Source organism: Haliotis rufescens, unplaced genomic scaffold (genome assembly GCF_023055435.1).
Source record: "Haliotis rufescens isolate VD_foot unplaced genomic scaffold, xgHalRufe1.0.p SCAF_1, whole genome shotgun sequence".
NCBI classification, from domain to species: Eukaryota; Metazoa; Mollusca; class Gastropoda; order Lepetellida; family Haliotidae; genus Haliotis; species Haliotis rufescens.
Genome location: NW_025963779.1, coordinates 76332220 through 76382871, shown reverse-complemented (window position 1 = coordinate 76382871; position 50652 = coordinate 76332220). Strand labels below are relative to the sequence as shown.

The 50652-nt window shown below is 41.5% G+C and overlaps 2 protein-coding genes across 3 annotated transcripts in view; one reads left to right on the top strand and one right to left on the bottom strand.

The window, feature by feature from the left end:
* LOC124118448 (type I iodothyronine deiodinase-like) overlaps positions 1 to 985 on the bottom strand; it is a 2109-nt gene extending 1124 nt beyond the window's left edge. The window contains exons 1-2 of the mRNA XM_048381137.1: positions 809 to 985; positions 1 to 324 (exon numbers count right to left, since the gene is read on the bottom strand). The exon at positions 1 to 324 is cut by the window's left edge and continues 64 nt beyond it. Coding sequence (XP_048237094.1) covers positions 1 to 324; positions 809 to 839 — 355 coding nt within the window. The 5' untranslated portion in view covers positions 840 to 985. The remainder of the gene's footprint in view (positions 325 to 808) is intronic.
* A 9447-nt stretch (positions 986 to 10432) lies between these two features.
* Positions 10433 to 47804, top strand: LOC124118461. 2 transcript variants are annotated; one of them, XM_046480574.2, is made up of 15 exons: positions 10433 to 10586; positions 12703 to 12810; positions 14795 to 14889; positions 24831 to 24901; positions 25603 to 26410; positions 27171 to 27256; positions 27944 to 28017; positions 29930 to 30018; positions 31415 to 31481; positions 32251 to 32386; positions 32488 to 32659; positions 34771 to 34834; positions 35700 to 35825; positions 37268 to 37363; positions 39789 to 47804. In XM_046480574.2, the coding sequence occupies exons 2-15, from the start codon at positions 12712 to 12714 to the stop codon at positions 39993 to 39995; spliced, it is 2190 nt and encodes a 729-aa protein (XP_046336530.2). In that variant the 5' UTR covers positions 10433 to 10586; positions 12703 to 12711; the 3' UTR covers positions 39996 to 47804. The 2 variants fall into 2 exon arrangements, with proteins under 2 accessions (XP_046336530.2, XP_046336529.2); XM_046480573.2 differs by having other exon boundaries at positions 10433 to 10631.
* Positions 47805 to 50652: the final 2848 nt, after the last annotated feature.

Sequence of the window (50652 nt, the reverse complement as noted above, 5' to 3'; positions counted from 1 at the left end):
CAACTACCTGAACATCCTTGGCTGGTTTTCCAATCACAACGTTATCATAGATACGGCCATTCAGAGCCTTCCACATGGTCTGAGCTACCTTCATTCCACACCAGGCTCGAATCAGCGTCTCAGGGTCAGTTTCATCTTGGCTGTTGTTTTTTTGCCTGGCCTTCATTTTAGACACTGCGAACTGACGAAGTGGTGGTACCATAATGACCAGGAACACAATCATCTGGAAGACAGCAATCCCAATAAGGGCCGCCACAGACAACACTGGACGGGGCACATACCCCTTAAGGTAGAGTATTGAGGCAGGTGTGATCATCACCAACGCTGAAAACAAATACTTAACACTTAACTTAAGTCGAATATTATGGGTTAAACAATACAAGTTGAAATATAGGACAAACGTATGCAATAACGAAAAAATGACACAACAACGAGGGGGGTCATTAAACTTTATCACAACAATAAGGGGGGTGCCATGAAACATAACAGTTCTATAAGGTTCAAATAAAAGAATTATATATTTGTACATTATTTAGGGACTGCTCATTCATTATGGGGGTGGGGGGTGAAGAATTGAATTGTCATGGGAAAATGTTTCTTACATGAAAAAATGTTACAATCTCACCCTCAGTCCCTCAAAACTCTCAAAAATTACAAATAGTTTACAACACATCCCTCATTTAAAAACTGTTGTCAAAGTCTTTCGCAATGGATGGGTAAATACAGATAAAAAAGGATGAAAGATGGTAATCCATGACTGAACGTTTGGATCAGTGATAGATGGTAAAATTCCAAATGATTCACACACCTCCCAGGACACACAAGGCAGACATTGCCATAGGCAATATTGATCTACATGATCAGAACATGACCCAGTAGACATAATGGCATCAGTCTCTGACTTCAAGGTACTTCGAGTGTATGTTATTTTTACCAGAATATACTACTGAACAGTTCAACTACTGAGTTCTGACCTAGACCTTAGTAGTTATCACACCTTTTCACTTTGCTAATCTCAGATGACACCCAGTAGAAGAGTTGGTCAAAGTTCTGTCAAAATGAGGTCGGGGTTATAATGCAGCACAGCTTCAATGTTCAAGCTGACAATGGGAGTTCGAGCCTCCACGCCGCCCTAATTGAAATCCGAAAAAGTGCGCCCGGTAAAGCGCCCTACACCTGGTCCCCTACTCCTGGGGCTTTTTCCGGTTGGTTGGGGGCTTTTTCCGGTTGGATGGATGATTGGTATTTCCGGTTTAGGGGAGGGGGGGTTGGGTGCATACATAGCGACCAGAACTCAACGGGATAAACACCATAGAATCGACTTAATCGACAAACACAGAATAAAGCAAAAACATATGCACTTGTGTTGTATATAACCAAGTCGAGCGAAAGCTGTCGACAGGGGCTATAAATAGCAGCGTGTAAAATGTTGTAACGCGGGGCTAAACCGGAATACAATTTCTTTTGGCAGCTCGCTAAGGAATGACTGCAAATTCGTATCAAAACTCCCGTGTTGCTTATTCTCTGTAATTACTACAGTGGAGTAGAGAAATGCATTGTTGAACGAACCGTTCTTCACACAAAACATTTAGTAGTACATAGATCTATATATGTTACAGTCAGTGTCTATAATCAGTCAATATGTACATATAGACTGATTTACTCATGCAATGTACATATTGACTGAAATGTTCTGTAAATGTACATATCGCCTGTAAAATGAGACTGGATTTTAGACAGTAGACAGATTGACTGAACTAGACTCCTTAATTCACTCGCCTAGCTCATTTTAATTTTGATCTACTTTGACCTTACGAAGATTAAATGGGACAGTGATATTTATTATCATTTATCATCCCAAACTGGCTCCCACAGGAGATATCGCGTGGGTGAGATCAAGCGATATATACATTGTAGATATAGCTGCAATGAAATTGCATCGCAGTGCTTTGCACATGGTAACCATGACGTCACAATCAAATGACATTACCAATGGCTTTGCTACTGAATCTGTTAGCAGTACTTTTTACACATTTACACTGCTTATTACTGTCTACAAACTGAAAAAGTTGGAAGAATGATGTTGGATGATAAATAAAATCTCACCCTCGTGTCTTTTGACATCAAATATATCAACACACATTGATAAAAGTGGGGAAAAAAACTCCTTTGCAAGTCTCGGAGGTTTTCAACGGTTATCAACACGTGTTGATATATTTGATATCAAAAGACACTCGGGTGAGATTCTCTATATGATGACGCTTGTGGTCTTGTTTTTGAAATCTCAAAATGACACCATAAATATGTTCCTTCCACAGGGACTTCATGCAGATATTTCATCCTTCCTGTGTATGGAAAAGGAAAGTGCATATGGCCGAGGAAAGGGTAGAAGAACCGCTTCTCTAAGTATGCATGCAGTTTACACAATATATTGGAATCAATCAATCAACAAATCACTATTTATCTTTGTTTTCTTAATAAATAAAAAGTAAAACAGATCAGAAACCAAATAGTTCAAAGATAAATAATAGGTAGCAGTGACCCGAAACAGTCTCCTCATCAAAGTAAATAACCTGATTAGCAGGGGGCAATGATTCAGCAGACTGGCCTATGGGACTTCGTTTCGTACAATTAAAAAAACCTGCAGCTACCATTCTGGTATCAAACGATCACCATACAAAGCTTTGTTTGGTACTAAAGCCAAAGGTGGACTTCGTTCCCGTTCTCTAGCAGCAGAACTTCTCGAGGGAATGGTGCCTGAAGACGACCTTTTTACAGCATTCTCTCCCACAAACCAGACAAAGGAATTAGCCACATTGTTGAAACAGACATGTGCAAACGCCACCCCAGAAAGATGTTCCCGAGGCTCAGTTAAGAACCATCTAACTGAACGTCCATGTCCAGCGAAAAAGGGCAGCAGATGGCCAACCTGCACAGGCTGAACGCGTGGACAAGCGTAGTCGTCTTGAGCATGGTCCTGGCAACCCCGGTGATACTGTAACAGTTCCCATCCCGCTTGTCGATGGTGGTAATTAATCAAGGCAACCCTCAAAATATCATGGGCGTCATTGTGGACAGAGACGACAATGACTTGTATCGTGTAGCTGTTCGTGCAGGGCTCCTAAAGGGACACTCTAGCAGAAGCCATCTTCCCGAGGCAAGAGTGAGTGAGTGAGTTGGGTTTTTAACGCCGCTTTTAACAGTATTCCAGTTATATCACGGCGTGTCAGCTTAATGTGGGAGGAAAGCCCGAAGTGATGCAGGTCTCAGACGTTTACCACTTCGGTGAAACCCACGAGCACGGGTATGGTGCTGACAAACCTAGAAACATAATTGGGGCGAACCGGGATTCGAACCCACAATCATAGGTTTCTGGCGTGCCCAAGGGACGCAACTCTGCACAGCGAATCGCGGCGCCTTAGACGACTGGGCCACCCGTGCCCCCTCCCGAGGCAAGAGATCTAGAGTTAACAGACTTTAAAAGTCCAGTTTCCACCCTTGCCGAACTAGGCTGGAATTCCTGGGCTCGATCGTAGCGCCACCAGTGGCTGTTACGAGTTATGACCCTTCTGAGCCTCTCCTATGAACCAATCAGATTCCACCTCTCGTATCACTTGCATTTGCTTCAAACAAAACAGTTGTTCCAAGTCAAGGCGATCTGATCGATAATAAAGATCTATATTGTGATAAAAACGGGTCTTACATCGCGAAATGCATCAAATCACGTGAGCACTTTGATGAAAAACGTGAAAAGATTTGGAAAATATCTGTTGACAACGAGTTGGCGGTGCACATGCTTTGCAAATCCTGCAATCGACCGAAATCTGCACGACAGTTTACGAACCGGATTTCGATTTCGTTGCGCGATTTTGATTGGACTATGCATAGACTCGTTAGTCCAGCCAAAATGTCTCTCCATAATACCAGCCTAGTTCGGCAAGGGTGGAAACTGGACTTTTAAAGTCAGTTAACTCTCTTGCCTCGGGAAGATGGCAGAAACCAGCTCGACCTCTGCAGCAAATTAACAGCTGTACAGCACTGGGGACATATGTAAGGGGGTGGGCCTCCGCCAGGAAATGCAACATGAGTCCCAGTGCGGTGGTCAGGGATTGCCAAATGTGGTTGTGTAATTAGTGACAAACAGCGTCAGACAAATAGAAGAAAAAGTTGCAAGGCACGTTTAAGATGCAACAAAAGGTGCCACTCAAGTCTTACATGTGACAAATCATGCCAGGAAGTCCTGAAGTGGTGCCCTTGTTTTGATTTTTTAGGAATATATCCTCCCTGTTTCCATGGAGACAAATGGCTTTAATGGCTTATATTGAAAAGAATGGGAACCGGGGGTACATGTCATTTTCTGAAGACTCTTGTTCCAAGTGCGCGCACGTTGGTCACGTGGGGTGGTGCTTTTGTAAAGAATGTTTATAACTAGAAATCGTAGAATTTCGACAAAATAATGGAATAGAGTTCTACAATGGGATAGTCGATGGATAAAGGATCCACATGAATGTCTTAAGTCTTGTGAGAGGATTACTTTAGGTTTCAGAGTTTCTGAGATTGAGTTTTTTGCAGCAAAGGATTTCGGTAGAATATATCAGTTAGATAGCACGGAGCCATGTTATGATTAATTTTGAAGAAAAGACAAAGTTTACATGTCTTTCTATGCTCAACTAAGGGTTCCCAACCGGTTTCATAATATAGTAAATGCCTTGGGGCATATTTGGGTAGACCATTTTCAATGCGTGCAGCTTCTGATTGTAATTGATCTAATTTCTCACTGACCTTCGGTGCAGCCATGCCATAACTCACATGCGTATTCAAAGTTTAGTCTTATGACAATCTCATTAAAATCAGACCTCTGTTCTCTCTACCGCTAAACAAGCTTTGTTTAGCTGTAGCGAGAACTAAGATCTGATTTTAATGAGATTGGTCTTATGAACATTTTATATAAATAGAGAGAGAGAGAGAGAGAGAGAGGAGAGGGAGAGAGAGAGTCATGTTCAGGATTATGTTTAACAGCTAAACGTGTTTAGGGTCTAACAAATGTGTACATAGCCCCTTTTGATATTGTATCTTTTTATGGTCGTATGCTAGTTTTAAATATCAATCTGTGATATTCTATTCATTTTACTGTCCATCGATGACAGGTTTTTATTTAGTCTAAATATATGTATTAATAATGTATAATTTCGTCACGATATGGCTGAAAAATTGCCGATGTGACGTAATGCATTAATTCACTCACTCTAAAACAATTGAGTGAACACAGACCATTATTGCTATTACTAAAAAAGGGTATGGCACAACGACTAAGTTGGTGTATAATCAATATCGTATTGCATGTGAACAGCTGAAATGTCATGACAAAATGACTGTCCTCTGAGGTCTCACACGTTATCCAAGTCACAAGGGGTAGAAATGATTCTGCTTTTCCTGATAGCAGTCAGTAGCCAGTGTGACCTCCTCCAGAAGTTGTACATGTCTCATCGTGATTTAGCATAGAGGTCGCTAAGCTCTGTTGTCACTGCTGTACAGTGTTTTGCCGTTTAAGGGTCTACCAATCGGCAATTTAGAGAATGTGCGCGAGTATGCTGCCATACCATTCGTATGACGTTGGTCTGTCCCAAGAAATCCGTGACGAAGAGAGTTTGACGGCAATTTTGTTTAGCCATAGAGCTCTTCTTCCTGTCATCGGGAGACAGGGACCACCAATGTTCTGAGAATTTCAATTATGTAATGAACAGCATTGCGATGACCATTGATCACATCAGTCAATCAATCTTTATTGTATGAAAGGCCATTGGCCCATATACACATACAGATAAACAATATCATTTACAGCTGTACAGCGCATTATATAATTATTGGATAACTAATATGATGCTTGACATGTAATAGAGGTATTGTAATAACAGTGGTAATAACCACAGTGGCAGTAGTAGTATAAAATACAAAAGGAATGGAATAGCATAGCACGACGTTCAATACAAAAGAATCTATCAGCAATATACTCATCATGTCATGACAATTTGACAATTTAAATGTATATGCATTTCTAGTAGAAACAAACAGACAAAAATGAAATGTAGATACTCCTGATCTAGATGCGAAAGTTTCAAAACAACTATTTTTTTCTGGACATATCGGATTCACTAAGTAATTTACTACGCACTCGTAGACTTTGATAGATGTATTGTAATATCTTAGTTAATTTTTTACTAGGGATACCAGTATTTTGTTCATGGAATAGTGGTTCTTAGTGATATCAGGCATATATTTCAATCTGAGGTTGTCGTAAATTGGACATATAAACAAAAAGTTTAGGGGAGTCCTGTGCCAGAATAAAAATCCACCCCGCACCATCACACTACCACCACCAAACTGATTGTGTTCCCGTACGTTGACAGCAGACCTACCCGTGAAGATACTGAGTAGAATAGGTTTTCAGCAACCCATGCTTGCCGTAAAAGGCGACTATGCTTGTCGTAAGAGGCGACTAACGGGATAGAGTAGTCAAGCTCGCTAACTCGGTTGATGCATGTCATCGTATCCCAATTGCGTGGATCGATGCTCATGACATCAATCACTATATTGTCTGCATGGTCCAGACTCGATTATTTACAGACCGCCGTCATGTAGCTGGAATATTGCTGAGTTCGGCGTTTAACAACAAAACGTCCACCGCTATGTCTGTACATCGGGATCTGACCTTCGTTATACTGCAGTGGAAACCGTGACTCGTCTGAGAACAGAGCTGCTGATAGCTGGCCATGTGTCCATTGACGATGAAGCCGTGCCTTAGCCTCTCTTGCAGCTCATAGGATTGGAAGCAAACTAGTATCACTGCTTGATGTCTAGGATGGAGACTCTGAGGGGGTTCTAATGGTCTCATCACTCGCGTCAATTTCGTTTGCAGTTCTCAGTGTTCTTCGCATCTGATTTGCAGTCACTGTTTTCACTCACAGGGCGGTGACGCCAAGGCAACGGTCCTCCCTTCTTGGGCCGGTCCCGTGCTCTCTGGAAACCTGTGGTTGTCTGTGGAAGACAGGTTTACATTATGTCTGTGTGCAGCTTCCCTCATTGAAACACCCTCGTTCAGTCATCTAACAGTTCTTGCTGTTTCTTCGCCAGTCCGATGTCTTCGTTGGGGCACGTGTAAACTGGCCATGGTTCCAGCGTGTGTGCTCTATTATAGCCATTTCTGTCACGACTATCACAAGAGGCTTAATGTGCACGTGTAACAACAAAATCATGCCTGAAGACCATTTCTATGAAAGATGTGAAACTTTTCCAAGAACGCCACTAAAAGTCAACCAGATTTGTGTAAAAACGCACAATTCACGCCTTATGGGAATTTAAACTAGAAAACAGCCTTATCACTATCCCCCGTCATGAGGCACATTAGAATTGTGTTTGTTCATATAGTAGTAAATATAAACTATAAAAAAAGAGTCCTATAATATAAGCCTCAGAAGTGATAGGTACTTGGGCCGCTTTATATCATCAGAAGTGTGAAATTAAATGTGAAAAAATACACACAAAAGGCCCCTTCTCTGGAAACAAATAACTAGATATTGATCAGTATAATAAATTATCTTATAATATAGATAAGCTACTTGCAGACACTATACCCCAAGTAAAATAACATGGATCAAGTGCCGTAACTCTGTAAAAAGGGACCAATTTTCGGACTTCTTCTTGAAAAATATCTCTCAGATAAACATGCAAACTTTTATTTATGCAACTTCAGTAGTTGCTGTGAAAACTTGTCATTGCACACACTACACACTAAGTAAAATAACATGCATGATTTTTTTACCCCTCAGTACTGAAATGAAGAATTATAAGGTTTAAGTTGTTACTACTTTCGAGTTTCGAGTACGTGAAATCAAAATATATTATCGATATCTTCAGATACAAAATAAGCAGTAATTAGGCGGACATAGTTACACACGTGCGTTTCGCCAAGGGGGAAAATGTCAGGGATCACTAGAGCTTTCCTCCAACCAAAACGCCGTCATGTAACTCCATATTATAACAATGTGCAATGGGAGTAATCGAAGTCTTCGAAAAATCATGGTATAGCGATTGCATCCTGATTGGTCGAATACCTAGAATGAAGATGATCTGATTGGTCGAAAAGTCGCCTGAGTGCATTCCTTCCCAATTGGTCGAATCGGTGCAGCTAGCCAAATATGGTAGACTCTTGCATGGGATCTACTTAATATAAAAAAATATTATTTTGTGAGGGCTGTTAGACAATAGTGAATAGGTGGTGACAGGCGACCGAATGGTACATACATCTTTGTATATGTTGTAATATTTATTTTATTTACTAACTTAAAATTACAATATACAACTTATTACACCTAATTTATTATTCAAATATTTGAACACATATCGCTACTTTTTGCTCTTTTTTGTTTGTTAATAAATAATAATGTTTTAATGACGAGAATTGGATTTAGACAAGTAGTTTCATGCCGCCCTATTGTATTTATTGGGTACATGTACCTCGCGAAACAGGAAACGCAAGAGTAGTAAAATCGTAAATATCTGACATAGTGTTGTTAACATACAAATTAATACCGAATATGAATTGGCCATTTCTGCTTGGATCGGGATTGATGTGTGTGGAAAGAATCAGGTACTGTGAAATTTGTAAAAAAGATAGATAAATCACAAAAATACAACCACGTAAGAGCCTTGCTCCGAAACACGCCAACATGACATGGCGGTGCAACATCACTTGTTGGACTATAAAAACGTTGGGTTTGCATGTCATCCCAATCTTACAGCAAGTGGCCAGCGAAAACATGCCACGACTGATGGATTTGTTTGTTTGTTTGTTCGTTCGTTTGTTTGTTTGTTGTTTAACGCCGAACTCCGCAGTATTCCAGCTATGTGACGGCGATCTGTATATAATAGAGTTTGGGCCAGATAATGCAGCGATTGACATCATGAGCATCGATCATGACATGCATCAACCAAGTCGGCGAGCCTGACCACCCGTGATCCCGTTTGTCGCCTCTTCCGACAAGCATAGTCGCCTTTTACGGCAATTTTGGGTTGCTGAAGAGCCATTCTAACCCTGATCTTCACGTGTCCAAGACTGACGGAAGCCAAACGCAACAACGCCATCGGCTGACTGCAAACAGGAGAATAATCTTCAGCTGTGGCCAGGTTTATCCACGTATCACAAAGCAACGTTACAAGAGTGTGGAACCGTTATTTGACACATCCGGTCGACCACTTATCACATAGCACAGGACAGATTCATACGTATTACGGCTTCGTCACTTCCGTTGCACGATATTGATAATGATATGTTAGTATGTTAAAGAGTTAATATGTTCATATGTTCCTTCATTGAATGTGACCAGTGAAGATTCGGGGTAGAATAGGTCTTCAGCAACCCATGCTTGTCGTTAGAGGCGACTAACGGGATCGGGTTGTCAGGCTCGCTGACTTGGTTGATGCATATGTCATCGATCCCAATTGCATGGATCGATGCTCACGATGTCAATCACTGGATTGTCTGGTCCAGACGCGATTATTTACAGACCGCCGTCATATAGCTGGAATATGGCAGAGTGCGGCGTTAAACAACAAGCGAAGAGACGCTTCAATGAATGTCACTGTAGTGTATGGAGGACTACTTCAGTTTTGACATTTCGTATTAAGCAACCAGAGAGGTATGGAGTTCTTGGAGATTATTTCTTACATTGGATTTGTTTAATAATATAATTCTTAATTCTGTAGGATATTACAACATGCACAAATTTAAAATGAGTTTGTAAGTGTATTATTAAATCTGTATTTTGATAAAGTGATAATAAAATGTAAAAATCCCTATACTTTTAAGTAAGCTTTCATGATTTTTTTTCAATACATCATAGAATAGTGTTTCGTCTGCTAGCCCATCTGGAGCCATCTGTTAAAAAATCACTAGCGGTCAATCATCCACTGGGCTGATCCGGAGAGTGGACTACCCTACTGCTAAAAGGAGTTAAAAAGAATACCAGCCTGCTCACTTTTGAGGATAATTTTACCCTGTTCCCCATAATATTGGAGGAAAAGGCCTTATATTGAAACCTAGAGTTAACAGCTAGGTATAAGTGCTTAGATTCTAACAGATTCTGACTCGCATACAGGAAATACGGTAAAACGGAATAACGCGAAAGTGGTGCCGTTTTCGCCAGATGAAATCGGTGCCGTTTTGCACCCGATCATTTAACAGATTTAACCGTTTCAATTTCATAAACGGTACATGCCACGCGATGAGCTCAGTACAAAACCCAAACCCGTGAAACGTAAAACGATAAGACTATTGAGACAAACACTGACAACACAGGAACGATGTACTCGGCACAAAAAACATACGTACAAACGCAGCAGGAAGACTCTTTGGTTCATGAGGCAAAGATGGTAGCGTTACTTCCCTGCAGCGTCTAAAGGGACTCGCAAATACAGACGTTATAAAGAAAACATTCAAGCTATGTTGCGAGTTTGTCATAAACATTTCAAAGTTCTCCAGGAATATATATGTGGGAAACGAATGAGTAGTCTGTCCGAATACGTCAAATGTAAGTCCTACATAACGTTTGAACATGTGCACTTATAATTTCCAGGTGAGATAACATAGATTTGGTTGCATGTTGCTTTTGTATGTCTTCAGTGAACTTGCCGAAGACAAGTTTGCATGGTTAGTGCTAGTGCTAGGCCAAGTGATTGAATCTCGATTGATATTGTGTTCGAACGTTCAGTTTGGTATTTGGATTATATTCTATTTAATTTGTGTCATAGCCGCAACCATATTGTATATGTTTCCTGTTTGTTGTTTACCTGTTTTGCAAAGTCGAAATAGAATGCTTCTCTGAAGTTCAGGATCTTATGATATGAAATTGAAAGAGTGTCAAGGCTTTCACTTCAGAATAACGAAGAAGAGTATGTCATCTTCACGATTGCTCTCTTGCAAATTACAATTAAGTGCTTATTTATCCCTGTTTCACCTGTTTTCGTCTACATAAAACAAATGTGGGGTAAAATTATGCACATTCCAATAAACTATTTTTATTATTCCTTCATCATGTTCATGTAAACTGTCACTCACATTTCACCGACTGCACCCTTCAAACCAAATTGTCATTTGCTGCCATTGCTGCATTTGAAGATGTGTCTTAAAGGGGCACTGATCTAAAGCAATTCCCTGGGACTGGTTGTTGCCTTTCTTATTGTTTTTTCCCCTGAGTACCCGGATGATAAAGCAGAAAGCTAGACTAGTTCGCAACCTGTGCTGCGCAATTCGTAAGCGCATTTGTCCCTCTTGTTGATAGTATAAGGGCGTATGGTCACATCTATCAACAAAATGAAATACAGTTTTAGAAATAATAAGGAAATGAAGGTATCTTTGTGCATAGCATCAGTAATGGTGACGAACTTTTGCTTGGTAATTGTGAGATTTTCGTTTACACTATTTTGACTTGCAACACAAAGTAAAAATTTCTCCTGAGCATTGCTTATTTTATCGTGTTTATATTTTTTACAGTCAAAATGGGCAAAATTTTCATTTAGGAAATTTATTAAAAGCCTGAATATTCAGTTATTTTACAAATTGACTGAAAAATATGTCCATCTGTATTATTATGATAACGAATTCCAAACATTTTTATGTTTAATATCATCACCAAGAGACTGAAAATGTTACGATGAAAAGTACATTTCTACATTGTTTGGCTTCTAATCCTTCATAATAATCTATTGTGATGTTTATAGGCCCTTTTGATCATCTTAATCAGTTTTAGTCAATCTGTTAAAGAAATAGACAGATTTTTCAGTCAAAATGACTGAAATATTTACACATTTTATAAATTGCCTGAGAGAATCACATTTTACAAATTGACTGTAATATATACACGCTTACAAAGGAAAAGACTTGTGAAAACAACAACTATCGCGCATCGAAGAATTTCCCAACCAAGACGTAGAGGAACAGGAATGAATCTGTCCAATGCTACAGCAAATGAAGGAAAACAAAATGCAAAAGTTCATGTGTGGCCCAAGATGGTTCACTGAGTGTAAAACGTCCGGTACTATAGCAGCGTCGGGGAGCATCTGGTGGGAGCGTCCGGGAGGTTTCATCAGACGAGTTTAAAAATACAGTGCAGTCAATAAAACATGTCTTTCTCAGTTTGGTAAGATCAGGAGAATATCAACTGGCGTGGGTCCTAATATTTAACGTCCGAGATCAGGAGAATATCAACTGGCGTACGTGTTTGCCATGTGCAGCAGCCAGACAATGGAAGTACCAATAACCGGAAGTTTCTTGCCGCTGTACGTGGCAGACACGTACGACAGTTGATATTCTCACGATCTTACCAAACTGAGAAAGACGTGTTTTATTGACAAGCACATAGGATGACGTCACTTATGACAGTGGTGTCATGCATTAATGTGCAATTAATGCAATCATGAGAATAGACAAATTCATCGGTTCGATGCTGAAAAGGTGAGATTTTGGGGTGTGTAAGGAACAGATTACTGCACTCGTGCCTTTCAGATACCATTGATTTTACAACTCGTTGTCCTCTGAACAAGTCGCAAGAATAAATTAAACTTCTAAGGCTGCAGTCTTGATTTATATGTACTGCCATTTGTCTGGTGGACCCTTTGTATAACACATGGAAACATTGTTGTGTGAAGGTAGCTGGGATGGAGACCGAAACTGACATTGTGCCTGATGTCGAGTCTTACAGTCCAGGGGACACTGTGTGGGCCAAGATTCCCAACTGTCCTTGGTGGCCAGCGGAGGTAAGTTCCTTCTGTGAGGATGACATTCACTATCTTTGTTCAAACAAGAAAATCCCCATTCATAATAATTGTAGTTAGATTGCACTTAAGTTCAGAGATATGTTTAATTTCTATTGGTTGGTGGTGCAGCGATAGCGCTGGTATTGGATGCCTGGGGCCCCAAATTATCAGTGCTGGGAATCAACAGGACTCAAAAATAGAGACATTTCAGTAAATTCGTGAAACATTTTATTAACCCCCACTACAAAGTGTTTGTGGGAAGGGAAGATAGGAATGGGTGGTGTCCGTTTTCTGTCTGTGGATCTGTTCATCTGTACTTCCGTCTGGGACGATTCCGCTTCTGAAACAGTTTAATATTTTATTACGAAACTTGTCATATGTTTCAAACACATGCTGAACTAGTGCCTTTGGTATTGTTCTGGTGTTTCTAAAAATATAATTTTGGTGTTTCCATGGCAACAAACAGGACTTAGACACAAATACATGTAGCGTTCGTTTCTGGAGCATAACACAGACACCGTTTGATATTGTATTGTATAACTTTTGCATATGTATAAATCACTTGCTGAACCGGTGCCTTTTGATCTTTTGGTATTTCTGAAAAAATATTGTGTTATGATGTTCATTTCTGGATCATATTTCCATAATTTGTTTCATATATTATCCGTGAAACTTTTTACCCATATTAACAGTACTGAAATTGTCATGCTATTTGGTATTTTCTACTAAAAGATCTACACAGGGTTGTCTGAGAACCATTACACTAATTACCTAAATGAGATGTATAACACTTGACAAAGGAACTGTACAAAGTATATGGTGTATGGTGAAAAAACAACCCACAAACCGCAATTTACAAGTGGCACCCGAACCAGCCTACTTCCTTACATATTGATTTCGGGGGCACGGGTGGCCCCGTCGTCCAAGGCACCACGATTAGCTGTGCAGAGTTGCGTCCCTTGGGCACACCAGAAACCTATGACTGTGGGTTCAATTCCCAGTTTGCCTCGATTATGTTTCTAGGTTTGTCAGCACCATACCCGTGCTCGTGGGTTTCACCGAAGTGGTAAACGTCTGAGACCTGCATCACTTCGGGCTTTCCACCCACAAAGCTGACACACCTTGATATAACTGTAATACTGTTAAAAGCGGCCTAACTCACTCACTCACACTCACAGTGGGTTTAATAGTTTTTGTTGTGCTTGCAATAAGGCCATTCACAAAAAGTTCCACTGATGGTATAATGTTTTTGTTCTAGAGTTACTCTCCCTTTCTTCATTTATATTACTAATACTATATTAATGACAAAATCTAATGAGCTCCATGGCTGAGGATAATGATAGCACTGTTTTCTTGTTTAAAGTTAAAAGAAATAATAGTCTTGGTTCCCACCCACATCATCATAAAGTCCACTGCACGTTTTGTTTTTATTTCCATTTTTCCCCAAAAAATAAAAAATTCCTATTACAAAAACAATGCGATCCAATATGGCACTCAGTTGCTTGTTACTTCCCTTTACATGCGCACTGCTTTACTGGGCATCTCGTGTTATGGTCATGGCAGCAATAGGACTTTGTGTGCTTGTTTATGTAGGGAGTCCCTATCCTAGGTTGATGGTACACAACTGTTTTGGCTACATACTATTTTGAACAAGCAAAAAGAAAAGAAAAAACACTGCCGCCCGCACTATATTTTCAAAAGTCATTGCCTGAGAACCAATACTTGTATATTTTAAAGCCTAAGTTAATGTTACATTATAGACATTGTTAGGGAATCTGCAGATCACTTGACCACTGGACTGGTGTGAGTGACGGATGAAGTGCCCAACTTATGACAGTGACTGTAAGATGAATTGGCTGTTCCTATCTGCAATATGGTTTCAATTCCTGATGAATTATGTTTGAATAATTTGATGGCATTTACATGATTCATTCATATTGTAATGTTCCAATGATGACTATTCCTAAATGTGTATCTCTTTCAGGTGATTGAAGAAGATAACTGCCCTTTCCCTCTTCCAGAATTTCGGAAAAAGAAAACTGTGATAGCGGTCATCAAGTTCCTCGATGAGGATTGCTTGTATGTAGACATGGTTGATTATTTTACCTATTGCTCATGTTATCATGTATTCTTAGAGTTCACTTTCCCCTCATATTAACATCATTAAGCAAACCATTGTGATATATCTGCTGGAACAGAATTATTACTTATTATTCATGTGTTGGGAAGAAAAACAATTTTTTTTACCTTGTCCTGACTCATACAATTTTGCTTATGTCTACTTATTCCTGATACGTAGTGGAAACGTCTTGTGCAGTGTTACCAGCGAACATAAAACATCTCACCCAAATGCAGCCTTCTCATGCACAAACGCACCGGAAACCACTATGATCAAGCAAACTGACTCTTCATCATCCCAGCTATTTGGTTGGGAATTTTCTTGTGCCTTTATAATCCAAACCATCCTTGTTCAACTTGGCTTTTTTGCCTAACTGTTTTGTTCAGATATTCTTTGTGAAACATTCCTTCATCATATTCAATGATTATTTTTGAATTTTGGTTTTGCTCTTTTGGTTCTTTGAATTTTCCCCTTGTTTTTATAACGAAAACGTGTACCGAGTGTCATCTGTGTTTCTACAGTTGTGATCCCCACCCCATTTGCTCTACCTGCATGATACACCACTGTACGTCAGACGATAAATGACACTTCTGCTCCACTTTGGCTTGGGAAGAATTCGCTGAATATCTGAATATATCTATGTCATCGAGAGAAAGAAGATCAACAGAGAGACTCTTCATAATATGATTTATAGACAGAGACCTTCTCTAAGAAGAAAATGAAAAAATGGGATTTGACATTGAAGATGAAATTGAGATTGATCTTCCCTCGTCGCAGACAGCCCCCGTTGTCTCAGCTGAGACTTCTTATGTTGGCACTAGGAGTGTCAACTTTCTACACCTGCGTGCAGTCTACTACAACCACAGCTTTCTCTGAAGTCACGTTGGTCTTCCACAGCCTCTATCCCCAATGCTTCCGACCTCCGCCAAAGACGAGGACACCTTGAACCTGACCATAATGAGAAATCACCTCAGTCTGAAGATTTTTCCATCATTCTATGAGGATCATGAGATGTTGGCATGGGTTGCTGATGGCCTCCCCATTTCATCACTCTCCAGAGATACTCCTACTAGTGAGTCCTACTTCATCAACGGAGATGATATCAACACCTTGACCATTTTTCTGATCTAGCAAATCTCACTGATCTCTGCTTTTGCGAAGGCCACCTGTCCCCATGGTTTGTAAAACAAATGATAAAACAGGAAGATTATCTGGCAAAAATTGATCTTCAAGATGCAAGCCTTCATATTCCAGTTTATTCAGCCACCTGGAAATATCAGCACTCCCTCAACAAGGGCCAACATTACCAATAGGGAGTCCTGCCCTTTGGAATTTAGACGTCCCCATGGTTAATTACATGGGTGACCAAATCATACGTAGCCTTTCTTCATAAGAGGATCTGTTGCGCTTTTTCCCTGGATGATGGGATTGAAGCTCATCAACAAGCAGAGCTACTGGCTTCAACTGAATTTCAGTCTGAAACTACTAACACAGTTAGGATGGTTAGTCAATTACAAGAAGTCTGATCTCCAACCACCCTATGATCTCAAGTTTCTGACAGGGCAGAACCTTATTCAAGTTCCAGAAGGTCATTGGATAAAAATCCAAAGTCATCTTCCAGCAGCAATTCCCAAACGAATATCAGTCAACCAGTGGCAGGTGACCCTAGGTCTACTCACTTCTGCCCCAGCCTTGACAGTATGGGGCAGACTTCACCTGTGTCCCTTACAAAGATTCCTCAAACCATTCCTAGATCAACAAGAACTAAAACTTTGACTTCCACAACACCTGAAGAAACAAGTTGACAGTTTGCGGAGGAACCTACTTGAATGAGCCTGAATACAATAAACATCTATTTGTAGACGCCTCACTCCAAGGATGGGGTGACTCCTCACCTCGGAAGTCACGTCGGGGCTGTGGTCTGCAAAAGAAAAGCTCTTCCACGTCAACCATCTGGAGTTCGAAGCAGTAATCTTGGCAATATGTCATTGGGCTCCACAGTTGAGAGGCAGGAATCTGATGATAAGAACAGACAACTCAGCTGTCAACATGGTCGGCAACCCTTCTGAGGTTAACATTTCAGCTGTACAAGTTAACAGACAGCCTCAATCTAAAAGTCAAAGCAAGGCACATCTCTGTAGTATCCAATGTCTTTGCTGACACCCTGTCCAAACCATCACTACCGTCGCCAACAGAATGATGCTCCATCCAGAAGCAATTCAACTGGCAACAAGGGAAGGAAGTTTTCCATTGCCGGACCTATTTGCAACCAGGTTCAACAAACAGATAGCAACCTTCAAATCCTCAGTACCAGACCCTCTAGCTCTGCCCAACGATGGGCTGGCAATATCATGGGAGGGGCTTCATGCTTAGGGGCCGTCCATTTCATATGCTAGTGGAGGGTACTTGTATTTTATTGAAGAGATAAAATTTGTTCCCAAAAATTCTTGAAAATAATTATTATGCTCATAATGTTGGGAAAAATAAATTGTCTGCCACAAAAATTACATTGTTGCAATGTGTTTATATGAAAAAATGTTTTGGCTCATAGTTTTAATTTGAAAATATCTGGTTTTGCAGCTGTAAAATTATCTGGTCGCCATACAAAATCCCGGGATATCAAATGGTATGCATTCCCACCACCAGCTCTGTTACAACAGGTTTTACAGAAGATCATTCAAACGAAGAACTTTCTATTGCTTTTTGTTGCACCTTATTGGCCAGTGAGAACAGAGTTCCCAGACCTTGTAATAGCATGAAAACCAACACTGAAGGTCCTGAACTGGCCAAATCTGCTTCTTCATTCACACTCAAAACAAGTTCATCCATGACCGGAACTCAACGAGTTTCATGTATGGAGCATATTACATATCACAGGATGAGGTTTCTCTCCAGGGCAGCTTAGGCAGTCTCCTTGGCCCTTCGCAGATCCACAAGGAACTTGTACAACGATAAGTGGAAGAAATTTGACCAATTCGCAAGAACAAAAGAGTTCACAGGAGCAAAGCTACCTGACCCCAGGTGACAGATTTCTTGTGTCATCATACGGGTTCAACCTAAGGGACTTATTTGGCAACAATCAGCTCTGTGTTAACTATGGCTAACGGAGAACAACTCAGTAAGGCTCCTGAACTGATAGCCCTACTGAGATCCTACTAAGTTGATAACTTCGAACATTTGACACAAAAGCAGCACTTAGCAGCCAGAATGTCAGAACTCCATGCAATCGCCTTCCTGGTACCAGGTTTGACAGCGGTGAACACGCATCTGCTTGTAGTTGGGGTAATGAAGTCTGCACTGAACCAACCCCTTTGTGTGTATCACATGTTTAGGCGCAGTGGGGTAGCCGAGTGGTTAAAGCATACGTCTTCACACCGAAGACCCAGGTTTGATTTCCCACATGGGTACATTGTATGAACCATTTCTGGTGTCCTTGCAGCGATATTGCTGGAATATTGCTAAGCGCTGCATAAAGCCATACTCACTCACTCACTTACCCATTCACTCACTCACTCACTCACTCACTCACTCACTCACTCACTCACTGTATCACATGTTTGTAGAAGTTGAAATCATGTCATGTGAATGGCTGGAATTGAGAGTGCATATAACTTCTTATTAAGGTAGTTTCATGGGACTTTCTGTATTTTGCTTACGGCATATTTTTTTCAAAACCGAAATTGATGTCATTAAACTGTAAGTACTTATCTTGGGGTAGATAGAGGCACAGGACTAATTCTCTTTCTGATTAAATCCTCCTTGGGGCACTTATTGCATTTTCCTTGCTCAAGAAAATCTATATGACATAGTTGTAACCATTTTCCTTAATAAAAAATGTTACCACACAAAAAACTTCGTTTTTGTATGATATACGACCACCCTTACGGGGCCTCACCCCCAACAGCGCCTCACGCCAGGGGGAGCAACTCTCACCCAAATCACTTTCCTTATGTCATCTGTAAGAGACAGACGTGTTGATTTTTCACACAAGACAAAAATAAGAGAAATCTATCGTTCGACAAGAACCATGGCTGACCAAACTGTATGTATGGTACATTTCTTTCTTTGCCAAGGCGTAATACCTCGCATTGTGAAGTTATAGAGTTGTAATAATACGCCACGTGCACGGTACCTTTGAATTCAAATGGCCGTAATGGCGTCCATATTGTAGTTCCACGGGCTGATACATGTAACACCAAGGCCATTAAGAACGCTGCCGAATATGTCTGGCGGAGGACATTGCCTTTACCCCCCGGGGCCCCCAAAAGAGACAAGTTGACTTGTTCCACTTTAAAGAGGTCTATTAAAGGCGGGGGTAGATATCAGATCTACTAAGACATCCCCCCCCCTCCCCATCTAAAAAGGGTAAAAAAGCTGCCGAGATTGTCTCCCCTGCTCCCTCTCCGGGGGCCGGGGGAGAAGGCTCGAGGGTCCCCGTAGTAAGCACTGCACCCTCTCCTGCACTGTCTTTGGCAGACTTTTCTGCGTTACTTAAGTCGCAGATGGCGTCGATGATGGAGGAGGTAAAGTCTCAGCTCCGAGAGGAGATGCGGACCGAGCCTTCCCCGTTGTCGGCGCCGGACGCGGCTTCGAGACCTTGTGATATGCCCGGCGTCAGCCGAGGCAGTCAACTTGGTCTCGGGGACGATCTCAGACCGGGCTTCGGCGCCGGCTCGAGGTCGCTCCCCAGCGGAGGGGTGGCGGGCGCCGGCCCGTGCACTACCGACGCACAATTTTTCCCTAGCGGAGCCAGACGCCTCTTCCGAGGCCGAGGCTTTCACTAGTGGATTCGTAGCCCGGAGCCAGGGGGGTTCCCTTGGTCTCGGGGACGATCCGAGACCGAGCTCCGGCTCGAGGTCGCTCCCCAGCGTAGTGGTGGCGGGCACCGGCCCGTGCACTACCGACGCACAATTTTCCCTAGCGGAGCCAGACGCCTCTTCCGAGGCCGAGGCGTCCACTAGTGGATACCTAGCCCGGAGCCAGGTTGGTTCCCTTTGTCTCGGGGACGATCCGAGACCGAGCTTCGGCTCCGGCTCGAGGTCGCTCCCCAGCGTAGTGGTGGCGGGCACCGGCCCGTGCACTACCGACGCACAATTTACCCTAGCGGAGCCAGACGCCTCTTCCGAGGCCAAGGCTTTCACTAGTGGATACCTAGCCCAGTGCCAGGTGGGTTCCCTTGAACCTCCGGCACCTCGGCACCGGGACTCGGCCTCGGGCCGGGTGCAGAGACACGTGCGGGACAGGATTGTCCATGTACTGCCTCAGGTTGCTGCGCCCATGCCAGAGTCGGAGACACCCAACTTGACTAAGGTCAAGCAGGGCCGGCGGTTGCCCCCCCTTTCCCGTGTGCGGTGCGGAGTTGAAGGCTGCTTACATATGCTTCGAGGAGCAATATCATAATGCATGCCAACAGCTCCGTGTGTCCGTACACTCCGCGTATCTGTCGGCTGTACAGAGGGAGTTAGCGGGAGAGGGGCCGGCCGACTCTTCGGAGTTGGCCGCGCAACTAACATTATCTTGCGCGGGACGCTATTCGTAGCTGTGCATCGCAGATGATGTGCGCTGTTATGTGCATGCGCAGGCGGTGGATGTCGGTATCTAAATACTCGACTTACACACGCCAAGACCTACTTGCTTTGCCGTATAAGAGGGTGCCACCCTCTTCCCTGGGGCTCAGCAGGCGGTCCGAGAGGCTGCTCAATTGTATACTTCCATCAAAGACTCATAAGGCCTTGTTGGAGGTACCAAGCGTTAAAACCGCGTAAGCGGGCCTCTCCAATTGTCCCCTCCTACGCTAACGCACGGGTCAGACGTCCACACCTGCTTGGAAGCCGCCGCTTCCTTCAGGTATAAGGGCGCCGTGAGGAGCAAGAGAGGCACGGGCCGGGGCAAGGCAGCTGGTCGAGGCCAACAGCTTTTTCGCGGGGCTGGGAACGATGGGTTCCCATTAGCGCCCGAAGAGCCCCGGGTGAACCCATAGTGGCAAGTTATCGGGAAAACTCATCCGCTCCTCCACTTTTCCGGGATAAAGCACACACCGGTGCCTGCTACCCGAGAGAAGGCGGAATTCCTCCGTGCCGAGGTCGACGCACTTCTTATGAAAGCTGCGATCGAACCGGGTCCCGAGGGACAGGAAAGCGAGGGCTTCTACTCGACTTGTTTCCTAGTCACCAAACAGTGATCTCAACTGTCGAGACAGGAGAATGGCTAACGTCAATAGACTTAAAATACGCCTATCTCCACATACCAATACATCCAGAGTTCAAGAAATACCTGAGGTTTTCTTTCGACGGGAGGTGTTATCAGTTCAGGGTTCTACCATTCGGGATCTCCACGGCCCCGAGGGTGTTCACCAAGCTGATGTTGATTCCCGCCCAAGTGGCCAGGTCAAAAGGTCGGTTCTGCCATCCGTACCTCGACGACTAGGTTACTAAGAGCTCTATTGCAATCCCTGAGTCAGATAGCTACACAACAAGTGATAGATATTCTGATCACTCTAGGGTGGATGGTCAATCTCAAGAAGTCAGATCTGAGCCCCACTCAGAATCTAGTCTTCCTAGTGGCTAATTTCAACACGGTGAGAGGACGTGTATCTCTGTCACAAGATATCAAGTCCCTTAAGCGCAAGTCACACTGCTCGTACATGGCTCCAGTTACTGGACAACATGGCGGCGACAGTGGATTTGGTCTGGCGGGCGCGCTTGAGAATGAGTCCCATTCAACAAGCACTCCGTCGACTTTGGGCGAACTCGGAAGATCTCGAGACTGTGCTCGAGACTCCGTAGTGGCTCATTACACACCTCCAGTGGTGGACCGAGGTCGGGAATCACTCCCGTTCCGTCTCTCACAGTTCAAACAGCGCGTCACTCTCCGGCTGGGGAGGCGTTCTGAATGATCACACTGCCTCGGGACTATGGTCCCAGCAGGAGATCAAACTGCATATCAATGTGCTAGAACTGAGAGCGGTCAGGTTGGTGTTCCAACGCTTCCCGGATCTGCTTCGTGGCCAAGTGGTTCGTCTAGAGATGGACAACCAAACGGCAATGACTTACATCCGGAAGCAGGGGGGAACGGCGTCTCCGTCGCTTCGACGAAAGACGTGGCAGTTCCTACTATAGTGCGACTCTCACGATATCAGGGTGCTACCTGTTTATCTCCCGGGGGTGGACAACGTCCGTGCGGACGCTCTGTCTTGCCGGATCCTCGCTCCTCACGAGTGGAGGCTCGACCCGGGGATATTCGGGATTTTCTCCCTGTTATACAGGTCGTTACAGGTGGATCTGTTTGCGTCTGGGTTAAATAACCAGACACCAACGTTCTGCTCCCGAGTCCACGACCCGAGGTCGGTGGCACCGGACGCCTTTCAGCTAGATTGGACGGACAGTTCTGTGGGCATTCTCCCCAGTACCTCTGATTTCCAAGGTCCTGTCTCAGCTAGGCACTCAGCCTGCGCGACTAATTGTGCTCCTGGCACCTCTTTAGTCGGCGCAGAGTGGGTTTCCAGTAATACTCAGGTTTCTGGCTCAGCCTCCTGTTATATTACCTTTACGACCGGACCTCCTATCCCAGAACGGGGCCCTCCACCCGAATCTCAGGATTCAATGGGTGGCTTGGCCACTGTCAGGAATCGCCTCCAGAAGAGCGGTATTCCTGCACGAGTTGCAGACACAATACTGGCTTCGCGGAGGGATTCGACAAACGTTCAGTACGATAGATAGGCCTGCTATGCGCCCAGGTGTGTCGATAGAGGGATTGCAGATCTTTTTTCTGCAGATCTCGTATCCGTGCTTGAGTTTCTCCAGTCGCGACTAGATGACGGCCTGGCCGCATCAACAGTCCGAGGGTACTCTACAGCTATCGCAGCTTTTCACGTCCCTGTCGACGGGGCACTTCTGGGTGCACACCCATTAGTGCAGCGCTTTTTAGCAGGTGTGGACAGGATCCGACCGCCAGTCCGGCGGATCAGTCCCCCTTGGGACTTGTCAATCATTCTAGATTGGCTGTCCGGTCCTTCCTTTCGGGATCTGTCGTCTCTCTCTCTTCAGCTGTTGAGCTGGGAGACGGCGTTCCTTGTGGTGGTAACGTCCGGCAGACGGGTAGGCGACATTTGTGTTATGTCAGCCGATCCCAAAATAACTGTCTTCCATGGGGTCGATAAATATCACCGGGACAGTCAGTTTTCGTCTACCGGACTATTACCGTCCTAGGGTCGCACACGATTCCACGTGAACGGCTCATATTGAGCTACCCGCTCTGTCACAGCCTTCCTCGTCGGGGACCACTGCAAGACATGCTCATGTCTTGGATGTCCGCACGACTCTCAAGGCCTATATCAGCAGAAATATGGGTGTCCGTAAGGATAACCAACTATTTTGCTGTTACTGCGGTAGGAAGGTTGGCTCACCTGCGAGTCAACAATCTATCTCGAGGTGGATAGTTTCAAACATTTGTACAGCGTATACGCTTACAGGCAGGGACCCCCCTACCAGGTTGAAGGCTCATTAGGTTAGAGCAGTGGCTGCGTCAAAAGCGTACGCCGCGGCTCTGCCCATTGAGCAGATCTGCTCCGCGGCTATTTGGAGCCAGCCGAGCACGATTCATCAAACCTTACCAACTCGACAAACACTCAAGCGAGCGTACTCGGTTTGGTCAGTCAGTTCTCCGAACTGGGCAAAGTTCTAATCTCTAGCTGATTGAGCATTCGAGATTTTAGACAGTCTTCCGGTTATACTGCTCAGTAATGGTCCGGATTTTATCTTCTGCGGTCGATAAATATCAGTCCTTACTACTCGATAATACTCGTATTTTGCGCACGCACTCCTTCGATCCTCGGGGACCCTCTGGTCTAGCTCAGCGCTGGTTATGGTCTCTCGTGATCTACGCCCTTATATCACTTGTTCAAAAAAGTGGGGGGGGGTGGGAGGTGTTTCGAGTTCTCAACTTATGACAAGCCGCAAAAACAGGCTTTATCATAATATATGGTCGACCACGCCCTGTCTCTAGCCCCCGCCTTTCGACGGTGGTGCCTCACGATAAGGTTGGTTCCATTTATTGAACTCAATATTTTATTCTGTTGAATAATCAAATACGATGTATTTATTTACGCCTGTTGCTGACGGATGCCACTTCCTAGATTATCTTTGGGAGTCTGTCTTGATGCAATAAGTGCCCCAAGGAGGATTTAATCAGAAAGAGAATTTTACAAACCTGTAGAGGTTATGAATTCTCTGATGAAATCCTCCTTGGGGCACGGCCACCCACCTCCCCACATTCCGTCAGCATTTGACATATGGAAAGTGATTTGGGTGAGAGTTGCTCCCCCTGGCGTGAGGCGCCGTTGGGGGTGAGGCCCCGTAAGGGTGGTCGTATATCATACAAAAACGAAGTTTTTTGTGTGGTAACATTTTTTATTAAGGAAAATGGTTACAACTATGTCATATAGATTTTCTTGAGCAAGGAAAATGCAATAAGTGCCCCAAGGAGGATTTCATCAGAGAATTCATAACCTCTACAGGTTTGTAAAAGTTGTACTGCATTTGACAGCATTAGGGATCAAATATAAAAATAGGCAGATATTGATGAAGTCAGCTGTCACTTGATTTGGAATGTTTTAGCTAGAAAAGTTTTGGGGCTTTCAGGAAAGGCGGGTATGGGGCTGCTTCTGTTCTTGCATGTAATGCAAACCCCTTTCTAGTTCATCCAATAAGGTGAGCTTCTGTACCTCTGGGTGGAAGTCAATGCCAGAACTACTTGGCATATTTAGGTGGAGATAAATAGAATCAGGCAATTTTTAATAAGTCGTAATCAGATGAAGTTGTGTGATGAAGTCAGGAATGTGACCGATCAAATTATATTTCTATGTTTGATCATGTGGATAGTAATCAATGATTGTATGTTTCAGTTACTGCATCAATTCTGTGGACCATATCAAGCCCTTGCTATGCCCACGCTATGAGGAATATATACTTAAAGGTACATACACTCACATTGTAATTAATTAACCTGTCAATATTTAAGTTAGTGATATTGGGTAGTGGATGCAAGTGATGCAGAAATTACTTTGGTTGTAGCAACCACACCACTACTAAAGGAAGTATTTATGGCATGTATGAAAAGGTACTACTTTCTGACTGCTGACTGGTTGACTGTTACAGATACTGATATTAGGCAATTTATGCTTCAAAACTCTGAGATTTGTTCCTAGATATACAGTCTAACACTGCTGGCTCGAAGTTGTAGGGACCTACGTGAATACTTCGAGTTATGTGAGGTTTGACAGAACCGAAAATGATGAATAAAGAAGGAATACTCAGGAATCAAACTTTTACTTCGACACAACTGTACTTTCGACAGATCAAAGTTCAACACAACAGTGTTTGACTTTATAAGGTGCTGCAATTTGCTGTGCAGAGTTTAGTTCCTTTGTCATGCCAGGAACATAGACATATGTCCGAATGTTGGTACACCCTGATTATATTTCCAGGTTTGTCAGCACCATACCTGTGTTTGTTGGTTTCACCAAAGTGGTCAACATCTGAAACCTGGATCCCTTGGGGTTTCCTCCCACATGACACTGACACGCCGGATGTAACTGGAATACTGTTCAAAGCGGCGTTAAACCCAACTCACTCACTCACTTTCACTCGCTCAACTAGCTGATTTGTTTATTTTAGGAGAGAAAGAAAAGAGAGAGAGTCTAAGGGTAAAGTTTGGTCCAGCAGTGAGGTTGGGCCTTCAAAGGGTGGGGGTTGTCTCCCCTACCCAGGGGGAGACAACTAGAAGTGACCAGTGCCAGATGCTCTCACATCATACAGAAAATAGGCAGGAGACTGACAACACTGAACACAACCTGTGTACACAACAGGAGCATGTAGATGTCAAGTGCCCAGAGACAGAACACAGTGATCCTGAGAACAATAACACAGAACCGGAAGAGCACCAGACCATTGGTGCAGATGAGCAGTGCAGGGAGACAGAGCCCACAGAACTTCCGAGAGGGTCCCGAGTGAGACGGCAGGTTCAGAAGTTTGTCGCACGACATCCTGATCCTCTTCCTAGAGTCAAGAAGGGACAAAAAAGACGTACCGTGTCCACAGGCTCTGTGCCATCAAGTCGACGGAAAATTCGAAATTGTAGCATTGATGCAAACTCACCAACTATACCATATCCTTCGCAAAGAATTGTTGCTATTGAAACTGCGAAGTCAAGTCTTGTGGCTCGGCTAGATGTACAAAACTCCCTGGGTGTGGCAGTAAAAAGATCTCTTGAAAGTGAGTATTCATCTACAGCTTCAGTGAACAGCACTCCTGACCAGTCAGTCTCAGGCTGGTCAGTGGGGACTCAGTGTAACCTGTCAGAGAGGCTGCTGGTGCCAGACACAATGACCCCAGCTGGACATGGGACTGGGGATGAGATGGAGGATGAGGAAAATGGCAGTCAAGATGACAACAGGGCTTTCGTGTTCCCTCGCAACAGTTCAAGGTAAGTCACGAATTTGAGGGGTTTTGAAAAGCCCCTTGAGAATATCAGATAGAATAGGGGTCCAATAGCTGCATGCTTGTCATGAAAGCTGACGAATCAGGATTGGAAGGTTCCATTGCCCCAACATCAAGTGTTGTTGCTTATCCTGTCATCTCTGGCTTACCTGGCCATTGGTGAATTATATAGATGGAGCCTAAAACAACATTCACTCAGTTTGTATAATAATCATTCCCTGAGGGTATTTGTTTGAACATTTTGAAGTCACGTGATTCTGTGTTAAAACCTAGGATGTTGTCATTGAAGATATCTTTTTCAAACTGGGGGCACGCCAGAAACCTATGATTGTGGGTTCGAATCCCGGTTCCCCCCGATTATGTTTCTAGGTTTGTCAGCACCATACCCGTGCTCGTGGGTTTCACTGAAGTGGTAAACGTCTGAGACCTGCATCATTTCCGGCTTTTCTCCCACATTAAGCTGACACGTCGCGATATAACTGTAATGCTGTTAAAAGCGGCGTTAAACCCAACTCACTCACTCACTCTTTTAATTGATATTAAATATATTATGATTGAATGTGATAAGCCAATGTTTGATAAGAGGAAGACACCATGAGTTAAATCTGATTACTTCATACCTCATTTTGTACCAATAGATTCTGAAAAATTTTGAGAGAAAAGGGGTTTTGCTCCCATGATGATATTTATACTAGTCATAGGAGCAGTTGTCAAGCATATCCTGTTGACAATGCTTATTGTTACAGTGTGTCTACATATGACTCCAATCTTGACACCGAATCCTCAGAATCAGATGATGAGCTTCCTGAGGGATTGTCCCCATCAATTGTTGGTAGGTTTTGTTTGTTGTTTAACGCCACACTCAGCGATATTCCAGCTATATGATGGTGGTCTGTAAGTAATCAAGTCTGGCCCAGACAATCCAGTGATTGACATCATGAGCATCAATATGCATGTGAGGCAGGTCTTGAGTATTATCGTACAAGTGGTGTGTGCTCTTCAGACATACACCTTGAAAGGTTTCTTCATATTTGTATAACAGATGGTCAGGATCTGTGACTTTGCTGATTGTTTGTCATTGTGCCCTGAATGATGGTCATATTTTCAGTCACTGGTTTGTCTAGTCCAGACTTGAAAATCGACAGGCCACTGTGATATTGCAGGAATATTGCTGACTGCAATTTTTGTTATTTCAACTGAAGGTACCTAGCGCTACGTTGAAAACACAGTCTTTTTATCTTCTTCGTTATAGCCACTTCCTGGTCTGGTCTTCTTTTCATTATGTGGAATGGAACTTTGATTATTTAAGACAATGTTTCATGTCAGGATGTCAGTCGATGCCAAATATTTTGAGATTATTATTATTTTCAAACCAGTTTTCACTATTGGCATCATGACAAAAGAAAATCTGTTGGGTTTTTTTTCTACCCAGGTTTCGACTTTTAATGTCGGCTGACCCTTAATTATGTCAAACATAGTAGAAAATAAGATATTTACTGTATCTCTTCAATTGTAACAGACACATCGTCCCTACCCACAGTGAGAGACGTGGTGTGGGTCAAGTACAGGCAGTGCCCCTTCTGGCCGGCAGTGGTGAGTACATTACAGTGTCCAGGGCCGTGCTCAACTGAATCAGATCCTGGCTGACATGGCTTTACAGCAACTCTGCTATTTGTATGTACATTGTCTGAGTTTCATGAAATCGGGCAATGGCATGAAATATACATTTGTAGTGCTATTTGGTGATTACTGCCTACTGTTTTAATATGTCAGTTGTGATACAATGTGATTGTATTGCAGTTTTGATACATCTATTGCAATGATATGCATTAGTTAAATGTCTGCTTTTATCGTCCTCGCCACAATGAATATTTCCTTGCATTATCTGACATGTGCACGGGGCCTGCGCCACCTCCAAGTCCAAGTCCTAGATTCAATTGTTTGTTGGAGTTAGGGAGTTGAGGGAGGCATCTCTGATTATTGACTGACATAAATATATGAAGATGTTTGTTTTATTTTGTTCTAATGAAGGAAAACAAAGCTGAAAGTTTTCACTATTCCGATTTGTACATATTAATGTTCATATTGTTAACACTGATACATGGAGCCAAAATCTTAGATCTGTATATCTTTTCTTCCGGTTTATAGACTAAATACAATTTAGAAAATGATGCTTTTTACTGTAAGTTATACCTAGAAGAAGAAAACGAAAACAATTGACTGCATTTTATCAGCATATCATCGGACAGTTGCCAGAACAAATGGCGAGGTGAAACTGAGCATTACTTCTCTTGTTCTATTCTGTTCACTGTTCCTCATAATCTCTATAGCAAACCTTCCTTCATCTCCGCCCAATCTTATAAGGCGCTGCAATTCGCTGTGCAGAGTTGCATCCCTTGGGCACGCCAGAAACCTGTGATTCTGGGTTCGGATCTCGGTTGGCCTGATTATGTTTCTAGGTTTGTCAGCACCATACCCCTGCGTGTGGGTATTACCAAAGTGGTAAACGTCTGAGACCTGCATCACTTCAGGCTTTCCTCTCACATGAAGCTGACATGCTGTGGTATAACCCAATTCACTCACTCACTCTCTCCAAACACATCAGTGTATAATGTGAACACTTTGCTGAAAAGTCACTTGTCACTTAACGCTCAGGGCCATGCAACTCTAGTGATGGGAGTAATCAGAATATAATTGTACCTCTCTTGATCCAAATGACAACAGCCATTGGACCAGACCCTTTAACTGTTCTCTCATCACGTGAAGCTAGGCATCATTGGTCGTGTAGGGTAGGTGGATGGGTGACTGGTGTCAGCTTGACTCCTGATAGTTTCTAGGGTTGGGGTTCAGTCCTAGCCACCACTGTAACACATGTTGTTGTTGTTTGTTGTTTGTTATTTGTTGTTTAACGCCGAACTCAGCAATATTCCAGCTATATGACAGCGGTCTGTAAATTATCGAGTCTTGACCAGACAATCCAGTGATTGACATCATAAGCATCGATCCATGCAAATAGACACGATGCCATGCATCATCCAAGTCAGCGAGCCTGACCGACCGATCCCTTTAGTCGCCTTTTACAGCAAGCATGGGTTGCTGAAGACCTACTCTACCCCAGATCTTCACGGGTCCTGTAACACATGTAACATGTGGTGTCTCCTTAGGCAGGTGACTTTGTTCGAAATATGCCTCTGTTCTCCCAGCAGTGAATGGGTAAGTGGTGGGATGAGATCATAATGTTAACTTTCCAGCATCTATCAGGTAGCTTGGGTTGTATTCTCCTCAGGAAGCTGAAAATGTCATTGGCAAGAATACTGATCCATTGAACGGGATAATAATGGTGTAGCACTTTCAGCACAGCAGTGTGTGGAATCTAGCCCATTATAAATATACTTATTATGATTTATCCCTTATGAAAAATGGAAACATGATCGTTACTTTAGTAGTACTTTAGTAGCAATTAGAGAAAAGAGATGACGACATTTGTGATTTTGTTTATGTAAAGGTGAGAAGGATCCAGGACAGTAAAGGGAAGAAAGGTCCAAAGAAAATCCAGGTCCAGTTTCTCGGGAACACGGGTCACTTCCGAGAAAAGTAAGTCTCTTTGACACTTGTGTAACAAGGTATTCATTTCTGTGTTTCTAATCATGCTGGTATTAATATTCCACACAACTGGGACAGTCAAACCTGATGATTAGAACAGGCTGTTGTAATGGCGGAATCGTGAGAACCTGTTGAGTCTACTTCCTGAATCAACAGATTCGAGTGATTTTTAATTTTTAATCATGTTATGGTTGATATATAATTTCTCTATAATTTGGCGGGGCGGTCGGGTAGCCTTGTGGTTAAAGCGTTCGCTCGTCATGCCGAAGACCCGGGTTCGATTCCCGACATGGGTACAATGTGTGAAGCCCATTTAAGGTGTCCCCCGCCGTGATATTGCTGGAATATTGCTAAAAGCGGCGTTAAACCATACTCACTCACTCACTCTATAATTTGGCCTAGTTGTGTCAATTTTTAGACATTCAAAATGGCCAGTGAATTCCTTGTTCAGAATGAACTGCAAAACCAATTGCTTGACATCATCATAATGGTGTAATTAAGGGATAAATGAGTTCAGATTTTATGTATTTGCACGAGTTTTTCAACCATTAACTAGCCAAGAATTAATGCAACTGTCTTAGACACATCTTCTGATTACCAAAGCATTGTTTTGAGACTTAATACCAAACTGTCCGAATTAAAGACTTATGTACTTATACAACAGAATGTGCATGTAATATACAGTGGAATCTGCCTATACAGTGGAATCTGCCTAAACCAGACTTGCACTGGGTCAAGAGTTTAGTGAAGTTTAGGGAGCAGTCTAGATTAGACAGAAATCATATTGTAGCAAGAGTAAAGCAATATTCCAGTTGTTCGACAGCAGCCTGTAAATAATTGAGTTTGGGCCAGACAATCTAGTGGTTGATATAAATGAAACATCTTAAACAGTCATGGTACAATGACACGCCATCAACAAGGTCACTGAGTCTAACCACCCAATCCATTAAGTCACCTCCAACGAACAGAGGTTCCACAGAACCAGAATCTGCACAGTGCTATGAACACTCAAGATTGAAGACATGTGTACATGTACCATAATATATTTCATGAAATATTGGTGGACATTTGTCTGTTGAAGTCATCAACCATTGCTATGTCCGCTCCAGAAGTTTCACTGTTCCTTTCACACTGGGAAATCAACCATTCAGTAGATGCTTTGAAAAAAATGGCAATCCCGAATTCTAAAGTATATTGAAGTGCTACGTTGTTCACACATTGTTGGGGGATCAGAACAAGTTACTGGAAGTGTGATGAGATGTGTGAAAATTTGGTCCAAATTAGGGAGCATCAATTATGTCATAAATTGGTCCTTACCCAATGTCAGTCAGGATTTTTTCCTGTGATGACAGATTCCACTGTTTCTAATTTACATGTCTCTTTACAGTTTCTATGTGACATATAGGAGGGACCGTGTGTTCCCACTGGACCATGTAAAAAGGAAGGAATTTGAGGTTTGTGTTATATGTTCAAAGGTTCTCCACATCTATGATCAGTGATAAGACTGTATGGTGAGATATTTCTAGGATACATTGCTCTGCCCCCATGGCAGACTGTATGGTGATATATTTCTAGGATACATTGCTCTGCCCCCATGGCAGACTGTATGGTGAGTTCTAATATTTCTAGGATACATTGCTCTGCCCCCATGGCAGACTGTATGGTGAGATCTAATATGTCTAGGATACATTGCTCTGCCCCAATGGCAGACTGTATGGTGAGTTCTCATGTTTTTAGCATACATTGCTCTGTCCCCATGGCAGACTGTATGGTGAGTTCTCATGTTTTTAGCATACATTGCTCTGCCCCAATGGCAGACTGTATGGTGAGTTCTCATGTTTTTAGCATACATTGCTCTGTCCCCATGGCAGACTGTATGGAGAGTTCTCATGTTTCTAGCATACATTGCTCTGCCCCCATGGCAGACTGTATGGTGAGTTCTCATATTTCTAGGATACATTGATCTGTCCCCATGGCAGACTGTATGGAGAGTTCTCATGTTTCTAGCATACATTGCTCTGCCCCCATGGCAGACTGTATGGAGAGTTCTCATATTTCTAGGATACATTGCTCTGTCCCCATGTTAGACTGTATGGAGAGTTCTCATGTTTCTAGCATACATTGATCTGTCCCCATGTTAGACTGTATGGAGAGTTGTGATGTTTCTAGCATACATTGCTCTGCCCCCATGTTAGACTGTATGGAGACTTCTGATGTTCCTAGGATGCTGGACAGACCAGCGCAGACTTTGACCAGCGGAAGCGGTTCATGTCCAGCCTTCAGGAAGTGGAGACGTACCTCAACAGGAAGGCCCTGGGTCTTCTGCCGCCCAACAAAGAAGGCAGCTTTTTTGATGAAGGTGTGTGATACAAAGATGTGGTTCACTAAAGGGGAATAAGATTAATCTGGCCATTGCAATTTTGAAAATGTTGTTATCAAATGATATCTCCTATGTTTCAGACTATAATAGTGACACCAGCGATAGCATTACGGAGGGAGAATCTAGTCAGTCACAGTCCAATGTTCCAGTAAATGGTCCTGAGGAAGGCAGCAAGCTGGCCACTCCCCCAGTTCAAGTTGTGAAGAAGAGCATGGGGAGACAAGCTCATGGCTTACAAGTGCTTAGTGTCATGTACGATAACCAGTTACCTACATTCCATTATCAGAATAGCATTCTATACCCAGTCGGGTTGCCTAGGGTTAAAGCGTTCACTTGTCATGCCGAAAGATCCATGTTTGATTCCTGACATGGGTACAATGTGTGAAGCCCATTTTCTGGTGTCCCCCAGCTGTGATATTGCTGGAATATTGCTAAAAATGGCGTAAAACCATACTCACTCACTCACTCATTCTATGTCCCGGTCCAACATACACAATTTGCTTGATTTCTCAATGAGAATTAAAACAAGTATTGATAGACTTTTTTCCAAATTTGTTGTTGGTCAATCTCATTAAAAATCAGATCTTAGTTTATGCTGCTCGGAAACAATGATCTGAAGACATCCCATTATAGGTCATGTCAGAACGACCTTTTACAAACTTTGACCGACCAATGAAATGACTAACATGAAGTCGACATAAGCCATTCAGAAAGCCGTTTTATCGAGTAATATGGCACTGGTTTCAAACTGGTAGCTTCGCTTTAAAAAATATTTTGAGAATTTTTCTATTCAACATTTGTAACTGTACAAAAGAACTTTTTGGAATGTGTAATAGATGGCCTAGACTGTATGGCAGCACTTCCCCTGGGCTATGCAAAGTCTCTTCCAATGGAATGTTTATCACATTGAAGCAGGAGATAGACGATGATTTGACTGATTCAATCATAAAGCCCGTAACTGGGGTTCGGATTACCCTGTGTTAAATGTTTCGAGGTTACATGATTACAAAACTCATTCCGACTGTCACTTTCCTCATCTGGTAAGCAAAGCTCTGATTGGTCGGATGAAAGGTCGTTCTGATCTGACCCGTAATGGGATGTCCTCAGATCTCTGTTTGAGCTCTAACAAGAACTAAGGTCTGACTTTGATGAGATTGATTATAGGTAGTCCTTTGTATTCATAAAACAGCCAGCGTTATCCTTTACATTTTGTAGACAGATGTAGAGTTACTATGACTACAACTAAGGTTGACCTGGTGTCTGGGTGATGGCTTCTTGTGACCAAATATTATGATTAGATTAGACCGAATGAAATTTGAAGACATGTCATATGTAAACACAGGTCAGATGAAGTAACCAGTCAAATCAGACCATGCTAAAGAGGAGGAAAGTCACTCATACTTCGCTGTACGCTATTCTGTCTTGGAGATGAATGCTTTCAGTCTCTCAGTTCAAGTGAACTTATGGGGTGTGGTTTGTTCCCTGTTATATCGAACTAAAATCAGTGGTCCCTTTGAGTTCGTTACAACCATAGTTTACTGTATGTTGTATGCAGAGTTATGTAAACATACTTTGGTATTTTGTCATTGTTACCTCTGTTATGGCTTTTGATTTTCACATAATTTACATCTCTCAAACAGCAAGGTTCATGAAGCTGACTGTTTTTCTATGTCATCACAGCTCTGGTGATGTTATCTAAAAACAAACACAGAATACTGATTCAATTCAAGGCATGGCCACCAGCCATATTGAAATGTAATTTTGCCCAAAGCTATCTTAGTGCTAAGACAATCGTAAGTCCCATACTTTAACTGTGACATACGATAGTCATAGCACTTAGATCGCTTTGTGAAATGGAGCCATATTGAGTAGAATAGCCTTGTGTTTCTGTTTGTTCAAAATAAGACGACTGAGGACTTTACCTTGTCTCCTTCTTCAGTTAAGGATTTCTTGGTAGAATGTGAGCTAAGGGCTCATCATAGTGTATTTCATCCATTGTTATTGTACTTGAAGCTGTTTGTATTGATTAAGAACTGAATATAGTACTACTTGCCACCTTACCAACTCACACACCTTGGGGCCCCCACTTTAGAGTAGGTCAATGCACCTTACTGCTTGTCTGAAGACACTAAATTGGCTGCTTGTGTGTCATCGCAGTGCTACGTTGCTCATGTGTCACAGGTTGTTAGGCCCAGTCTCAAGGGATCGTTTTATCCCTGGACTGTTGTTGACTGCTCTATGAAACACAAAATAAAACAACCCACTCTCAATAGAACTGATGTTAATGTGTTTTGGAAAGAGGGAGGGTTTATCACTGAAGATTCTAAAAGAATTTTGTATGATATGTTTTCTTTTTTTTATAGGAAGGAAAGAAGAAAGAAAAAGAATAAAGTCCTTTTAGACTTCATAATATCTGAAGAAATGAAGGTATGGATGCATGGTCTTGAGATACGTGCCTCTTTGATGTGGATATGTTTTGGTTGGTATTGAGAGAGTTACAACACTTCATTGTTTATAACCACACATGGACATGACGTTTTCATGTTCATTTAGACCACGTCTGTGGCCTAGTGGAAAGAGTGTCTGCCTTTGAGAGCTGAAGGTAGATGGTTTGATCCAAGGCCTTAAACAGGTGATACTTGTTACCCTGCCTGGCTCAGCATTAAGGGGCTAAGACAAGAACTGGACAGGTCAGAGTCAGTTTTCTGCGTCTAAGTGGGGTACCAATGTTAATCTGCAATGAAGAAGTAGGGGTAATCTCACTGTGAGTGTAATATACTGACACTTCTCAGGGACTTCATCACTGTATGTTACATCTTATTGGGGCAAGCGTGTCCACTAGCCTATTTCAAAGCCTAGTTTCTACCCTTATCACATCAAGGCCACTTTTCTTGCCTTGACCCTGGCACCACCTTGCGTAGATCACAAGTTTGACCCTTATAATGTAATTGCAATATCTAATCAGATCGCTGTTCTTAGCTCGTTTAGCTTCACAAAGATGGCGACTACCATAGATGACAATTTAGTCGATCAGATAACGAAAACATTCATGATCCCAGACATAAAAACATAGGAAATAATTGGGTGGTTTTAAATATGAAAAAGACATATTCGTGTAAATCATTTTCGTCTGAGGGTGTTGATTTTGTGAAACATTCTCTGATTGGACTATTGATATGTGCACAGGAAAGTGGGCTTGAGTGGCAAGAGTGGAAACAAGACTTTGATAAAAAGGTTAGTGGATGCTCTTGCCTCTGGAAGATGTGTATGTTAGTATCATGCTTTGTTTCAGGAATACTTACTTGGTATCTACAGTGGGACGAAGAAGAGTGAACGTCATACAAAGTACCGTTCATCAGTTCGGGAGCGAGACAAACTCCGTCACTCTGGGTTTGGTCCAATCGCAGATGAAGAGCAGGTGGGCCAACATTCTTGTCAGTGATTTAAGTAGCTGTCTGCTACACTGATTTGATCTCATCTTAATAGAATATTGTTGAAAGTGAAAAAGGCAACTTGATCAATGTTATTTTCTTGGTCAATGTTATGTTATCTTTGTTCCAAAAGGTTGATGTGTAAGTTCTGGCTCTATTAGCATGAAAGGTTCGGTTGTGTACTCCCCAGAGAGCTGAGAATGAAAATCGAGTGGACACCGATCTTTTGACCGGGGTAATAATGTTAGCAGTTTGAGCATGCACCTTGGGTCATATTGGTTGGATGACAGATGGAGAAACAACAAACCATGAAAATGTTAAATATTCCTGACTTTGGTGTAACAACTTTGAAACCTACTTCTGCAACTCCATGATATTCTATGACAAATCACCAACTGTGTCATTAAAGCTACAAAAAATAATAGTCTTGGTTCTCAGGCACCACCGCATCATATAGTCTGCTGCATGTTTTGTTTTTATTTCCTTTTTTAAAAAAATATAAAAAATCCTTATATTGCATGCAATTACTTCCCTTTACATGCGCACTGCTTTACTGTGCATCTCGTACTATGGTCATTGCAGCAAAAGGAGTAGTTTGCTTGTTTAAGTAGGGAGGCTCTTTCCCAGATTGATGGTACACAACTGTTAATTTAGTTACATACTAGTTTGAACAACGGTGGTCGGGTAGCCTATCGGTTAAAGCATTCACTGTCACGCCGAAGACCCGGGTTCAATTCCCAACATAGGTATAATGTATGAAGCCCAATTCTGGTGTTCCCCTTGTGATATTGCTGGGATATTGCTAATAGTGGCGTAACACCATACTCAATTACTAGTTTGAACAAGCAAAAATAAAAACTACTGCATGCCCGCATTATATTTTCAAAAGTCATTGCCTGAGAACCAATTATTTTATTTTTTTAAGCCTAAGCTTCATTGATCATTGGGCTAAAACACTTTGTTGACATTGTGCAAAACCATACGAGAAACGCCAACAATAAAAATCCACAAACTGGCCTCGGCTAAGCCCCATTTTCAGTTATGCAAAACTGAAATGATTTGACAGTGATGCAGCAGTCATCCAATGAAATTATTTACACTTCTGCTCATGACAAGTGACAATTGCGAAAGAGTTGCTTCCCTTCCATTGAAAAGTGATCACTATGTTATTTTTGCAGCAAATTATTAAATAAAAAATACATATTTTTAATTTGGTCTGGTCTTGATATTGCATACCTTTTAATCTTTGTGATTGGTACACATGACAGTAAGTCTGTGCAGAAGCCTGTCAGGTGAGTTTGTCTGTGTTGCCATGGTGATTAACATAATTAGAGAAGTTGATACCATGAAATTTGACTAATTAATTCAACAACTGGGGGAAGCTGAAAAAAGCATTTACAATTTAATTTATGCCTGAATTGTGTTTCAGCAAGATGAAATTACCTACAAATTTGTGGAATGGTACAAGGACCATGCCTGTCCCTCAGCAGACATTGACTACATACTGGATGTATGGATACCCGAAGTAAGTAGAGTAGTGAGGAAATATCAGTAGAACAGACAGGGTCTCAATTGTAAATGATAGGTAGCACTTCTCCAAACAATGTGTGAGACTTGGAAATATTGCTGAAAGCATCATAAAACCTTACTCACTCTTTCTTCATATAAAGGTGTCACCTTACCACACAGCAAATAGAGAGTATGACTGGAATGTTATTGAAACACACTTTTTCTTTGATATTCTGGTCTCCTCTGCTGGGTGGGATTAATCTGAGAAGATGAAGGTCGAAGGCACCAGAATATGTCAACACCATACCTGTGTTCATACAATTCAGTGGTCAACCTCGGAGATTTCTGTCACATTCCACAACCAATACGTTATTACTCCATGACAGTCCTGGAATACTGAAATATTGTTCAAGGCATCCTCAAACCCATCTCACTCACTCACGAGTCAGCTTCTTGTGCTGGTGATGTCATGTATTGTTCATGATGTTGTTTATTGTTCATGATGGTGTGTATTCATGATGTCATGTATTTATATCATGCATTGTTCATGTCATGTTTTGTTCATGATGGCATGTATTGTTCATGATGGCAAGTATTGTTCTTGTCATGTATCGTTCATGTCATGCATTGTTCCATGTTGTTCATGATGGCATGTATTGTTCATGATGGCAAGTATTGTTCTTGTCATGTATCGTTCATGTCATGCATTGTTCATGATGGCATGTATTGTTCATGATGGCAAGTATTGTTCTTGTCATGTATCGTTCATGTCATGCATTGTTCATGATGGCATGTATTGTTCATGATGGCAAGTATTGTTCTTGTCATGCATTGTTCATGTCATGCATTGTTCATGATGGCAAGTATTGTTCATGATGGCAAGTATTATTCTTGTCATGTTTTGTTCATGTCAAGCATTGTTCATGATCAATGATGGCATGTATTGTTCATGATGGCAAGTATTGTTCTTGTCATGTATTGTGCATGTCATGCATTGTTCATGATGGCATGTATTGTTCTTGACATGCATTCATATCATGCATTGTTCATGTCATGCATTGTTCATGATGTCATGCATTGTTCATGATGGCAAGTATTGTTCTTGTCATGTATCGTTCATGTCATGCATTGTTCATGATGGCATGTATTGTTCTTGACATGCATTCATATCATGCATTGTTCATGTCATGCATTGTTCATGTCATGCATTGTTCATGATGTCATGCATTGTTCATGATGGCAAGTATTGTTCTTGTCATGTATTGTTCTTGACATGCATTCATATCATGCATTGTTCATGTCATGCATTGTTCATGATGTCATGCATTGTTCATGATGGCAAGTATTGTGCATGTCATGCATTGTTCATGATGGCATGTATTGTTCTTGATGTCATGTATTGTTTATGACATGCATTCATATCATGCATTGTTCATGCCATGCATTGTTCATGATGTCATGCATTGTTCATGATGGCATGTATTGTTCATGATGTCATGCATTGTTCATGATGGCAAGTATTGTTCTTGTCATGTATCGTTCATGTCATGCATTGTTCATGATGGCATGTATTGTTCTTGACATGCATTCATATCATGCATTGTTCATGTCATGCATTGTTCATGTCATGCATTGTTCATGATGTCATGCATTGTTCATGATGGCAAGTATTGTTCTTGTCATGTATTGTTCTTGACATGCATTCATATCATGCATTGTTCATGTCATGCATTGTTCATGATGTCATGCATTGTTCATGATGGCAAGTATTGTGCATGTCATGCATTGTTCATGATGGCATGTATTGTTCTTGATGTCATGTATTGTTTATGACATGCATTCATATCATGCATTGTTCATGCCATGCATTGTTCATGATGTCATGCATTGTTCATGATGGCATGTATTGTTCTTGATGTCATGTATTGTTCATGTCATGTATTGTTCTTGATGTCATGTATTCATATCATGCATTGGTCATGATGTCATGTATTTTTCATGATGTCATGCATTTGTCATGTTGTGCATTGTTCATGTCATGCATTGTTCATTTCATGGGGTAGAATATTGATAGAAAGGGTTATTATGCTTGTCGTAAGAGGCAACTAACGGGATCGGGTGGTCAGGCTCACTGACTTGGTTGATGCATGTCATTGTATCCCAATTGTGTGGATCAATGCTCATGATATTAATCACTGGATCAATGCTCATGATATTAATCACTGGATTGTCTGGTCCAGACTCGACTATGTACAGATTGTCATCATCAAAAATTGTTCATGATGTCATGTACTGTTCATGATTGTTCATGACTCATTAATTACAATTGTCCTGGATGAATTAGTGATGCAAATCTCTTGGAAAGTTATTTTCACAGTATTTCTTGTAGTTATGGAAGAGTCAGAGTCTATAGCAGCTATGATGCATGCTCTGTTTTCCAGGCTGTCGTGTACAGTATGATAAAGCGACGTAGTTATGGGAGGTCCAGAGCATGGGAGGCATTCAACAAAGGATGTCGACTCTTCAAGATGGAGCAGCGACAAATTCACCAGCATCTTATCGAAACCGCCCGCAACATCTCCCCCGCAGATGCCCGCCTGTACAACGAGCGTCTGCAGGAGCGCATTCAACTCACTATGTCCACATGAACTCATGTTAGGCCTTATCAATTGGTTTACAGATTTTCTTCCTCAAAACCCCAGTTCAGTGATCAATTTAAAAATAATTATAGTTGCTTTAATTTTTTTTTGGTAAAAGAAGGTAGGGTCAGGAAATTTAGAAATATAGTACAGCTTTGTTTTCTCAAGTTTTTCATGTGGCATTTTCATGGAATGTAACAGGAATGTTAAGATCATTTTATGGTTTTCCGATAGGATTAAAGCCACACACTGTTTGGAGTACTGGTGAGGCTAGCTGTAGTGCTTGTCATGGCTTCATCTCAAGCCATTTGTAGGTTATTGATCATGTATCACTTGTCCTGGCAGGCAGGAAATAATTTGTGATCAATTATCTCCAGAAGTATGATTATCAGCGGTTATGACCCCCCTAAACTGGAATGATGTTTTTTTTCACATCCATGTTTTAAGGGGCAGTGGATCTGTAAGCCAAGTAATAAAAGCTAAATTGCAATAGTTTCGTCCTGATCCTCGTACCATGCAGAGACTGTATGCCCATCATCTAGTGAGACCCTGACCATCCAGAAAGTTCAAATAATATCCAGATAAACACAGGTTAGCGCAATCTTGTTAGTCAGTTCTTTTACCTGTCTGTGTCATGATCTGAGAGCGCCTCCATAGAAGGTCACGTTCATGAACCCTCAGGAAACTTGGGACTGACCAATCAAGATGAAGGAGGCATGGGTTCTTGATCCAATCAGATGTCAGCTTTCTAAACCTATTCAGCTTCAATTCTTTACTGCCTCAATTCAGAAATTTTGATCACTTGCAAAGGAAACCGCTAGTGAACACAAATATAGCCTCTTTAGGACACCCCTTCAGGTTTTGATGTCATGGCGCTCACAAAGAGTGATGCATGACACATCCACCATCATATCATTGCCCTGCATTGATTTTTGTCACATTTAGATTTCCTTGATTATATTTGTTTTCGAGAAATAGAAATCAGACATGCTTTTCTGAACGCTCACTTGTGCCAAGCATTTAGAGGCCTTGACACTGATTGGTTGATTAATAAGTTCACCTGACACAGCCTCCTCAGGTTCCTCAGATCAGATGCAGATTAATAGCACCTCTTAGGGTCAAAAGTACCAATCTGATTTCCCAGGACCTTTTTGTAATATTGTGATATGTTAACAGTAATAGTCCAGGAATGTACAGATGCCGTAGTATAGACAGTGGGGGTACGGTGACACTTGCACAAAATTATATCATGATGTGGCAAGACATTAACCTTCACAAAAAAAATTATGTTTGTACCTCCTGATGCGGAAGTCTGGCATCAATCGGTACGGCACCACATAATTTATCAAGATGCCATGCTAAATCAAATTGTAATGAAAGTATTCTCCATCACTATTACTCATACTCATAATATTCTTTTGAACATATTTATATTCAACATTTTTGTTTAGTTCTTCATTCATTTTACTAGGAGTCCGGACTGAATACCCTTATCTTCTTCACTATAAAGAAACATTTGATATTTGGATGTCTTGACATTCGTGATAAAATATATACCTTGTGTTAATTCTTTCCATTTGAAAGTTTTGTCTTGGGAAGTAAATGCTTTGGCGTTCTTGTTTTCAAATTCTTCTTTTGTTAGCCTGTAATTTTTTTTTGTTATACACTTATGTGAACATCTATCTAGATGTAATATTCTGTGTACATGTATTATATGAACATCAATGATAACTATAATGGATTAAATGTACTATTTTCCACAAGGATATTGGAAGGGTAATGGTGCAATACAAAAACTAGCTGCAGCGGCTAAAGATGTTGCCAAGAAAGAAACAATATGACAAAGGAAAGCATTAAATCATGACAGTATTCGTGTACTAGCTGAGCAAAGTTAAATAGCATTGGGGATCATATCTAAATGGCATTAGCTGATGGTAAGATATCAGAAGGAGAGTTCCACTTAGTATTGTCAGAACTCACTACATGCAATGCAGTGAAACATGTTATATTCGATCAAATTCTCGTAAGACAAGGGAAGATGGGAGACAGCAAGCGTACCAAGTATTCGAAATCAAACCCAAAGGACTGGTAGGAGATTAAGAATAGATTGTTTCCTTGATATAGGATAGCATCTTGATAATATATGATATGGCCAGGCTGCATGTGTAACGTGTTGCCATACTGATTGATGCCGGCGTACCTCATCTGGAGGTATCACCTACTTATTTGTGTTAAGATTAGTGTCGGCCGCATCATGATATCATTTTGTGCAAAGTGTCACTGTACCCCCAGTGTTTATACTACTGATGCATTTCAGTCCCACCATGATATTAAGGTGTCTTAAATGTGCCTCTTTCTTATCCAAATCGGGCAGCATGAGCTCAAAGAGCATGAAGCAAAGACAGGCATGGGTACTCAGGCCCTCATATACACACTACAGATACCTGAATTCGCATCGGCAGCATAAGCATTCGTTGACCTTGTACATAGTTTTCATATTTAACCCTAGATTGCCATCAATGTCTTGTGCCATCAATAGAGAGTGGTTTGATCACTTTATTGTCCCCACCACGAAGTGGAGCGGGGGATATAGGTGCTGAGTTTGTCCGTCCGTCCGTCCTCTTTTCAAAGGGGACAAGTCTTCTGAAAAACTATTTAAGTCACCCAAATGAAATTTTTACACGCTGATGTTACTGTTCATGATCTCAAAATTCATTTTTTTACAGAGTTATAGCCCTTGCTCCGTGCTTTTTAACTTAGTGCATACTGCGTTAATTGGGGACAAGTTTCTCAGAAACTGCTGAAGTTACTTGAATGAAAGTTTGCATTCTTATCTAAGAGATACTTGTCAAGACTGAGTTCGAAAATTGGTCCTGTCATTAATTTTTTTACAAAGTTATGGCCCTTGATCCATGTAATTTGACTTGGTGCATAGTGTCTGCAATGGGAACAAGTTTTCTCAGAAACTACTGAAGTTAGCTTATCTATGAGATACTTATCAAAACTGAGTTATTTTTTTCCAGAGAAGGGGCCTTTTGTGTGTATAATTGTCACATTTAATCATTTTTCCTGATGACATAAAGTGTCTTATCTCTTGTTAAGGCTTTATAGGACTCTTGGTTATAGTTCACAACTATATGAACAACAAAATTCTAATGTGCCCCTTGGGAGGGTAATAGTGATAACGCTGTTTTCTTGTTCAAAATGTTTTGGTGAGGCCATGGAAAAGAAATGTTTCATCCAAGTCATCATGCTTCTTTCAAATTTTCTCCTGTTGTGTAAGTAATACAGTATACAGAAAGAGATGAATAACAGTCCCTGCTATTTTTTAACATGATTCACCACCCACATTAGTTTGACCTTGAAGCAGACCATGAAACATGCAGGGGAAAACCACCATAGAAATTGCTGTCCTATGTAATCAGTCATAGAGTGCCTGAGCCACCGACACTAGGAGAATGTGCTGCCAATATCGTAGAGCTGACTGGATGAAATTCATTAATCTTGATTGTGTAGTTCATGCTTCAGTCGGTGGCTGTCCTGATTCCATATTTACACAGTTTGATTGTGTTTATCTGTTATCCACTTTCCAGCGGTTGAATGTCATTCATTATATGAACTTGCAGACACCCTCTTGGTGCGACAAAGGCTTGTTGATGTGGTGAACAATTTGTTTCTCACACTTTGACCTATTATTGTACAAAATGTCAAATTGCTTGGTGTGAGTGCCTTGTAATCTAGACTTGTTTATTGGAATTTCGCGGATGAAATCTGCTGTATAGGAATTATTGTAAAAAGTATGTGAATTATCATGAAATGAAAAATTGGACATGGTGTGTGTGAATCAATGCAATTGTTAATGATCTAAAGGGAACACGATTTTACGGACAATTTGTGTTTGTATTTGTCATGGCTGTACATGACTAACCTTGCATGAAAGCACTTCAACTAGGTGTTTATTGTGGTTAGGTTGTGTGCTGTGTGTGATTAGTACTACCTGTTTGCTTTAGAGAACATACAGCATCATGTCTGAAAATAATTAGAGAATAGGGAAATACATCGTAATAATCTGGTTTCAGTTCTTTCAGAATTGACCTTCTTGTTGTTTTCAGAGGGGAAGAGCAATTTTATTTTTATGCTTTTGCAAATCATGCACCAGCCAAGATTGCAGTGTTTTGGGTGTCCATATACCCCCAGGGACCCCAGTTTTAGGTATTTAATTTATAAATCCTTTGCAATGCAGAGCCAAGTTGATTATTCAGTTTCCTCAGTGTTTGGAAATATCTACCCCCACCCCCACAGAAGACAGAATGATGAGTCCCATGGGACAGCCTTATGCTACAATAGAACAGAGTCCCTATTCCCTGCACACACACCACAGGGATAAACTGGGTAATTTTATTTGGTTTCTAGGTTATATAGGTGTAAGTGGGGAACGTCAGGGGCCTCTTTGGGCCTTCCTCCACATGATGTAGTGAGGATCCTGGTAATGTAGTAATTTAATTAGCTTGTGTAAGTCATGTTATTATATGTTCAAGTCTGTACCCTCCTCAGGCTGTGGTCCAATATTGTCTCAGCTTGTCTTACAATGGGGATAACGTGGTATGTTCCAGTCTGTACCCTCCTCAGGCTGTGGTCTAATATTGTCTCAGCTTGTCTTACACTGGGGATAACTTGGTGTATTTTGTGGGCCCAGGCCTTATGTAGCAGAGAAAGCCTTCCTAGTTTTGATGCTGCTATTAAAAAATATACTGCTCACAACTTAAAGAACACCCGCAATTGACAGGCTGTGTTGCAATACCCACCAGCCATGACTGATTTACTGTAGTCATATGAAAAGATTGGGTGTTCTTTAACTTCTTTTGAGTAGTATATTAAGTCCAGTGCGCTATTCCACAAAGTGGTCTTAGCGCTATGATTGTCACAAGTCTATGTTAAAGGTATGGAGTTAAGATCGTCTTTACGCTAAGATCACTTGATGGAACAGCGCCATGGGTCTTATCAACTATGCCATGTACAATGAGTATGTGATATATCCATTAAAATGGCATAAACATCCTGTGAATAAAATGTGATAACAATCGTCCTTCTTATGCTATTACACTGACATAGTGTGTATGTGTGCGATTGAAGTGTTTTATGTGAATTCAGCATGTTTCTCTGTATGATGTTCCAGACTCTGTGTCTTGAGTACATCCACTTTGCCCAGTGCTCTGCGGTGATACAATGCCATATGTCATTGCCTGCAGTTCAAATCCCTTCACCATTCTGATTACACTAAGGCCCAAAAAAGTAAAAGAAATGTTTTTTATCATAGTGTGGGTCTTTTTAACCTAATTCCCGGTTCCTTAATCGGCCATTCATAATTTCCGCAATTTATATTTTCAGTTAGAGTTATCTTTCCTTTACGTTTGTGATATACCATGTTACACTTTGCACATAACTACTGCTGTTTGATTATTAGTTCATGGAATGTACTTTCAACACTTTGCTTGTCTTTTACTATTGTTGATAAAATTCCCAATTGACAGGTTTTTTTTATTGCTACTAAGTCTGAAAACCCCATTTGGCAATGAAATAAATCCCATTGTTTTCATGCATGTCCCACCAAAGATATTAAACTCACCACAACAGCATGTTAAAGTAATTGTTCAGACATTGGTCATCATGACATTAAATTATATACATATATTTTATAAATTTCTACCCAACATATGTCTGCACAAAAGGCAAAAAAATATTGAAAAGGCTTTCCTTTCTTTTCCCCTTTTTCGACCACCGAAGTTTTGAGAGAACAAATCCATCAACCAACTAATTAAAAAAAAGCACTACAGAGAGTTCGACGTTTGTTTCTCTGACAAGACATGGAAGTACTCTTAACAAATATAAAACAGAAATTGTGCCCTTAACACTGTCTCATTCACTGGACATGAAGTGTCTCTGCTTTTGTAAGATATATTTGGTCATGTTACTTAGGCCCATCCGACTGCAATCATAATGTATACCACTGAAAACAAGTTAAACTACCCCAAGCTCATCTGTTATGCTATAATCTGCTATGATTAACTACAGTAGCAAGAGAATCAGATGTTCTTTCACTTCTTTTGAGTAGTAATTATGAAAGTACTGTTTAACTTTCTGTAATGCTTTGTAATAATTCTGAATTGTAAAAGTCTCTAAAAAACTTTCTTTTCTTATTGTTTTACATGGTGTGACTTAAGGAGGTGATTTTCTTTTTTCCCCAATTTGAAATGTCAAACATTTCTACTTGTGTAATGCTTTCTTGCTTGTTAAGGACAACAAGAAGGTGGTGTTACTCAACATTCACTCCTTGCCTTTTAATCTGCAGACAATCAAAATATTATTGACATGTTCTTAGCTGAACGTTGGTTACTGCTTTCCACTCACACAGAATTCAGTTAATAGTGTTTGTTTCAATGATTTGTTTTCATTGATGATGTTTCTATATTTTCTTAGCTGTTAGTGATAAACAGTTTCTTTACAAAAATGAAGTCCATTTGAATTAATTATTTTGTGATTTCAGAGTGAGTGAGTTGGGTTTAACGCCGCTTTTAACATTATTCCAGTTATATCACGGCTTGTGATTTCAGAAGCGTGACTGCAGATATTTATGGAATAATATTAGGAAATGTTTCTGCTGAATGAAAACATTGCATTCATTGAGAGATTCCTCCGAAAATGTATTTGTAAAAATCATATAGTTCTCCTAAAAAATGTGCAGTGATGACTAAACGGCACACCTGTACTTATTTACATTATAATATATGTATTCAGTCAGATTGTAGTATGAAGATGTTGAGAAGAGAAAACAATTCTTCTCTTCTAGTTTCCACCCTGAAATATATTAAGGATAAAACACGACTCCAAGGTTTTGGTTGAAAGTGTAAAACCACAAGCTCAAGGAACATTAACATGGAATAGCTTGATTTTTTGTGAAAATCACATTTTTTAGTTTTGAATTTTTATCATATCTAATATGTAAAATGTGAAGCAAGATATTTGTGCTCTGTGTGATATTTGTGTACTGGATTTTATCAGGCTCAAAATTGTTTTATCCTCAAGGCACAAAACAAGTCATGTCCAGTACTGAATGCACAAGAATGTTCAATCTACAGCTACAATGATCAACATCATTAGCGCCAAATGAGCCACACACTTGAAATTCTCAGATTAGGGGAGAATGATTGGCAGCATTCTTTACCTGCTTCATTACCAATTGCAAAAGTCAATATTAGTGTAAGGTAATGATAAAAAAAAGGTAACTTTATTTTTTTATTAGAATGGTAAAGCTAAGGACAAAATGAAAAGGACAATTTAGCAACACATGCAATGTTTCCCATCCTTCTTCATTCTCGTTTACTGTGGCAAATATTTCTCCAGAAGTGTTTGGCTGAATAGCCATGAAGGTCAAGTTCAAACTTCCTGTGGATTAATCTAATTTTTCAAACAACTTTATGTATAAAGTCTGATGTAATCATTGGATAGATAACAAAGTTAACAGTGTAGATTTTAGCCTTTGAAATAATGTAGCCTGTGCACGTAGGACAGGACAGATCGGCAGTCAATTGTACATAGTGTGCTCACTCTCTAAGTTATTATGATCTTTCAGTTTCAGCTTCATTTTTATTTAGAGTTGACATAGGTGAATATGTTGATTTTTTTTTTTGGAAGTGTTTGTGACTGGTTTCAATGTATGTATGATCACGACTAAGGTTTGTTGGTTGGAAGATCAACTGACTTTAAGCCTTGTAACATCATTGCATTTATGAAGTGTGAAATAAATATATGCTGAGTGCAGTCGTGTCATTTTGATCTTTCTGTGAAATCACACATGGAGTATGCAGGCCTGTGTCCAACACTTTCACCACCAGGGTACGATCATACACTCTGTCAGCCAGGTCACAGATAAGAACTGGAATTCAACCTTGATCACTAAAGGCAGCTTCACACGGCCAACATTAGTTTGCAAACAAAGGTGGGCAAACTCCAAAATGTTTGCCAACACAATTTTTACATGACAAATTTGTGTTGTTGGTACTTAGTTTGGCATGGGGTCTTCGGTGAGCACTTTGCCCCAGTGTCATGGAGGAAAATTGCGGCAGCAGTCTTAATAATGTCTGTTCTTCAGAGAAAATGCAAGTGTGTACTTAGTCCTATGAATGGGATTTCCTTATTTTTGTGTGTTCATAAGTCTTATCCTTTTTATCATTTTAAAAAAGGGAGCACAGATGGTCCAGTTGTCTAAGGCACGGCGATTCGCTGTGCAGAGTTGCGTCCCTTGGGCACACCAGAAGCCTATGATTGTGGGTTCGATTCCCGGTTGACCCGATTATGTTTTTAGGTTTGTCAGCACCATACCTGTGCTCATGGGTTTCACCCAAGTGGTAAACATCTGAGACCTGCATCACTTCGGGCTTTCCTACCACATTTAGCTGACACGCTGTGATATAACTGAAATATTGTTAAAAGCGGCGTTAAACCCAACTCACTCACTCATTTTAAAAAAGGTTATCTGCTTTATCCCTCATGGTGCCTGGCCATCAGCTGGCTTTGCCTCTCAGTGCCCTACTGTGATGTTTGTGGCTGTTTAAAAAACGTATACCTTGCACGTGTGTGTGTGTGTGGCTGCTTGTACTAGTACGGACTAAAGCTGAGTTTATGATGATAGCCTACATCTTCCTGAGGCAGGGGAGTTAACTGACTATCAAAGTCCAGTTTCCACCCTTGCCGACCTAGGCTGGAATTTCAGGGCTTGATCGTAGCGCCACCAGTGGCTATTACCAGTCACGTCCCTTCTATGTCCCCACTATTGACCAATCAGTTTCCACCTTTTGATATCACTTGCATTTGCTGTCTGGGCTCAGTCAAGACGATCGAACGATAATCAAGATCTATATTGTAATAAAACGGGTCTTACCCCGAAGTGCATCAAATCGCGTCAGCGCATTAACTAAAAACATGAACAGATTTGGAAAACATCTGTTGAAGTCGATTTCGTTACGCGATTCTGATTGGACTCATTATCCCTGCCAAAATATAACTCCATAATTCCAGCCTTGTTCGGCAAAGGTGGAAACTGGACTTTTATTGTCAGTGAACATCCTTGCCTCGGGAAGATGGCTAGCCTATGGCCACTGAGAAACCATGCCGCAGTTTAACATGGATACCCCACTCAGACACAGTATACTGACTCCGAGCAGACCAGTCCTTGTTTTAGCCCCTTAATGCCGAGAGCCAGGCAGGGTAACAACAAATGAGGTTTTTTAATGAGCCAGCCTGAAACGACGAAAAATGTCCATTTTTTTAATCCTCCCCAAATGTGTGCAATATTTTTTGGGTGACCCTCCCTCCCTTATAATGAATTTCCAGTCCCTAAGAACCTCTATATGTTTGTCATTTCTGTTTCTCATAACGGGTCCACTTATATTATAACATGTCAAACAAAAGTGGAATTCCCATGTGTATAAATAAATCTATCCAGACGAGCCGAAGATCATGTGCCGATCCCTATCACGATGTCCCAATTACGCTCGTGTACGGTGGACTGTTGCGTGCACTCGCTGTGCTAATCAGCTGCCGTGACCCCAGACGTCTACGTTGTCCGGGAATATGTACGACAAGGGTCCAAAGTCCATGTGAACAATAGACATGGGATGTAATTTTCAGTTTTCAATCCATGCTGGTTGTGAGTTTGGGCACGCATATCTACTCCAGGCATCCGTGTTTTAAGCTTCAAAACCAGTTGGCCATTTTCAAATGATATTTTGATATATAAAATATCAGTAACTGATTTCAACAGAAACCAGTGCAACTGATTAATACATTGCTTTGACGAACACACAATAACACATTATGAATCCTGTTGACAGACCTGACTGGAAAATACTACGCAAATATACATTTGGTATGCACGTTTGGGTGAAGCCAATAATTTGTGTCTAGTTTGATTAGAGTGAGTGAGTATGGTTTTACGCCGTTTTTAGCACTATTCCAGCAATATCACGGCGAGGGACACCAGAGATGGGCTTCACACATTGTACCCATGTCGGGAATCGAGCCCGGGTCTTCGGCGTGACGAGCGAACGCTTTAACCACAAGGCTACCCGGCCGCCCAGTTTGATTAGATGTGAGGTGAGGTGAAATTGGGTTTAACGTCGCGTCCAAGATTATTGCACTTATATAGCGACGTGCATGCACGTGTATGTGTGTGTGTGGCTGCTTGTACTAGTCCGGACTGATGCCGATTTATAGTGCTAGCTCACTGAGATACCATGCCGCAGTTTAACATGAATACCCCACTCAGACACAGTATACTGACTCCGAGCCGACCAGTCCTTGTTTTAGCCCCTTAATGCCGAACGCCAGACAGGGTAACAACAAGTACAATCTTTTAACGTCTTTTTGTATGACGCGGCCCGGGATCGAACCCTGGACCTTCCGCTCTCCGGGTGGACGCTCTACCACAAGACCACGGAGGCGGTCAGTTTGATTAGAACCAAGGCGGTGTGTCAAACCCATAACCGTCCTTCATGGGATTAACATCGTATTCGTGTCTATTCCCAGATTAAATGGAATTGTTCAGACATTAAATCATTGTTGACCCTGTCGGTTTTGGGAATATCATGTCACAATTCGTGTAATTCTC

Bases quoted from the DNA above. Each gene is read 5' to 3' on its own strand.
- LOC124118461 (XM_046480573.2), top strand. From the start codon at position 10,611: ATGTGCACTTATAATTTCCAG. The intron at 32,387-32,487 runs GTGTGTGATACA...CCTATGTTTCAG, and splicing joins AGGCAGCTTTTTTGATGAAG to ACTATAATAGTGACACCAGC. The intron at 35,826-37,267 runs GTGGGCCAACAT...ATTGTGTTTCAG, and splicing joins CAATCGCAGATGAAGAGCAG to CAAGATGAAATTACCTACAA.